General features: G+C 45.8%; 1 protein-coding gene across 1 annotated transcript; it reads left to right on the top strand.

The window, feature by feature from the left end:
- Positions 1-31,719: 31,719 nt before the first annotated feature.
- On the top strand, positions 31,720-58,035 carry LOC134929541 (serine-rich adhesin for platelets-like). The gene is made up of 4 exons (XM_063925135.1): positions 31,720-36,316; positions 45,113-45,520; positions 46,802-53,920; positions 57,056-58,035. Exons 1-4 carry the CDS (start codon positions 31,720-31,722, stop codon positions 58,033-58,035), a joined length of 13,104 nt encoding a protein of 4,367 aa, XP_063781205.1.
- The last annotated feature ends 14,054 nt before the right edge of the window (positions 58,036-72,089 follow it).

Genomic DNA, 72,089 nt, shown 5'->3' with positions numbered 1-72,089 from the left:
CCAGGCTCTCCCCTGCAGTATCCAGGTACAAGACGGGTTAAAAAGAGAGGGGGGGCACATAAATTTAGGCGCAAATAGATACAAACAAGCAGCTATTGGGATAATCACTTATTAGCAGTGTAAATCCCTGTTTATATAGCGCTGTGGTGTGTGCTGGCATACTCTCTCTCTGTCTCCCCAAAGGACTTTGTGGGGTCCTGTCCTCAGTCTGAGCATTCCCTTTGTGTGTGCGGTGTGTCGGTACGGCTGTGTCGACATGTTTGATGAGGAGGGTTACGTGGAGGCGGAGCAGGGTGTCAAAGTCAGAAAAATATCATGCTACACGTTGCCATATATTCACCTCATGCGCGTGCCTGCTGCACGTGCACATTCTCTCCCGTGCGTGCGGATACTCGCAGCCGCGTGATGGCGCCTCGGCCATGCGCTCGAGCGCGTGGTATGTGCATTTACGGTAGAGTTTGTGTGCGTCTAGCGGGCGACTCAATCGTTAAATAATAAAACCAAATAGTATGTTTTATAGATAATGTTCCCCTTAATAATGACTGTAAGTTTGTTTAATGTAAATGGTCGCTGGACAGAGGAATTCCTCTTTGTATGGTACGAAGGGTCAGACAGGGTTTGAACAGCTGTGTCTGGTACCTAACTAAAGAACATTTTATTAGAAACAATCCGGTGCTGCTTAGGTAAAGATTAATCGCTCCTGCGTATAGATATGGCCATTAGTATTTTCTGGACATTTCACATATTTGCGATTCATTACCCATGCGGCGGGAATCTTCAGATTCCCTCCCACCTGAGCAGTTTGATATAGTCGCAGCCCACCTGTTCAAACTAACCTATGACCTTTTGTTATGATGCGAGGAGACATTCCTGTGTCCAATGAACAATGAGATTATAGGTCCCTTTGTAGTATACTGTACTCAGTGTATATAAGATCAGCCAGCCTGGGCAGCTCTCTCACTCTCCACAAACGGTTTTCATATTGACTAACTTGGAGCTGGTACCAGAAGCTGCGCAGCGATCGTTCCCAGTGTGTGTAAGTAATTCTCTGCAAACCAACTTATTCTCTGTTTGTATTGGCCATTCCCTCACTTTCTGTTATAGTATAAGTTTGTGACGCTATTGTATATTTCTGTCTAGATATTCTGTTAGAATTATATGTTAGCTTGTAGTGTATGACTTGTAACTGTTTCCCCTTTTCAATATAACTAAACGCTTGTTAGTAAAGGTGTTGGAACCTTAGCAAGGTATCGTGTGATTATTATATTGCAGAAGGTAATAGGAGCGTCTCAAACGCTCAAGTAGCTTTAGCATTAACAAGGTTAAGCAGCGTTATATCGCTGCAGTATTTCGGTAGAAGGTTTACCGCATAAGAGTATCCTTTCTGTGTGTTACATTCAAGGTTTACTGATTGTCATCCTGTGAGCGTCTGCGCCGCTCGTGATCTCCTCGTGGTCTCGAGCGTCCGCTACGCTGTTAGCGTAGCATTACGGTAGTCAACCGCCTATAGCGTGCCCGACACCACGCATTAAGCTGTGAACGAGCGTGTCGCATGTGCGTCTCGATCACGGCTGAGCGTATGCTACGCTAAGTGCGTACCTTTACGGTACCTCATACGCCAATTGCGTACTGTGTCTCTTACCCATTTATTGTGAATGTTATAAGATAAATAGTTAGCTTTATCAAGGGGCAGATACATGTGGTGTCGCCCCCGACGGGGCCGACACCTGATTGGATGGATATGTGGAAGGTCTTAACCGACAGTGTCAACTCCTTACATAAAAGGTTCGATGACGCAGCAGCCTTGGGACAGCCGGAGTCTCAGCCCGCGCCTGCCCAGGCGACTCAGAAGCCGTCAGGGGCTCATAAACGCCCGCTAGCTCTGATGGTAGACACAGATGTCGACACGGAGTCTGACTCCAGTGTAGATGAGGATGAGACAAATGTACAGTCTACAAAAGCCATCCGATGCATGATTACTGCAATGAAAGATGTATTGCACATTTCTGATATTAACCCGGTTACCACCAAAAGGGGTATTATGTTTGGGGAGAAAAAGCAGCCAGTGACTTTTCCCCCATCTGATGAATTAAATGATTTGTGTGAAGAGGCGTGGAGTTCCCCCGATAAGAAACTAGTGATTTCTAAGAGGTTACTGATGGCGTACCCTTTCCCGCCAACGGACAGGTTACGTTGGGAAACATCCCCTAGGGTGGACAAGGCGCTAACACGCTTATCTAAAAGGGTGGCACTGCCGTCTCAGGATACGGCCGCCCTAAAGGATCCTGCGGATAGAAAGCAGGAGGCTATCCTGAAGTCTGTGTATACACACTCAGGTACTATACTGAGACCTGCTATTGCTTCAGCCTGGATGTGTAGTGCTGCAGCAGCATGGACTGATACCCTGTCAGACAACATTGATTCCCTCGACAGGGATACTATTTTGCTAACCATCGAACATATAAAAGACGTAGTCTTATATATGCGGGATGCACAGAGGGACATTTGCCTGCTGGCATCTAGAATTAATGCAATGTCCATTTCTGCTAGAGATGAGCGCCGGAAATTTTTCGGGTTTTGTGTTTTGGTTTTGGGTTCGGTTCCGCGGCCGTGTTTTGGGTTCGACCGCGTTTTGGCAAAACCTCACCGATTTTTTTTTGTCGGATTTGGGTGTGTTTTGGATTCGGGTGTTTTTTTCAAAAAACACTAAAAAACAGCTTAAATCATAGAATTTGGGGGTCATTTTGATCCCAAAGTATTATTAACCTCAAAAACCATAATTTACACTCATTTTCAGTCTATTCTGAATACCTCACACCTCACAATATTATTTTTAGTCCTAAAATTTGCACCGAGGTCGCTGGATGACTAAGCTAAGCGACCCTAGTGGCCGACACAAACACCTGGCCCATCTAGGAGTGGCACTGCAGTGTCACGCAGGATGTCCCTTCCAAAAAACCCTCCCCAAACAGCACATGACGCAAAGAAAAAAAGAGGCGCAATGAGGTAGCTGTGTGAGTAAGCTAAGCGACCCTAGTGGCCGACACAAACACCTGGCCCATCTAGGAGTGGCACTGCAGTGTCACGCAGGATGTCCCTTCCAAAAAACCCTCCCCAAACAGCACATGACGCAAAGAAAAAAAGAGGCACAATGAGGTAGCTGTGTGAGTAAGATAAGCGCCGGAAATTTTTCGGGTTTTGTGTTTTGGTTTTGGGTTCGGCTCCGCGGCCGTGTTTTGGGTTCGACCGCGTTTTGGCAAAACCTCACCGATTTTTTTTTGTCGGATTCGGGTGTGTTTTGGATTCGGGTGTTTTTTTCAAAAAACACTAAAAAACAGCTTAAATCATAGAATTTGGGGGTCATTTTGATCCCAAAGTATTATTAACCTCAAAAACCATAATTTACACTCATTTTCAGTCTATTCTGAATACCTCACACCTCACAATATTATTTTTAGTCCTAAAATTTGCACCGAGGTCGCTGGATGACTAAGCTAAGCGACCCTAGTGGCCGACACAAACACCTGGCCCATCTAGGAGTGGCACTGCAGTGTCACGCAGGATGTCCCTTCCAAAAAACCCTCCCCAAACAGCACATGACGCAAAGAAAAAAAGAGGCGCAATGAGGTAGCTGTGTGAGTAAGCTAAGCGACCCTAGTGGCCGACACAAACACCTGGCCCATCTAGGAGTGGCACTGCAGTGTCACGCAGGATGTCCCTTCCAAAAAAACCCTCCCCAAACAGCACATGACGCAAAGAAAAAAAGAGGCGCAATGAGGTAGCTGTGTGAGTAAGCTAAGCGACCCTAGTGGCCGACATAAACACCTGGCCCATCTAGGAGTGGCACTGCAGTGTCACGCAGGATGTCCCTTCCAAAAAACCCTCCCCAAACAGCACATGACGCAAAAAATTAAATTAAGAAAAATTAATTAATTAATTAAATTAAGAAAAATTAAAGAAAAAAGAGGTGCAAGATGGAATTGTCCTTGGGCCCTCCCACCCACCCTTATGTTGTATAAACAGGACATGCACACTTTAACCAACCCATCATTTCAGTGACAGGGTCTGCCACACGACTGTGACTGAAATGACGGGTTGGTTTGGACCCATTTTAATGAACATCATCTTCTCCACATTTTCTGGATGTAACCTCGTACGCCGATTGCTGACAAGGTGAGCGGCGGCACTAAACACTCTTTCGGAGTACACACTTGTGGGAGGGCAACTTAGGTAGAATAAAGCCAGTTTGTGCAAGGGCCTCCAAATTGCCTCTTTTTCCTGCCAGTATAAGTACGGACTGTGTGACGTGCCTACTTGGATGCGGTCACTCATATAATCCTCCACCATTCTTTCAATGGTGAGAGAATCATATGCAGTGACAGTAGACGACATGTCCGTAATCGTTGTCAGGTCCTTCAGTCCGGACCAGATGTCAGCATCAGCAGTCGCTCCAGACTGCCCTGCATCACCGCCAGCGGGTGGGCTCGGAATTCTGAGCCTTTTCCTCGCACCCCTAGTTGCGGGAGAATGTGAAGGAGGAGATGTTGACAGGTCGCGTTCCGCTTGACTTGACAATTTTGTCACCAGCAGGTCTTTGAACCCCAGCAGACTTGTGTCTGCCAGAAAGAGAGATCCAAGGTAGGCTTTAAATCTAGGATCGAGCACGGTGGCCAAAATGTAGTGCTCTGATTTCAGCAGATTGACCACCCGTGAATCCTTGTTAAGCGAATTAAGGGCTCCATCCACAAGTCCCACATACCTAGCGGAATCGCTCCGTGTTAGCTCCTCCTTCAATGTCTCCAGCTTCTTCTGCAAAAGCCTGATGAGGGGAATGACCTGACTCAGGCTGGCAGTGTCTGAACTGACTTCACGTGTGGCAAGTTCAAAGGGCATCAGAACCTTGCACAATGTTGAAATCATTCTCCACTGCGCTTGAGACAGGTGCATTCCACCTCCTATATCGTGCTCAATTGTATAGGCTTGAATGGCCTTTTGCTGCTCCTCCAACCTCTGAAGCATATAGAGGGTTGAATTCCACCTCGTTACCACTTCTTGCTTCAGATGATGGCAGGGCAGGTTCAGTTGTTTTTGGTGGTGCTCCAGTCTTCTGTACGTGGTGCCTGTACGCCGAAAGTGTCCCTCAATTCTTCTGGCCACCGACAGCATCTCTTGCACGCCCCTGTCGTTTTTTTTAAAATTCTGCACCACCAAATTCAAGGTATGTGCAAAACATGGGACGTGCTGGAATTTGCCCATATTTAATGCACACACAATATTGCTGGCGTTGTCCGATGCCACAAATCCACAGGAGAGTCCAATTGGGGTAAGCCATTCCGCGATGATCTTCCTCAGTTGCCGTAAGAGGTTTTCAGCTGTGTGCGTATTCTGGAAACCGGTGATACAAAGCGTAGCCTGCCTAGGAAAGAGTTGGCGTTTGCGAGATGCTGCTACTGGTGCCGCCGCTGCTGTTCTTGCGGAGGGAGTCCATACATCTACCCAGTGGGCTGTCACAGTCATATAGTCCTGACCCTGCCCTGCTCCACTTGTCCACATGTCCGTGGTTAAGTGGACATTGGGTACAACTGCATTTTTTAGGACACTGGTGAGTCTTTTTCTGACGTCCGTGTACATTATCGGTATCGCCTGCCTAGAGAAGTGGAACCTAGATGGTATTTGGTAACAAGGCACACTACCTCAAGAAATTGTCTAGTTCCCTGTGAACTAACGGCGGATACCGGACGCACGTCTAACACCAACATAGTTGTCAAGGCCTCAGTTATCCTCTTTGCAGCAGGATGACTGCTGTGATATTTCATCTTCCTCGCAAAGGACTGTTGGACAGTCAATTGCTTACTGGAAGTAGTACAAGTGGGCTTACGACTTCCCCTCTGGGATGACCATCGACTCCCAGCAGCAACAACAGCAGCGCCAGCAGCAGTAGGCGTTACACGCAAGGATGCATCGGAGGAATCCCAGGCAGGAGAGGAATCGTCAGAATTGCCAGTGACATGGCCTGCAGGACTATTGGCATTCCTGGGGAAGGAGGAAATTGACACTGAGGGAGTTGGTGGGGTGGTTTGCGTGAGCTTGGTTACAAGAGGAAGGGATTTACTGGTCAGTGGACTGCTTCCGCTGTCGCCCAAAGTTTTTGAACTTGTCACTGACTTATTATGAATGCGCTGCAGGTGACGTATAAAGGAGGATGTTCCGAGGTGGTTAACGTCCTTACCCCTACTTATTACAGCTTGACAAAGGCAACACACGGCTTGACAAATGTTGTCCGCATTTCTGGTGAAATACTTCCACACCGGAGAGCTGATTTTTTTAGTATTTTGACCAGGCATGTCAATGGCCCTATTCCTCCCACGGACAACAGGTGTCTCCCCGGGTGCCTGACTTAAACAAACCACCTCACCATCAGAATCCTCCTAGTCAATTTCCTCCCCAGCGCCAGCAACACCCATATCCTCCTCATCCTGGTGTACTTCAACACTGACATCTTCAATCTGACTATCAGGAACTGGACTGCGGGTGCTCCTTCCAGCACTTGCAGGGGGCGTGCAAATGGTGGAAGGCGCATGCTCTTCACGTCCAGTGTTGGGAAGGTCAGGCATCGCAACCGACACAATTGGAGTCGGACTCTCCTTGTGGATTTGGGATTTTGAAGAACGCACAGTTCTTTGCGGTGCTTCTGCCAGCTTGAGTCTTTTCATTTTTCCTATGAGAGGCTGAGTGCTTCCATCCTCATGTGAAGCTGAACCACTAGCCATGAACATAGGCCAGGGCCTCAGCCGTTCCTTGCCACTCCGTGTGGTAAATGGCATATTGGCAAGTTTACGCTTCTCCTCCGACAATTTTATTTTAGATTTTGGAGTCCTTTTTTTACTGATATTTGGTGTTTTGGATTTTACATGCTCTGTACTATGACATTGGGCATCGGCCTTGGCAGACGACGTTGCTGGCATTTCATCGTCTCGGCCATGACTAGTGGCAGCAGCTTCAGCACGAGGTGGAAGTGGATCTTGATCTTTCCCTAATTTTGGAACCTCAACATTTTTGTTCTCCATATTTTAATAGGCACAACTAAAAGGCACCTCAGGTAAACAATGGAGATGGATGGATACTAGTATACAATTATGGATGGACTGCCGAGTGCCGACACAGAGGTAGCTACAGCCGTGGACTACCGTACTGTGTCTGCTGCTAATATAGACTGGATGATAATGAGATGAAATCAATATAATATCACTAGTACTGCAGCCGGACAGGTATGTATATTTATTATGTAATGACTGATGACGGACCTGCTGGACACTGTCAGCTCAGCAGCACCGCAGACTGCTACAGTAAGCTACTATACTATAGTAGTATGTACAAAGAAGAAAGAAAAAAAAAAAACACGGGGAGGTGGTATACAATTATGGATGGACTGCCGAGTGCCGACACAGAGGTAGCTACAGCCGTGGACTAACGTACTGTGTCTGCTGCTAATATAGACTGGATGATAATGAGATGAAATCAATATAATATCACTAGTACTGCAGCCGGACAGGTATGTATATTTATTATGTAATGACTGATGACGGACCTGCTGGACACTGTCAGCTCAGCAGCACCGCAGACTGCTACAGTAAGCTACTATACTATAGTAGTATGTACAAAGAAGAAAAAAAAAAAAAAACCACGGGGAGGTGGTATACAATTATGGATGGACTGCCGAGTGCCGACACAGAGGTAGCTACAGCCGTGGACTACCGTACTGTGTCTGCTGCTAATATAGACTGGATGATAATGAGATGAAATCAATATAATATCACTAGTACTGCAGCCGGACAGGTATGTATATTTATTATGTAATGACTGATGACGGACCTGCTGGACACTGTCAGCTCAGCAGCACCGCAGACTGCTACAGTAAGCTACTATACTATAGTAGTATGTACAAAGAAGAAAGAAAAAAAAAACCACGGGGAGGTGGTATACAATTATGGATGGACTGCCGAGTGCCGACACAGAGGTAGCTACAGCCGTGGACTACCGTACTGTGTCTGCTGCTAATATAGACTGGATGATAATGAGATGAAATCAATATAATATCACTAGTACTGCAGCCGGACAGGTATGTATATTTATTATGTAATGACTGATGACGGACCTGCTGGACACTGTCAGCTCAGCAGCACCGCAGACTGCTACAGTAAGCTACTATACTATAGTAGTATGTACAAAGAAGAAAGAAAAAAAAAAAACCACGGGGAGGTGGTATACAATTATGGATGGACTGCCGAGTGCCGACACAGAGGTAGCTACAGCCGTGGACTACCGTACTGTGTCTGCTGCTAATATAGACTGGATGATAATGAGATGAAATCAATATAATATCACTAGTACTGCAGCCGGACAGGTATGTATATTTATTATGTAATGACTGATGACGGACCTGCTGGACACTGTCAGCTCAGCAGCACCGCAGACTGCTACAGTAAGCTACTATACTATAGTAGTATGTACAAAGAAGAAAGAAAAAAAAAAAACCACGGGGAGGTGGTATACAATTATGGATGGACTGCCGAGTGCCGACACAGAGGTAGCTACAGCCGTGGACTAACGTACTGTGTCTGCTGCTAATATAGACTGGATGATAATGAGATGAAATCAATATAATATCACTAGTACTGCAGCCGGACAGGTATGTATATTTATTATGTAATGACTGATGACGGACCTGCTGGACACTGTCAGCTCAGCAGCACCGCAGACTGCTACAGTAAGCTACTATACTATAGTAGTATGTACAAAGAAGAAAGAAAAAAAAAAACCACGGGGAGGTGGTATACAATTATGGATGGACTGCCGAGTGCCGACACAGAGGTAGCTACAGCCGTGGACTAACGTACTGTGTCTGCTGCTAATATAGACTGGATGATAATGAGATGAAATCAATATATATGTATATATAATATCACTAGTACTGCAGCCGGACAGGTATATATATTTATTATGTAATGACTGATGACGGACCTGCTGGACACTGTCAGCTCAGCAGCACCGCAGACTGCTACAGTAAGCTACTATAGTAGTATGTATAAAGAAGAATGAAAAAAAAAAAAAACCACGGGTAGGTGGTATACAATATTATATATATATATATATATATATATATATATATTATATACAATTATATATATATATATATATATTAAACTGGTGGTCAGGTCACTGGTCACACTATCAGCAACTTGCAAGTAGTACTCCTAAGCAGACAATCACAAAATATATTATACTGGTCTGGTGGTCAGTGTGGTCACAATGGCAGTGTGGCACTGACTCTGGCAGCAAAAGTGTGCACTGTACGTTATATGTACTCCTGAGTCCTGCTCTCAGACTCTAACTGCTCCCCACTGTCAGTGTCTCCCCCACAAGTCAGATAATTAATACAGTCACACTATCTAATCTATATCACTTCAGCAAGTAGTAGTAGTATAGTAGTACTCCTCCTAATAATGCTCCCCAAAATTACTACTACTGTGTCTCTCTCTACTGTCTCACTCTCTTCTCTAAACGGAGAGGACGCCAGCCACGTCCTCTCCCTATGAATCTCAATGCACGTGTGAAAATGGCGGCGACGCGCGGCTCCTTATATAGAATCCGAGTCTCGCGATAGAATCCGAGCCTCGCGAGAATCCGACAGCGGGATGATGACGTTCGGGCGCGCTCGGGTTAACCGAGCAAGGCGGGAAGATCCGAGTCGCTCGGACCCGTGTAAAAAAACCTGAAGTTCGGGCGGGTTTGGTTTCCGAGGAACCGAACCCGCTCATCTCTAATTTCTGCCAGGAGAGTATTATGGACTCGGCAGTGGACAGGTGATGCTGATTCTAAAAAACAGGTTTTGCCTTATAAGGGGGAGGAATTATTTGGGGACGGTCTCTCGGACCTCGTATCCACAGCAACTGCTGGGAAGTCGACTTTTTTACCTCAGGTTCCCTCACAGCCTAAGAAAGCACCGTATTATCAAATGCAGTCCTTTCGGCCTCAGAAAGGCAAGCGGGTCAGAGGAGCATCCTTTCTGGCCAGAGGCAAGGGTAGAGGAAAGAAGCTGCACCAGGCAGCCAGTTCCCAGGAACAAAAATCCTCCCCTGCTTCCACTAAGTCCACCGCATGACGTTGGGGCTCCACAGGCGGAGCCAGGTGCGGTGGGGGCGCGTCTCCGAAACTGCAGCAACCAGTGGGTTCGCTCACAAGTGGATCTATGGGCTGTACAAATTGTATCTCAGGGATACAAGCTGGAGTTCGAGGCGACTCCCCCTCGCCGTTACCTCAAATCAGCCTTGCCAGCTGCTCCCAGGGAAAGGGAGGTAGTACTGGCGGCAATTCACAAGCTGTACCTCCAGCAGGTGATAATCAAGGTCCCCCTCCTTCAACAGGGCAGGGGTTACTATTCCACAATGTTTGTGGTACCGAAACCGGACGGTTCGGTGAGACCCATCCTGAATTTAAAATCCTTGAACACTTATATAAAGAAGTTCAAGTTCAAAATGGAATCGCTCAGGGCGGTTATTGCAAGCCTGGAAGAGGGGGATTTTATGGTGTCGCTGGACATCAAGGATGCTTACTTGCATGTCCCCATTTTCCCACCTCACCAGGAGTACCTCAGGTTTGTGGTACAGAACTGTCATTACCAATTCCAGACGTTGCCGTTTGGTCTCTCCACGGCTCCGAGAATATTTACCAAGGTAATGGCCGAAATGATGATACTACTTCGAAGAAAGGGAGTTATAATTATCCCGTACTTGGACGGTCTCCTCATAAAGGCGAGGTCCAAAGAGCAGTTGTTGGTCAGCGTAGCACTCTCTCAGGAAGTGTTGCAACAGCACGGCTGGATTCTGAATATCTCAAAGTCGCAGCTGATTCCTACGACGCGTCTGCTTTTCCTGGGAATGATTCTGGACACAGAACAGAAGAAGGTGTTTCTCCCGGAGGAGAAGGCCCAGGAATTGTCATCTCTGGTCAGGGACCTCCTGAAACCAAAACAGGTGTCGGTGCATCACTGCACGCGAGTCCTGGGAAAGATGGTGGCTTCTTACGAAGCAATTCCCTTCGGCAGGTTCCATGCAAGGATCTTTCAGTGGGATCTGTTGGACAAATGGTCCGGATCGCATCTTCAGATGCATCGGTTGATCACCCTGTCCCCAAGGGCCAGGGTGTCTCTGCTGTGGTGGCTGCAGAGTGCTCATCTTCTCGAGGGACGCAGGTTCGGCATACAGGACTGGATCCTGGTGACCACGGATGCAAGCCTCCGAGGATGGGGGGCAGTCACTCAGGGAAGAAACTTCCAAGGACAGTGGTCAAGTCTGGAGACTTCTCTACACATAAATATATTGGAACTAAGGGCCATCTACAACGCCCTGAGTCAAGCAGAGCCCCTGCTTCAAAACCAATCTGTACTGATTCAGTCAGACAACATCACGGCGGTCGCCCATGTAAACCGCCAGGGCGGCACAAGAAGCAGGATGGCAATGGCAGAAGCCACAAGGATTCTTCGATGGGCGGAGAATCACGTGCTAGCACTGTCAGCAGTGTTCATTCCGGGAGTGGACAACTGGGAAGCAGACTTCCTCAGCAGGCACGACCTCCACCCGGGAGAGTGGGGACTTCATCAAGAAGTCTTCACACAGATTGTAAATCGTTGGGAACTGCCACAGGTGGACATGATGGCGTCCCGCCTCAACAAAAAGCTAAAAAAATATTGCGCCAGGTCACGGGACCCTCAGGCGATAGCTGTGGACGCACTAGTGACACCGTGGGTGTACCAGTCGGTTTATGTGTTCCCTCCTCTTCCTCTCATACCCAAGGTACGGAGGATAGTAAGAAAGAGAGGAGTAAGAACTATACTCATCGTTCCGGATTGGCCAAGAAGAACTTGGTACCCAGAACTACAATGATCTCAGAGGACCCATGGCCTCTGCCTCTCAGACAGGACCTGTTACAGCAGGGGCCCTGTCTGTTCCAAGACTTACCGCGGCTGCGTTTGACGGCATGGCGGTTGAACGCCGGATCCTAGCGGAAAAGGGCATTCCGGATGAAGTTATTCCTACGCTGATAAAGGCTAGGAAAGACGTGACAGCAAAACATTATCACCGTATATGGCGAAAATATGTCACTTGGTGTGTGGCCAGGAAGGCCCCTACAGAGGAATTCCAGCTGGGTCGATTCCTGCACTTCCTACAGTCAGGAGTGACTATGGGCCTAAAATTAGGATCCATAAAGGTCCAGATTTCGGCCCTATCTATTTTCTTTCAAAAAGAACTGGCTTCACTGCCTGAAGTTCAGACGTTTGTTAAGGGAGTGCTGCATATTCAGCCCCTTTTGTGCCTCCAGTGGCACCTTGGGATCTTAACGTTGTGTTGGATTTCCTGAAATCACACTGGTTTGAGCCACTTAAGACCGTGGAGCTAAAGTATCTCACGTGGAAGGTGGTCATGCTGTTGGCCTTGGCTTCGGCTAGGCGTGTGTCAGAATTGGCAGCTTTGTCATGTAAAAGCCCGTATCTGATCTTCCATATGGACAGGGCAGAATTGAGGACTTGTCCCCAATTTCTCCCAAAGGTGGTATCAGCGTTTCATTTGAACCAACCTATTGTGGTGCCTGCGGCTACTCGGGACTTGGAGGCTTCCAAGTTGCTGGACGTAGTCAGGGCTTTGAAAATCTATGTAGCCAGGACGGCTGGAGTCAGGAAAACTGACTCGCTGTTTATCCTGCATGCACCCAACAAACTGGGTGCTCCGGCTTCAAAGCAAACTATTGCGCGCTGGATCTGTAACACGATTCAGCAAGCTCATTCTGCGGCAGGGTTACCGCATCCTAAATCAGTAAAAGCCCATTCCACAAGGAAGGTGGGCTCTTCTTGGGCGGCTGCCCGAGGGGTCTCGGCTTTACAGCTTTGCCGAGCTGCTACTTGGTCGGGTTCAAACACATTTGCTAAGTTCTACAAGTTTGATACCCTGGCTGAGGAGGACCTTGCCTTTGCTCATTCGGTGCTGCAGAGTCATCCGCACTCTCCCGCCCGTTTGGGAGCTTTGGTATAATCCCCATGGTCCTTACGGAGTTCCCAGCATCCACTAGGACGTCAGAGAAAATAAGAATTTACTCACCGGTAATTCTATTTCTCGTAGTCCGTAGTGGATGCAGGGCGCCCGTCCCAAGTGCGGACTCTCTGCAATACATGTATATAGTTATTGCTTAACTAAAGGGTTATTGTTATGAGCCATCTGTTACTGAGGCTCAGTTGTTGTTCATACTGTTAACTGGGTATGGTTATCACAAGTTGTACAGTGTGATTGGTGTGGCTGGTATGAGTCTTACCCTGTATTCCAAATCCTTTGCTTGTTGTGTCAGCTCTTCCGGGCACAGTTTCCTTAACTGAGGTCTGGAGGAGGGGCATAGAGGGAGGAGCCAGTGCACACCAGATAGTACCTAATCTTTCTTTTAGAGTGCCCAGTCTCCTGCGGAGCCCGTCTATTCCCCATGGTCCTTACGGAGTTCCCAGCATCCACTACGGACTACGAGAAATAGAATTACCGGTGAGTAAATTCTTATTATTTGGTTTAGTATTACAGTGATAGTAACGAATATGCTGCCAGCATTTACCAAATTTTACCTGTACGGAGAGGTCCAGTGGTGGCCCCCTCCTCTGCCGGTGACGGTCTGCTGACCAATGAGCATGTGCAATGGACATCTGTGCATGCACACAGTACTCCAGCCTTGTTAGCACTCAGGAAAGCCTTGAAGCTTTAACTTAAGCTGGAAAAGCTTTTGCTGGGTTCCCATTCCCGGCAATGTGGACCGCAACACTAGCGCCATCTATAGAGGTGCAGCGGTACTGTCACGTCAAATCAGCGGTTTGCTAAAGTCTGTATGTAGGTCAAGACCCAACGAGTGCTAAAGGGGTTATAGCTTGTTCTTAAATGAAGCCCTTAGGGGGGAACCATGTAGAGTGATAAAATAAGATTTTACTTACCGGTAAATCTATTTCTCGTAGTCCGTAGTGGATGCTGGGGACTCCGTAAGGACCATGGGGAATAGACGGGCTCCGCAGGAGACATGGGCACTTTAAGAGAGAATTTAGATTCTGGTGTGCTCTGGCTCCTCCCTCTATGTCCCTCCTCCAGACCTCAGTTCGAGAAACTGTGGCCGGAAGAGCTGACAGTACAAGGAAAGGATTTTGGAAATCCAGGGCAAGACTCATACCAGCCACACCAATCACACCGTATAACTTGTGATAAACTTACCCAGTTAACAGTATGAACAACAACAGAGCATCAGATCAACCCTGATGCAACTATAACATATCCCTTATTTAAGCAATAACTATATACAAGCATTGCAGAAGAAGTCCGCACTTGGGACGGGCGCCCAGCATCCACTACGGACTACGAGAAATAGATTTACCGGTAAGTAAAATCTTATTTTCTCTAACGTCCTAGTGGATGCTGGGGACTCCGTAAGGACCATGGGGATTATACCAAAGCTCCCAAACGGGAGTGCGGATGACTCTGCAGCACCGATTGAGCAAACACAAGGTCCTCCTCAGCCAGGGTATCAAACTTGTAGAACTTTGCAAAGGTGGTTGAACCTGACCAAGTAGCCGCTCGTCAAAGCTGTAAGGCCGAGACCCCTCGGGCAGCCGCCCAAGAAGAGCACACCTTCCTTGTGGAATGGGCCTTAACTGATTTAGGCAGCGGCAATCCAGCCGCAGAATGAGCCTGCTGAATCGTGTTACAGATCCAGCGAGCAATTGTTTGCTTTGAAGCAGGCGCCCCAAGCTTGTTGGAAGCATACAGGATAAACAAAGATTCTGTTTTCCTGACCCTAGCCGTTCTGGCTACATAAACCTTCAAAGCCCTGACTACATCAAGTAACTCGGAATCCTCCAAGTCAGTAGTAGCCACAGGCACCACAATAGGTTGGTTTATATGAAAGGATGAAACCACTTTCGGCAGAAATTGTGGGCGGGTTCACAATTCTGCTCTATCCGCATGGAAAACCAGATAAGGGCTTTTATGTGACAAAGCCGCCAATTCTGACACACGCCTAGCCGAAGCCAAGGCTAGTAGCATGACCACCTTCCATGTGAGATATTTCAATTCCACAGTTTTGAGTGGTTCAAACCAGTGTGATTTCAGGAAACTCAACACCACGTTAAAATCCCAAGGTGCCACTGGAGGCACAAAAGGGGGCTGAATATGCAGCACTCCCTTTACAAACGTCTGAACTTCAGGCAGAGAAGCCAGTTCTTTTTGAAAGAAAATGGATAGGGCCGAAATCTGGACCTTAATGGAACCCAATTTTAGGCCCAAAGTCACCCCCGACTGTAGGAAGTGAAGGAAACGGCCCAGCTGTAATTCCTCCGTAGGGGCATTCCTGGCCTCACACCAAGCAACATATTTTCGCCATTTACGGTGATAATGTTGAGCCGTCACGTCCTTCCTAGTCTTTATCAGCGTAGGAATGACCTCATCCGGAATGCCTTTTTCTGCTAGGATCCGGCGTTCAACCGCCATGCCGTCAAACGCAGCCGCGGTAAGTCTTGGAACAGACAGGGCCCCTGTTGCAACAAGTCCTGTCTTAGAGGCAGAGGCCACGGGTCCTCTGTGAGCATTTCTTGCAGATCTGGATGCCAAGTCCTTCTTGGCCAATCCGGAACAATGAGTATTGTTCTCACACCTCTTTTTCTTATGATTCTCAGCACCTTGGGTATGAGAGGAAGAGGAGGAAATACATAGTCCGACAGGAACACCCACGGCGTCACCTGTGCGTCCACAGCTATCACCTGAGGGTCTCTTGACCTGGCGCAATACCTCTGTAGCTTTTTGTTGAGGCGGGATGCCATCATGTCCACCTGTGGCAGTTCCCACCGACTTGCAACCTGCGTGAAGACTTCTTAATGAAGTCCCCACTCTCACGGGTGGAGGTCGTGCCTGCTGAGGAAGTCTGCTTCCCAGTTGTCCACTCCCGGAATGAACACTGCTGACAGTGCGCTTACGTGATTCTCCGCCCAGCGAAGAATTCTGGTGGCTTCTACCATCGCCACCCTGCTCCTTGTGCCGCCTTGGCGGTTTACATGAGCCACTGCGGTGATGTTGTCTGACTGAATCAGAACCGGTTGGTCGCGAAGTAGGGACTCCGCTTGACGTAGGGCGTTGTATATGGCCCTTAGTTCCAGGATGTTGATGTGAAGGCAAGTCTCCTGACTTGACCACAGACCTTGGAAATTTCTTCCCTGTGTGACTGCCCCCCATCCTCGGAGGCTTGCATCCGTGGTCACCAGGACCCAGTCCTGAATGCCGAATCTGCGACCCTCGAGAAGGTGAGCACTCTGCAGCCACCACAGGAGAGACACCCTGGCCCTGGGGGATAGGGTGATTAGCCGATGCATCTGAAGATGTGATCCGGACCATTTGTCCAGTAGATCCCATTGAAAGGTCCTCGCATGGAACCTACCGAAGGGAATGGCCTCGTATGATGCCACCATCTTTCCCAGGACTCGCGTGCAGTGATGCACCGACACCTGTTTTGGTTTTAATAGGTTTCTGACCAGTGTAATGAGTTCCTGAGCCTTCTCCATCGGGAGATAAACCCTCTTCTGGTCTGTGTCCAGAATCATGCCCAGGAAAGGCAGACAAGTCATAGGAATCATCTGCGACTTTGGAATATTTCGAATCCAGCCGTGTTGTTGTAACACTTCCAGAGAGCGTGCTACGCTGATCAGCAACTGCTTTCTTGACCTCGCTTTTATGAGGAGATCATCCAAGTATGGGATAATTGTGACCCCTTGCTTCCGCAGGAGTACCATTATTTCCGCCATTACCTTGGTAAATATTCTCGGTGCCGTGGAGAGACCAAACGGCAACGTCTGAAATTGGTAATGACAATCCTGTACCACAAATCTGAGGTACGCCTGATGAGGTGGATAAATGGGGACATGAAGGTATGCATCCTTTATGTCCAGAGACACCATAAAACCCCCCCCTTCCAGGCTTGCGATGACCGCTCTGAGCGATTCCATCTTGAACTTGAACCTTTTCAGGTATATGTTCAGGGATTTTAAATTCAATATGGGTCTGACCGTACCGTCCGGTTTCGGTACCACAAACATGGTCGAATAATAACACTTTCCTTGTTGAAGGAGGGGAACCTTGACCACCACCTGTTGAAGATACAATTTGTGAATTGCAGTTAACACTATTTCCCTCTCTAAAGGGGAAGCTGGCAGGGCTGATTTGAGGTATCGGTGAGGGGGCATCTCTTCGAATTCCAGCTTGTATCCCTGAGACACAATCTCTATTGCCCAGGGATCCAACTGGGAGTGAACCCACTTGTGGCTGAAATTTCGGAGACGCGCCCCCACCGGGCCTAGCTCCGCCTGTGGAGCCCCAGCGTCATGTGGTGGATTTAGTGGAAGCCAGGGAGGACTTCTGTTCCTGGGAACTAGCTGCGTTGTGCAGCTTCCTTTCTCTGCCCCTGCCTCTGGCAAGAAAGGACGCACCTCAGACTTTCTTGCCTTTTTGTGATCGAAAGGACTGCATTTGGTAATACGGTGCTTTCTTAGGTTGTGAGGAAACATATGGCAAAAATTTTTGACTTTCCAGCAGTAGCTGTGGAGACCAGGTCCGAGAGACCCTCCCCAAACAATTCCTCACCCTTGTAAGGTAAAACCTCCATGTGCCTTTTTGAGTCGGCATCACCTGTCCATTGCCGAGTCCACAGGACCCTTCTGGCAGAAATCGACATTGCATTTATTCTAGAGCCCAGTAGGCTAATGTCTCTTTGAGCATCTCTCATATATAGGACAGCGTCTTTTATATGCCCCAGGGTCATTAATATAGTATCCTTGTCTAAGGTATCAAGTTCCTCAGATAAGGTATTCGTCCATGCTGCTACAGCACTACACACCCAGGCCGACGCAATTGCCGGCCTTAGTAAGGTACCTGAATGTGTATAAATGGACTTCAGGGTACCCTCTTGCTTTCTATCCGCAGCATCTTTTAGGGTGGCCGTATCCTGTGACGGCAGGGCTACCCTCTTGGATAAGCATGTTAAAGCTTTGTCCACCCTAGGGGAGGATTTCCAGCGTAACCTGTCTGTTGGCGGGAAAGGATACGCCATAAGCATCCGTTTGGAAATCTGCCGTTTTTTATCTGGAGATTCCCAAGCCTTTTCACATAACTCATTTAGCTCGTGTGAAGGGGGGAAGGTCACCACCTGCCTCTTTTCCCCATACATATGAACCCTCTTGTCAGGGACTGGGGTTTCCTCTGTGATGTGCAACACATCCTTAATTGCTATAATCATATAACGGATGGATTTAGCCAATTCAGGCTGTAACTTTGCATCATCGTAATCGACACTGGAGTCAGAATCCATGTCGGTATCTGTGTCAACAATTTGGGATAGTGGGCGCTTCTGAGACCCTGACGGCCTCTGTTACATAGGATCAGGCACGGGCTGAGACCCTGACTGTCCTAAGGCTTCAGCTTTATCCAACCTTTTATGCAAGGAATTAACATTATCATTTAAAACCTTCCACATATCCATCCAATCAGGTGTCGGCGCCGTCGGCGGAGACACCACATTCATTTGCTCCTGCTCTGTTTCCACATAGCCTTCCTCGTCAAACATGTCGACACAAGCGTACCGACACACCACACACACAGGGAATGCTCTTTTTGAAGACAGTTCCCCCACAAGGCCCTTTGGAGAGACAGAGAGAGAGTATGCCAGCACACACCCCAGCGCTATATAACCCAGGAATAACACAGTAACTTAATGTTAACCCAGTAGCCGCTGTTATAATGATTTTTGCACCTAATTATGTACCCCCCCTCTCTTTTTACCCTCTTCTACCGTGTATTTGCAGGGAAGAGCCTGGGGAGCTTCCTCTCAGCGGAGCTGTGGAGAAACAATGGCGCTGGTGAGTGCTGAGGAAGAAGCCCCGCCCCCTCAGCGGCGGGCTTCTGTCCCGCTTTAATGTACAATATTTTGGCGGGGGCTCATACATATATACAGTGCCCAACTGTATATATGCAAAACTTTTGCCAAGAGGTCCTAATTGCTGCCCAGGGCGCCCCCCCCTGCGCCCTGCACCCTTACAGTGACCGGAGTATGTGGGTGTAGTGTGGGAGCAATGGCGCACAGCTGCAGTGCTGTGCGCTACCTCAGTGAAGACTGGAGTCTTCTGCCGCCGATTTCGAAGTCTTCTTGCTTCTTATGCTCACCCGGCTTCTGTCTTCCGGCTCTGCGAGGGGGACGGCGGCGCGGCTCTGGGATCGGACGACGAGGGTGAGATCCTGTGTACGATCCCTCTGGAGCTAATGGTGTCCAGTAGCCTAAGAAGCAGGACCTATCTTCAGAGAGTAGGGCTGCTTCTCTCCCCTCAGTCCCACGATGCAGGGAGTCTGTTGCCAGCAGAGCTCCCTGAAAATAAAAAACCTAACAAAATACTTTCTTACAGCAAGTTCAGGAGAGCTCACTGAACAGCACCCAGCTCGTCCGGGCACAGATTCAAACTGAGGTCTGGAGGAGGGACATAGAGGGAGGAGCTAGAGCACACCAGAATCTAAATTCTTTCTTAAAGTGCCCATGTCTCCTGCGGAGACCGTCTATTCCCCATGGTCCTTACGGAGTCCCCAGTATCCACTAGGACGTTAGAGAAACTGGAGAGAGATAAAGTATCAACCAGTCAGCTACTCTCTTCCTTGTTACAGGCTGTGTTTGAAAAAGGACAGGAGCTGATTGGCTGGTACTTTATCTCTCTCCACGGCTTCGTACATCTCCCCCTTAGTGTGGTAATGTCCGCCATAGAGTTGTGATCTGCGAACCTTAATCCTAATATCTGTACTCAGCGCTATTATTCTGTGTCACATGTATTCCATAACGGCTCTTCTGCATATTTTACAAATATTTCTTCTCTCCATTTACAGCTGTTTGCAGTGTTATAAATAAACTATAATAAGATTCCTGATAATTGTGTCATGACAGTGAGTGATACTAGCTGGTGTGTAAACAGATTGTCTGTTGTAATACAATTCTACTGCATGCTACATGTGCAAATAGTACCCTCCGATGTATTACATGGATACAGCATCAGTGCTCCATGTCTGGCAGATAATATTTTGTTACTACCTGTAGCGCGGCAGAGCTGATTTCTGATGCCGCCGAGGTGATGGATGATTTTGGCGCAGGGAGGAAAAAACAGGAGCGTCGCAACATGTTGCATGAAAATGCTTTATCTCACTACCATGTGCGCACCCCTTCTCCAAATCTTACTCCCAGCCATATTCCCAAGAGGACGGCCAAGCAAAGCGACAGCTCAACGGCCAATATTCAGGAAAGAAAATGCAACGCTCCTTTCTCTATCTGCTTTGTTATACCAAACTATTAGATGTCCCTAATCAGGGGACAGCACACCATTCCAAAGACCTCTGGCCCCATGCTTTAGTAACCTTGGGGCTAATTCCTGAGTTTGGAGCAAAGCGATTAAGAGCAAGAAACTTTACAGATGTAGCCTCTTTCATTGCACCCGCGAACAGTGATAAATGCAACTAGCTTGCTGTGGTTAGCGTGCCCGGCGGCGGGCACGTGTGAATAGTCGCACCCACGATCCATGGAAATACATTGGGGGTAATTCAGACCTGATTGTAGCAGCACATTTGTTAGCAGTTGGGCAAAACCGTGTGCATAGCCAGATTAAGGGGGGGCCGCAGGGGATACTGTACCCTGGCCCCCCCTCTGTCAGGGGGCCCCCCAGCTGGAGCACACCAACATCATTAGCTCTGTCTCGTTTGTGACAGCAGAACCAAGTAGTCCTCCTGAGTCCTGTCCCAGTGTGTAAGTAGTATAGAGGCTGCTGCTATTCTTGCATGTGACAAGATAAATTATAGATTTTATTTTTCTAAGTTTGTTTAAGTTGTCTTTGTTCCACTAAAAGAAAACCTTACAAAATAGGTGTCTCTCAATTAGGTGGAACTATAAACCGTACCCAGGCATTATTAAACTATTAGTTTAAATCTAATATACACCATTGGTTTAAACGATGAGAGCGGCTACATTTGTATATATGGAACAAACCATGTTGCACTGCAGGGGATGCAAATAAATGTACTATGTTTGCATGCAGGGTAAATACTGGCTGCTTTTGCATGCAGCCAACAAATACTGGGCAACAAAGAAAGATAAAGTGGAAACGTTGCCCAAAGCAACCAGTTAGATTCTAGCTATGATTTTTTTTAGCACAGTCTTTGAAATAACAGTTATACGCTGATTGTTTGATTTGGGCAACTTCACTTGATCTCTCTCCATGGCTTGATACATCTCACTGAAAATGTGAATATAAAGAGAAGATAGAATTATAACCAGCCTCTATTATAATGAGCTGAGGTGAGCTTGTCTGGCTGTTTTAGAGCTGGGTTTGGCTTGACGTCGCTGCCATTGTATCTGTAGTCTCAGGTCAGCAGCTTCTGCAGTGAAGTGTGAAGAGACCGCTCCTTACTCCACCCGAGACAGCAGAGGTGACCAGATCAGCACTTTAATCCAGCACATTCAGAGACACAAAACAAGGCTTTCTAGTAAGGCTGACAGACGGACATTGTGCAACGAAGGCGTGTTTCAGGAATCCTTCCCCTCCGTGTGTGACATCGCCAAGTGTGACACATCATCATCTGCTCCACAGCACAAGGGAGGCTTTCATCCCATTACATTGTGGGCAGACATGCTGATGTGCAGCTATTACCTGCCAGGCATGGCTATTCCCAATCCAATAGAAAGACGCGTTTTACACTTTGATGGAGAAACGCGTTTCCAGGTACACGTTGAGTAATGCAATGAAACACGTCAAATAGTCCCCTGTAAAAGTCAGTCCCTGTGCCCACTGATCTGTGAAAAGAAAAATAAGTACATAAAAACAACAGACAACATATACCTCTACACGAATCCTCACCCAGCTCCATCATTAGACAGCTAGGCTTATGTCCACCAGCATCACAGGTGAAGTATTTAGGTGCCCTCTTTCCATAGGCTTACCAGACATATTCTGAAAGCTTCAGGCTGTCAACTCTCAAAACATAAGTGGTAGTTTTGGCAGGTGAGCTATTTTGTTCCTATGCACTCTGTCATCATCATCATCAACAACAGAAACCCTCCCTCCCCATATAGCATTGGTGCAAAATATGTTGGATGAAGAAATAAAAAAAAAAGTCAAAATATATTGCACCCTATATTTTGTTTTAAATATAGTGACCCCGGTATGCAGTCAAATGGTCAATATTCACAATGTTGACAACTTTGTTCAGAAAATCAACATGTTCATGATATCAACATGCAACATTATGCGTGTTTGGTTAACATTATGCAAGTTGGGTTAGGGTTAGGCTGCGGCTAGAGTTATGCTGCCACCTACAGTATAATCTTCATAATGAATATTTTTGCCCTTTTCTATGTAAATACTAATAAATATTATTGCCACCTATTACATAATACATAAACATTGGGCATCCTCATTATTTTAAATAAATATTGTGCCTCCTTTGCATTTTAAATACATAATATTATACCATCCTTAACATTAATGTACTAATCTGCTCCTCCTCGTAATTATCATTCTCCTCATCGTCCTCATTCTCATCCTCTTTCTTCTTCTTTATGGTACCGCAAGGATTTCAAAGCACCTATCAAAGTACATAATAAACAAAACAAGAAAACAATGACAGTACAAGACAATGTAGGACAAATACACGGTATGTTAACATTGCTACATCAGGGGGCAGGACACTGAAATAATCATCAGGGTGGCAGAAACTGAGGGTTAGGTGCTGTTATATGGAGTAGAAAATAGTCTAAAGGTGCCCACACATGGATACAGATAAGAACCACTTGGCCCATCTAGTCTGCCCTAGACACATGTACATGCACTCACTTGGGTTCATTTTTGTTGGCAGCCAAATTACATAGCAGTATATTTTTGAATTGTTGGGGAAACCGGAGCAGCTGGTTGTAGAATCAAACCCATGATCTCAGTGCTGTGAGGCAGTAATGCTAACCATATCTATCTATCTATCTATCTATCTATCTATCTATCTATCTATCTATCTATCTATCTATCTATCTATCTATCTAGTCTATGGTCTACATGCAATAATAAAAAAATGTAAAATGATAGTTTGATACAGCATCATCATCGTTCATTATATTGGTTTTGTAATTGCCAGATTATGATGGGGGAGTGTGGGGGGATAGACTAAGCCTGGGAAAGAGATAAAGAGAAAAACGAGCAACGTGAGCCCTATTTTGACAACAGAGATTTCACAGTTGGGGCATATTCTTACTGAAAGGGGTTCTGTGACCAGAGCAAAGGAGAGGGGATGTGTACCACTGATGGTTCCCAATGGGGGAGAGGTCAACTGACGCAGTCACAGAGGGTGAGCAGTCTAGGGCCAGAATGCTATCAAGAAACTTAACAAAAAGCCAGAGAACCCCAAATATGACCAAGATATGGGGCTGAATGTTTTTTCAGCATCGTGTGCCAAAATAAGTGAGGCACAGCTTGTTTATGGATGGAATGGATAAGTTTGAAGGCTCACCAAATGATACGGGCCAGCACGGAGCGCGAACCAAAAGATGCTCCCTATAGAAATGTGTCATAGAAATTCCTAAGTTGAGGATAAAGTTTCTTCAAAAACTTTTTTAGTATTGATCCTGGAAGCCATTGGGGACAGGGGGCAGAGAAAGACTGAAGAGATTGTAGGGCAGCTACTGCTCCAACACTTTCATAACTTCTATAATGTTTTATAATAAGAAAATGTCCTGTAGTTTATATATTAATCATGTATCTATACATTTATCTATCATATATCTCATATCTATTTATTGGGCTACAGCTGGGTTGGCGCAATACAGGCGGAGAAATACAGGCAGGTACTTATTCATCATGCAATACCATCAGGGAGGCATCTGAGTGGCTCCAAATTTATTCTTCAGCAGGACAATAACCCCAAACATACAGCCAATGCCATTAATAACTATCTTCAGCGTAAAGAAGAACAAGGAGTCCTGGAAGTGATGATATAGCACCCACAGGGCCCTGATCTCAACATCATTGAGGTTGTCTGGGATTACATGAAGAGACAGAAGGATCTGAGCAAGCTTACATCCATAGAAGATCTGTGGTTAGTTCTCCAAGATGTTTGGAACAACCTCCCTGCCGAGTTCCTTCAAAAACTGTGTGCAAGTGTACCTAGAAGAATTCGTGCTGTTCTGATGGCAAAGAGTGGTCACACAATATATTGATTTGATTTCTCTTCTGTTCATTCACTTTGCATTTTGTTAATTGATAAAAAGAAACTATTAACACTTCTATTTTTGAAAGCATTCTTACTTTGAAGCATTTTTTCCACACCTGCCTAAAACTTTTGCACAGTACTTTATTATTTATTAACAGTTTCTTATAAAGCACAGCAAATTCCGTTGCGCTTTACAATTGGAATTTTGGAATTGGAATATATACATTCATTTATATGAATGTATATATTTCTCTCTCTCCATATCTGTCTTTCCTCATGTATTTATGGTATGTACTAAAAAAAAACCTATATATTTATTCTATGGGACATGTATTATGTTGGTCATGGGCCAGTTAAACTCTATCGCCTTTTGTCACTGCAAAATCTACTGTATAAAAGAATGTCACATTTCAGCTGAGATTGTATTCCAGTATTGTGAAAGATCGGAGGAAGACAGATCAGCTTTAACACCTCTTCATGTCCTACAGTAACTGGAACACTGTGAGAAGATACTGGTTTTGGGATTATTCTGCAGATTTAACATCATGGATAACAGAGAGGTCTGGATACTCGGTTGGCTGACTCTTCATTCTGTTTTATTTTATGGTATGTTGTTAGTTTTTGCTATAGCTATATATTAAATATAGTTTATGTAAGCATGAACAAGAAAGGTTTTCAAAATATGGGACATCTTAGTGTTGCATCATTCACGCTAACATAATAATATATATATATATATATATATATATATATATACTACTTTTGTATCCTACGCAGGTGTAGGAAAAAAGGCACTCTCCAGTTAACGAATCTTCATATAGTTTATTGCATGCTTGATTATATATATAGCCAACGTTTCGATTCTCACCTAAATCTTTTTCAAAGCATGTTAGACATGTGTACAGTACTAGAGTCAAATATGGTCGGTGGATCCCAAGATACCAATGGTGAGACTATGGTATTCCTATAAAAGAGGGGCTGCGTTCTGATAAAGAAGTGGACACCTAGTTCCTGTGAATTGAATAACGAGTGAATGATACTGACCGGTCAATGCTAATTGTGTGTAAGACTTAAATTTTTTGCAAACAGCTCAGGTGTAAAACAAGTGCATCATAGTCAAATATAAATAATCTTGAGTTATGAGTGGAAAAAAAACCCTTAAAGGGATCCTATGAAAAGACTAATTAATAATATGTTTAATAGAGAACTAATATCAAAATTAAATTTGAATGTAATTGAAAATTATATTTTAAAGTATTAAAATGAAAAGACATTTTCTCAAATGTTCGTAAATGTGTTTAAAAACAAGAAATAATACATGCAAAAAGTTTGTTTTACAAATTAACCTAATGCAATTCCTAAATAAGTAAATACGAATACAACAAGTTCCACTTTTATATAATAAAGTGTTTAAATTACTATGATACATAATTGAAAAAAAAATAAAAATCAATCAGCCAACCCACATTCTGAAAAGCTATGTTAAATCTAAAATCTGCCTTTGGCAAAAAAAAAAAAACCAACAACAAAAAAAATTCCATCAACTCAATACATTAAATTGATCCAAACAATCCTCTCTTAGAAAAATCAAACAAAACCGCAATCCATTTGAAAATATTATTTACTTTTAAATATGAAAAAATCTATTGATACTTTAGATATGAGATGTAAGGGTTGCATATGTCAAATTGATAGATGTGTGTAAACATACATGTATGATAGATAGATCAAAAGCGAGTTACAAATGATTCTTACTTGAGATATACTGTACATTTTTTTTCCTCTTTGCAAACTTTTGATATTTTATTTTATAAAGACTTTGGTCAATCTTATTATCCCTTAAATAACTATTTTGAGTCTAGTGGCCATAGATATTAGTTAATAAGTTTTGATAAATCTTCATCAGATGTTTCTGCTAGAAATTTATCCCATTTTATACAGGTTAGTTGGGGAGTTTCAGAGTCATAATGATTAAGATGAAATTGCTATTTTTGAAATGCATTATTTAAGAGTAATTTTTTAAATTCAGTTTAACGTATTACATTTTTTTTTTACCATAGTAAACCGATGTGAACAAAAGGAGGTGATTTTAATGATATTTTACGGTTAGCTTTGTCTAATGTTATCTTTTTTTTTATGTCAAATATTTCACTACACACAACACAGGGGTGAGTATCTACTGCGCCCACAGACAGCTGCGGTGAAGGCGTACAAGGAGATGTCACTCTCTCTCCAAAAAGAACAATCACAAACAATACAGTGGTGCTCCTTCTACTGCGCTATCCGCCAGTTTAAGATTTTAAGTTAATGGTCATTTTTCGCAACTATAATGAAGTCCCAAACACGAGGAGGGATAGCTTCCAACAGTTCAAATAGTTCAAGCAGAGTGGTATATTATAGTCTATATGGATGGTAATTGATAGATGTAGGTCGTATGTGGGTACGCACCGTACTTACATGTGCAGTGTGCACGAACTGTTCATAAAGGTATCTTTCTCCTCCTTACGTGTCGTGGGTTCCCTTGCTCTTCTTTCCTTTTTTTTTCCTCCAATCGCCGCTCATAAAACAGAGAAGGGCAGAAGGGGGGGTGCAAAAAAACAAACCCAGATGGTGTAATACGTTCAATGTACAATAGTCAGGATGATGTATGTGCAACTAAGAAATCGGTATTATATCAGGAACATACCCAACTTACATCAAAATAAGCGGGTTGCTCATATAAAGGTATCTTTTAAAAAGTACTGATGAGAAAAGAGGGTCATGCGTACCCCAGACTCACGTTCTGCAAATATCGCACAGGCACATCAAGGTTTCTTTAGTGGATTATTCCCTGTTCACCCCTTTCCGTGTTGTTACCAAGGCCACAAGATGTTCGAACCCTCATAAAAGAGAAAAGTGAAGGGGTATATAGACCCCAATAGTGTAATACGTTCGATATATGGCTACCAGAAAGGTGTGCAGGAAATTAGGAGGTGATACAAGATCTGGGACGTATCAAACTTACATAGACATAAGACAAGATAATCTTATAAAGGTATCTTTCAAAAGTATTGGTAGTGTGGGGGTGATGCGTACCCCGAACTCACGTTCTACAGATGTTGTGCAGACACGTCACAGTTTCTTTAATGGATCCCTTCCTTTTTCCTCTTCTATACTGTCGCTGAGGCCACAGGATACACAAACCCTCACAAAGGAGAAGGTTTCATGATAATGTGTCCATTTATTGTAAATAATTTTTTTTTATATTTTTTGTTTTTAAAAAGGTCCTCATAAAATTATCAAGATTATCAAGATATCAGATGTATAATATGTGTCCACACACCTTGACAAAGACTGTTTAGTTGAAACGCGTTGGTGGTAAAGGAGGAACACCCCAATATCCAGGAGAACAGCCGTTTGGAGCGTGGGAGTCCGGAGTTACCACACCCCAGGTCTGTGTTTGTTTTTTTTCTCTATAACTACCTTACAATATTGGGTTGTTATCCTCTGTTATGTACATGGTGACTCATATTATACATCTGATATCTTGATAATCTTGATAATTTTATGAGGACCTTTTAAAAAACAAAAAATATAGAATTTTTTTTTTATTTACAATAAATGGACACATTATCATGAAACCTTCTCCTTTGTGAGGGTTTGTGTATCCTGTGGCCTCAGCGACAGTATAGAAGAGGAAAAAGGAAGGGATCCATTAAAGAAACTGTGACATGTCTGCACAACATCTGTAGAACGTGAGTTCAGGGTACGCATCACCCCCACACTACCAATACTTTTGAAAGATACCTTTATAAGATTATCTTGTCTTATGTCTATGCAAGTTTGGTACGTCCCAGATCTTGTATCACCTCCTCATTTCCTGCACACCTTTCTGGTAGCCATATATCGAACGTATTACACTATTGGGGTCTATGTACACCTTCACTTTTCTCTTTTATGAGGGTTCGAACATCTTGTGGCCTTGGTAACAACACGGAAAGGGGTGAACAGGGAATAATCCACTAAAAAAACCTTGATGTGCCTGTGCGATATTTGCAGAACGTGAGTCTGGGGTACGCATGACCCTCTTTTCTCATCAGTACTTTTGAAAAGATACCTTTATATGAGCAACCCGCTTATTTTGATGTAAGTTGGGTATGTTCCTGATATAATACCGATTTCTTAGTTGCACATACATCATCCTGACTATTGTACATTGAACGTATTACACCATCTGGGTTTTTTTTTTTTGCACCCCCCCTTCTGCCCTTCTCTGTTTTATGAGCGGCGATTGGAGAGAAAAAAAAGGAAAGAAGAGCAAGGGAACCCACGACACGTAAGGAGGAGAAAGATACCTTTATGAACAGTTCGTGCACACTGCACATGTAAGTGTGGTGCGTACCCACATACGACCTACATCTATCAATTACCATCCATATAGACTATAATATACCACTCTGCTTGAACTATTTGAACTGTTGGAAGCTATCCCTCCTCGTGTTTGGGACTTCATTATAGTTGCGAAAAGTGACCATTAACTTAAAATCTTAAACTGGCGGATAGCGCAGTAGAAGGCGCACCACTGTATTGTGTTTGAAATATTTCACTACAATTTATGTACAGTATCTGTTGGTGTGAACTAAATCTCCAACAAAATTCTTGTACTTTTTTTTTATTGAGCTGACCAGGGCCCTCATTCCGAGTTGTTCGCTCGCTAGCTGATTTTAGCAGCATTGCACACGCTAGGCCTCCGCCCTCTGGGAGTGTGTCTTAGCTTAGCAGAATAGCGAACGAAAGATTAGCAGAACTGCTACTACATAATTCTTAGCAGTTTCTGAGTAGCTCCGGACCTACTCACAGATAGCGATCAGTTCAGTCAGTTTTGTTCCTGGTTTGATGTCACAAACACTCCCTGCGTTCGTCCAGCCACTCCCCCGTTTCTCCAGCCACTCCCACGTTTTTCCTTGGCACACCTGCGATTTTCCGCAAACGCCGTGAAAACGCTGAGTTGCCGCCCAGAAACACCCACTTTCTGTCAATCACACTACGAACACTTCAGCGTGGAAAAAAATGTTGTTCGCTCGTGAGTAAATCTACTAAGTTCTTAGTAAAATTACTAAGCGCATGGGCTCTGCGTACCATGCGCATGCGGATTTTCCACCTATTCGCTGCGTTGTGAAAATCGGCAACGAGCGAACAACTCGGAATGACCCCCCAAGTTAATAGTTGATAAGATTTGGACTCACAGATAAAACTGTGCAAAGGACACTCTAGAGGAAATTTATTAAAGGGAATATTTGCAATACAAACACTAGTTTTACTTTTTATGGGGTTTTTTCCTGGTGGTTTTAAAGCCACAGATTTACTAAAGCTTTATTTTTGAAGATTAACTTCCTGATTTTTTTAAAGAAAAATATAAACCACCAAATTTATCAATGATGTTTGCAAAACTGTTGGAAAACCCGCCATATAAATAAGATGTCTGTGACTACGTGTCCACCCTGACCAATCATGAAGAGGCACAGTAAACTTATTCTGAGGGCACTATTATGTTATTAATATGAGACCAAAAATGAATCCATACTTTTATTAAGAGAGCAATATTTTGTTTTCATTATATGAAGGGGAAAATATATATTGAATGTGTTTTGTGGAGACCAAAAAATATCCAGCGATTTTGACTAAACTACTGGAAATTTTCTTATTATAAAACATTATAGAAATTATGAAAGATTTGGAGTAGTAGCTTCCCTAAAATCTCTTCAATCTTTCTCTTCTCTCCGTCCCTGATGGCTTCCAGGATCAATACAATAAAATGGTTTTGAAGGAACTTTATCCTTATCTTAGGAACCTCTATGACACATCTCTATAGGGAACATCCTTTGATTTGTCCTCCATGCTGGCCAGAACTGTTCAGATTACCGTCCCATGTCCCTACTCAATGTAGATTTTAAATTTAACATGAAGACCTCAGTAAGCAGACTAGATCCTCTCCTCCTCTTGTTGATGTACTGAGAGGAAGCAGGATATATCCTGGTTCAACAGGCTCCAGATAACATTTGGTGAGCTTTCCACCTGATCCACTCCAACCATAAACAAAGCCATGTCTAACTTATTTTGGCACATGATGCTGAAAAAAACATTAAGCTGCACAACTTGGTCAAATTTGGAGTTCTCAGTCGATGGGCTTTATGTTAAGTTTGTTGATAGCATTCTGGCCCTAGACTGCTCACCCTCTGTGACTGTGTCAGTTGACTTCTCTCCTTTGGGAACTGTCTCTGACCTCTCTTTTGCTCTGGTCACAGGACCCCCTACAGTGAGAATATGCGCCAACCATGTGATCTCTGGTGTCAAGATAGGGCTCTCACGGTGCACATTAGTGCTCTATACCTTGATGGTAGCTCCTCACCATTACAGAGAGATAAACTACCAACCAGTAAGCTCCTAACAGTCATTTTTCAAACACATGGCAGTTAGGAGCTGACTGACTGGTACTTTATCTCTCTGCACTTAATCTTTTTGCAAGTCTTAGTACACTCACACCGCCCCCCCCCCCCCCCCCCCCCCCCCCCAATCATACTTTGGCAATTACATCACCAATATAATGAAGGGTGATGATGTTTTATCAAACTATCATCTTACAATTTATTTAGATAGATAGATAGATAGATAGATAGATAGATAGATAGATAGATAGATAGATAGATAGATAGATAGATAGGATATAACACAGATACATTTTTATTTTTTTATTTCTCCTTATATCACAGATATGGGTCCCGTGTATGGTCAAACAGTTCAAAGTTTGGATACCGCCACACCAGGAACTTCCACTGATTTATCACTGGCTGTATCTCCTACCATACTGGAAACCAGTAACACAACATCATCTGAGACTGATGTAACACATTCACTTATCAGGAAAATAGTGACTATGCCGAGTGACTCTAGTACCACTATGCAGAGTGACACAACTGACTCTAGCGCCACTATTCCAGGTGATTCTAGTATCACTATGAAGAGTGACATAAGTGACTCTATTACCACTATGCTGAGTGAGACAAGTGGCTCTAGTACCACTATGCCAAGTGACTCTAGTACCACTATGCTGACTGAGACAACTGACTATAGCACCACTATTCAGAGTGACACAAGTGACTCTAGTACCACTATGCCAAGTGACTCTAGTACCACTATGCTGACTGAGACAACTGACTCTAGTACCACTATGAAGAGTAACACATCTGACTCTAGTACCACTATGCCAAGTAACTCTAGTACCACTATACTGAGTGAGACATCTGACTCTAGTATCACTATGCCAAGTGACTCTAGTACCACTATGCTGAGTGAGACAACTGGATCTAGTACCACTATTCAGAGGGACACTACTGACTCTAGTACTACTATGAAGAGTGACAGAAGTGACTCTAGTACCACTATGAAGAGTGACACATCTGACTCTAGTACCACTATGCCAAGTGACTCTAGTACCACTATGCTGACTGAGACAACTGACTCTAGTACCACTATGAAGAGTAACACATCTGACTCTAGTACCACTATGCCAAGTAACTCTAGTACCACTATACTGAGTGAGACATCTGACTCTAGTATCACTATGCCAAGTGACTCTAGTACCACTATGCTGAGTGAGACAACTGGATCTAGTACCACTATTCAGAGGGACACTACTGACTCTAGTACTACTATGAAGAGTGACAGAAGTGACTCTAGTACCACTATGAAGAATGACACATCTGGCTCTAGTACCACTATGCTGAGAGACTCTAACACCACTATACTAAGTGAGACAACTAACTCTAGTATCACTATGCCAAGTGACTCTATTACCACTATACTGAGTGAGACAACTGTCTCTAGTACCACTATGCCGAGTGTCTCTAGTGCCGCTATGCTGAGTGACACATCTGACTCTAGTACCACTATGCCGAGTGACTCTAGTACCACTCTACGGTGGGAGACAACTGACTCTAGCACCACTATGCAGAGGGACACAAGTGACTCTGGTACCACTATGTCGAGTGACAAAACTGACACTAGTAACACTATGCTGAGTAACACAACTGACACTAGTGCCTCTATGCCGAGTGTCTCTAGTGCCACTATGCTGAGTAAGACACCTGACTCTAGTACCACTATGCCAAGTGACTCTAGTACCACTATGAAGAGTGACACAAGTGGCTCTAGTACCACTATGCCAAGTGACTCTAGTACCACTATGCTGACTGAGACAACTGACTCTAGTACCACTATGAAGAGTAACACATCTGACTCTAGTACCACTATGCCAAGTAACTCTAGTACCACTATACTGAGTGAGACATCTGACTCTAGTATCACTATGCCAAGTGACTCTAGTACCACTATGCTGAGTGAGACAACTGGATCTAGTACCACTATTCAGAGGGACACTACTGACTCTAGTACTACTATGAAGAGTGACAGAAGTGACTCTAGTACCACTATGAAGAGTGACACATCTGACTCTAGTACCACTATGCCAAGTGACTCTAGTACCACTATGCTGACTGAGACAACTGACTCTAGTACCACTATGAAGAGTAACACATCTGACTCTAGTACCACTATGCCAAGTAACTCTAGTACCACTATACTGAGTGAGACATCTGACTCTAGTATCACTATGCCAAGTGACTCTAGTACCACTATGCTGAGTGAGACAACTGGATCTAGTACCACTATTCAGAGGGACACTACTGACTCTAGTACTACTATGAAGAGTGACAGAAGTGACTCTAGTACCACTATGAAGAATGACACATCTGGCTCTAGTACCACTATGCTGAGAGACTCTAACACCACTATACTAAGTGAGACAACTAACTCTAGTATCACTATGCCAAGTGACTCTATTACCACTATACTGAGTGAGACAACTGTCTCTAGTACCACTATGCCGAGTGTCTCTAGTGCCGCTATGCTGAGTGACACATCTGACTCTAGTACCACTATGCCGAGTGACTCTAGTACCACTCTACGGTGGGAGACAACTGACTCTAGCACCACTATGCAGAGGGACACAAGTGACTCTGGTACCACTATGTCGAGTGACAAAACTGACACTAGTAACACTATGCTGAGTAACACAACTGACACTAGTGCCTCTATGCCGAGTGTCTCTAGTGCCACTATGCTGAGTAAGACACCTGACTCTAGTACCACTATGCCAAGTGACTCTAGTACCACTATGAAGAGTGAGACAACTGACTCTAGTACCACTATGCCAAGTGACTCTAGTACCACTATACTGAGTGAGACAACTGACTTTAGTACCACTATGCCAAGTGACTCTAGTACCACTATGAAGAGTGAAACAAGTGACTCTAGTACCACTATGCCGAGTGACACAAGTGACTCTAGTACCACTATGAAGAGTGACACATCTGACTCTAGTACCACTAGGCCAATTGACTCTAGTACCACTATGAAGAGTGACACATCTGACTCTAGTGCCACTATGAAGAGTGACACATCTGACTCTAGTACCACTATGCTGAGTGACTCTAGTACCACTATGACGAGTGAGACAACTAACTCTAGTATCACTATGCCAAGTGACTCTATAATCACTATACTGAGTGAGACAACTGTCTCTAGTACCACTATGCCGAGTGTCTTTAGTACCACTATGAAGAGTGAGACAACTGACTCTAGTACCACTATGCCAAGTGACTCTAGTACCACTATGAAGAGTGAAACAAGTGACTCTAGTATTACTATGAAGAGTGACACATCTGACTCTAGTACCATTATGAAGAGTGACACATCTGACTCTAGTACCACTATGCTGAGTGACACAAGTGACTTTAGTACCACTATGAAGATTGACACATCTGACTCTAGTACCACTATGCCAAGTGACTCTAGTACCACTATGCTGAGTGAGACAACTGACTCTAGTACCACTATGCCAAGTGACTCTAGTACCACTATGAAGATTGACACATCTGACTCTAGTACCACTATGCTGAGAGACTCTAACACCACTATACTAAGTGAGACAACTAACTCTAGTATCACTATGCCAAGTGACTCTATTACCACTATACTGAGTGAGACAACTGTCTCTAGCACCACTATGCCGAGTGTCTCTAGTGCCGCTATGCTGAGTGAGACAACTGACTCTAGTACCACTATGCCAAGTGACTCTAGTACTATTATGCTGAGTGACACATCTGACTCTAGTACCACTATACGGTGGGAGACAACTGACTCTAGCACCACTATGCAGAGGGACACAAGTGACTCTGGTACCACTATGTCGAGTGACAAAACTGACACTAGTAACACTATGCTGAGTAACACAACTGACACTAGTGCCACTATGCCGAGTGTCTCTAGTACCACTATGCTGAGTAAGACAACTGACTTTAGTACGACTATGCCAAGTGACTCTAGTACCACTATGAAGAGTGAGACAACTGACTCTAGTACCACTATGAAGAGTGACACATCTGACTCTAGTACCACTATGCCGATTGACTCTAGTACCACTATACGGTGGGAGACAACTGACTCTAGCACCACCATGCAGAGCGACACAAGTGACTCTGGTACCACTATGTCGAGTGACAAAACTGACACTAGTACCACTATGCTGAGTGATACAACTGACACTATTGCCATTATGCCAAGTGACTCTAGTACCAATATGCTGAGTAAGACAACTAACTCTAGTACCACTATGCCAAGTGACTCTATTACCACCATACTGAGTGAGACAACTGACTCTAGTACCACTATGCCGAGTGTCTCTAGTGCCGCTATGCTGCGTGAGACAACTGACTCTAGCACCACTATGCCGAGTGTCTCTAGTGCCACTATGCTGAGTGAGACAACTGACTCTACCACCACTATGCCAAGTGACTCTAGTACCACAATGAAAAGTGAGACAACTGACTCTAGTACCACTATGCCAAGTGACTCTAGTACCACTATACTGAGTGAGACAACTGACTCTAGTACCACTATGCCAAGTGACTCTAGTACCACTATGAAGAGTGAAACAAGTGACTCTAGTACCACTATGAAGAGTGGCACATCAGACTCTAGTACCACTATGCCGAGTGACACAAGTGACTCTAGTACCACTATGCCAAGTGACTCTAGTACCACTATGAAGAGTGAAACAAGTGACTCTAGTACCACTATGAAGAGTGGCACATCAGACTCTAGTACCACTATGCCGAGTGACACAAGTGACTCTAGTACGACTATGAAGAGTGACACATCTGACTCTAGTACCACTATGCCAAGTGACTCTAGTACCACTATGAAGAGTGAAACAAGTGACTCTAGTACCACTATGAAGAGTGGCACATCAGACTCTAGTACCACTATGCCGAGTGACACAAGTGACTCTAGTACCACTATGAAGAGTGACACATCTGACTCTAGTACCACTATGCCAAGTGACTCTAGTACCACTATACTGAGTGAGACAACTGACTTTAGTACCACTATGCCAAGTGACTCTAGTATCACTATGAAGAGTGAAACAAGTGACTCTAGTACCACTATGCTGAGTGACACAAGTGATTCTAGTACCACTATGAAGAGTGACACATCTGACTCTAGTACCACTATGGAGAGTGACATATCTGACTCTAGTACCACTATGCCGAGTGACTCTAGTACCACTATGAAGAGTGCAACAAGTGACTCTAGTACCACTATGAAGAGTAACACGTCCGACTCTAGTACCACTATGCCGAGTGACTCTAGTACCACTGTGCTGTGGAAGACAACTGACTCTAGTACCACAATGCTGAGTGACACATCTGACTCTAGTACCACTATGCCAAGTGACACTAGTACAACTATGAAGAGTGACACATCTGACTCTAGTACCACTGTGAAGAGTGACACATCTGATTCTAGTACCACTATGAAGAGTGACACATCTGATTCTAGTACCACTATGAAGAGTGACACATCTGACTCTAGTACCACTATGCCGAGTGAGACATATGACTCTAGTACCACTATACTGTGGAAGACAACTGACTCTAGCACCACTATGCCGAGTGACTCTAGTATTGTAGCTCCAGGTTACAGCAATAACTCCAGCAATGTTATTTTATCTGATACAACTAGCAATACACAAACCCAGCCTAATACACATGACACTATGACACATGACACATTAACTATCGCTACCACTATTCTGGCACCTGAGAAAGATACCTCTAGCAATACACTGACACCGATGACAGCCAATACCTCTTCTCTAACTTTGAATATGACTAATGTTTCTGACATCAGTAGTGCTGTTACTCCCATCACATCAACAGTGACACAATTATCTCTGTGGAACCTGATACAACAGATAATACAAATAGCTGCTGGCAAGACATCTTCCCTGTCCACTACAGCACCCGCCAACAATACCCCTAGTGCCTCATTGGCTTCTGTCAGCGATACAACAGCTGAAACCTGGACCAGTGTACTATCTGCTACTACACCAGAAACCGGAACCAGTGTATTATCTGCTACTACACCAGAAACCGGAACCAGTGTATTATCTGCTACTACACCAGAAACCGGAACCAGTGTATTATCTGCTACTACACCAGAAACCGGAACCAGTGTACTATCTGATACTACAACTGAAACTGGAACCAGTGTACTATCTGCTACTATGGCTGAAACCGGAACCAGTGTACTATCTAATACTACAACTGAAACCGGGACAAGTGTACTATCTGCTACTACACCTGAAACCGGAACCAGGGTACTATCTGCTACTACAGCTGAATCCGGAACCAGTGTACTATCTGCTACTACACCAGAAACCGGAACTAGTGTATTATCTGCTACTACACCAGAAACCGGAACCAGTGTACTATCTGATACTACAACAGAAACCAGAACCAGTGTACTATCTGATACTACAACTGAAACTGGAACCAGTGTACTATCTGCTACTATGGCTGAAACCGGAACCAGTGTACTATCTGCTATTACACCTGAAACTGGAACCAGTGTACTATCTGCTACTATGGCTGAAACCGGAACCAGTGTACTCTCTGCTACTACACCTGAAACCGGAACCAGTGTACTATCTGCTACTACACCTGAAACCGGAACCAGTGTACTATCTGCTACTACACCTGAAACCGGAACCAGTGTACTATCTGATACTACAACAGAAACCAGAACCAGTGTACTATCTGATACTACAACTGAAACTGGAACCAGTGTACTATCTGCTACTATGGCTGAAACCGGAACCAGTGTACTATCTGCTATTACACCTGAAACTGGAACCAGTGTACTATCTGCTACTATGGCTGAAACCGGAACCAGTGTACTCTCTGCTACTACACCTGAAACCGGAACCAGTGTACTATCTGCTACTACACCTGAAACCGGAACCAGTGTACTATCTGCTACTACACCTGAAACCGGAACCAGTGTACTATCTGCTACTACAGCTGAAGCTGGATCCAGTGTACTATCTACTACTATGGCTGAAACCGGAGCCAGTGTACTATCTGCTACTACACCTGAAACCATAACCAGTGTACTATCTGCTACTACAGCTGAAACCGGGACCAGTGTAATATCTGCTACTACACCTGAAACTGGAACCAGTGTACTATCTGCTACTGCACCTGAAACTGGAACCAGTGTAATATCTGCTACTACACCTGAAACCGGAACCAGTGTACTATCTGCTACTACGGCTGAAACCGGAACCAGTGTGCTATCTGCTACTACACCTGAAACTGGAACCAGTGTACTATCTGCTACTGCACCTGAAACTGGAACCAGTGTAATATCTGCTACTACACCTGAAACCGGAACCAGTGTATTATCTGCTACTACAGCTGAAACCGGGACCAGTGTAATATCTGCTACTACACCTGAAACCGGAACCAGTGTATTATCTGCTACTGCACCTGAAACCGGAACCAGTGTACTGTCTGCTATTACACCTGAAACCGGAACTAGTGTACTATCTGCTACAACGGCTGAAACCGGGACCGGTGTACTTTCTGATACTACAACTGAAACTGGAACCAGTGTACTATCTGCTACTACTACACCTGAAACCGGAACCAGTGTACTATCTGCTACTACACCTGAAACCGGAACCAATGTACTGTCTGCTACTACGGCTGAAACCGGGACCAGTGTACTATCTGCTACTACACCTGAAACCGGAACTAGTGTACTATCTGCTACAACGGCTGAAACCGGGACCAGTGTAATATCTGCTACTACACCTGAAACCGGAATCAGTGTGCTGTCTGCTACTACACCTGAAACCGGAACCAGTGGACTATCTGCTACTACGGCTGAAACCGGAACCAGTGTACTATCTGCTACCACGGCTGAAACCGGGACCAGTGTACTATCTACTACTATGGCTGAAACTGGAATCAGTGTACTATCTGCTACTATGGCTGAAACCGGGACCAGTGTACTATCTGCTACAACGGCTGAAACCGGAGCCAGTGTACTATCTGCTACAATGGCTGAAACCGGGACCAGTGTACTATCTGCTACAACGGCTGAAACCAGAACCAGTGTACTATCTGCTACTACAGCTGAAACCGGTACCAGTGTACTATCTGCTACAACGGCTGAAACCAGAACCAGTGTACTATCTGCTACTACAGCTGAAACCGGTACCAGTATACTATCTGCTACTACGGCTGAAACCGGAACCAGTGTACTATCTGCTACTACGGTTGAAACCGGAACCAGTGTACTATCTGCTACTACAGCTGAAACCGGGACCAGTGTACTATCTGCTACAACGGCTGAAACCAGAACCAGTGTACCATCTGCTACTACAGCTGAAACCGGAACCAGTGTACTATCTGCTACTACGGCTGAAGCCGGAACCAGTGTACAATCTGCTACTATGGCTGAAACCGGAGTCAGTGTACTATCTGCTACTACGGCTGAAGCCGGATCCAGTGTACAATCTGCTACTATGGCTGAAACCGGGACCAGTGTACTATCTGCTACAACGGCTGAAACCAGAACCAGTGTACTATCTGCTACTGCAGCTGAAACCAGAAACAGTGTACTATATGCTACTATGGCTGAAACTGGAACCAGTTTACTATCTACTACAGCTGAAACCGGAACCAGTGTACTATCTGCTACTACGGCTGAAACCGGAACCAGTGTACTATCCGCTACTACAGCTGAAACCGGAACCAGTGTACTATCTGCTACTATGGCTGAAACCGGAACCAGTTTACTATCTACTACAGCTGAAACCGGAACCAGTGTACTATCTGCTACTACGGCTGAAACCGGAACCAGTGTACTATCCGCTACTACAGCTGAAACCGGAACCAGTGTATTATCTACTACAGCTGAAACCAGAACCAGTGTGCTATCTGCTACTACAGCTGAAAACGGAACCAGTGTGCTATCTGCTTCTACGGCTGAAACTGGAACCAGTGTACTATCTGCTACTACGGCTGAAACCGGAACCAGTGTATTATCTACTACAGCTGAAACCGGAACCAGTGTACTATCTGCTACTACAGCTGAAAATGGAACCAGTGTGCTATCTGCTTCTACGGCTGAAACTGGAACCAGTGTACTATCTGCTACTACGGCTGAAACCGGAACCAGTGTACTATCTAATACTACAACTGAAACCGGGACAAGTGTACTATCTGCTACTACACCTGAAACCGGAACCAGGGTACTATCTGCTACTACAGCTGAATCCGGAACCAGTGTACTATCTGCTACTACACCAGAAACCGGAACTAGTGTATTATCTGCTACTACACCAGAAACCGGAACCAGTGTACTATCTGATACTACAACAGAAACCAGAACCAGTGTACTATCTGATACTACAACTGAAACTGGAACCAGTGTACTATCTGCTACTATGGCTGAAACCGGAACCAGTGTACTATCTGCTATTACACCTGAAACTGGAACCAGTGTACTATCTGCTACTATGGCTGAAACCGGAACCAGTGTACTCTCTGCTACTACACCTGAAACCGGAACCAGTGTACTATCTGCTACTACACCTGAAACCGGAACCAGTGTACTATCTGCTACTACACCTGAAACCGGAACCAGTGTACTATCTGATACTACAACAGAAACCAGAACCAGTGTACTATCTGATACTACAACTGAAACTGGAACCAGTGTACTATCTGCTACTATGGCTGAAACCGGAACCAGTGTACTATCTGCTATTACACCTGAAACTGGAACCAGTGTACTATCTGCTACTATGGCTGAAACCGGAACCAGTGTACTCTCTGCTACTACACCTGAAACCGGAACCAGTGTACTATCTGCTACTACACCTGAAACCGGAACCAGTGTACTATCTGCTACTACACCTGAAACCGGAACCAGTGTACTATCTGCTACTACAGCTGAAGCTGGATCCAGTGTACTATCTACTACTATGGCTGAAACCGGAGCCAGTGTACTATCTGCTACTACACCTGAAACCATAACCAGTGTACTATCTGCTACTACAGCTGAAACCGGGACCAGTGTAATATCTGCTACTACACCTGAAACTGGAACCAGTGTACTATCTGCTACTGCACCTGAAACTGGAACCAGTGTAATATCTGCTACTACACCTGAAACCGGAACCAGTGTACTATCTGCTACTACGGCTGAAACCGGAACCAGTGTGCTATCTGCTACTACACCTGAAACTGGAACCAGTGTACTATCTGCTACTGCACCTGAAACTGGAACCAGTGTAATATCTGCTACTACACCTGAAACCGGAACCAGTGTATTATCTGCTACTACAGCTGAAACCGGGACCAGTGTAATATCTGCTACTACACCTGAAACCGGAACCAGTGTATTATCTGCTACTGCACCTGAAACCGGAACCAGTGTACTGTCTGCTATTACACCTGAAACCGGAACTAGTGTACTATCTGCTACAACGGCTGAAACCGGGACCGGTGTACTTTCTGATACTACAACTGAAACTGGAACCAGTGTACTATCTGCTACTACTACACCTGAAACCGGAACCAGTGTACTATCTGCTACTACACCTGAAACCGGAACCAATGTACTGTCTGCTACTACGGCTGAAACCGGGACCAGTGTACTATCTGCTACTACACCTGAAACCGGAACTAGTGTACTATCTGCTACAACGGCTGAAACCGGGACCAGTGTAATATCTGCTACTACACCTGAAACCGGAATCAGTGTGCTGTCTGCTACTACACCTGAAACCGGAACCAGTGGACTATCTGCTACTACGGCTGAAACCGGAACCAGTGTACTATCTGCTACCACGGCTGAAACCGGGACCAGTGTACTATCTACTACTATGGCTGAAACTGGAATCAGTGTACTATCTGCTACTATGGCTGAAACCGGGACCAGTGTACTATCTGCTACAACGGCTGAAACCGGAGCCAGTGTACTATCTGCTACAATGGCTGAAACCGGGACCAGTGTACTATCTGCTACAACGGCTGAAACCAGAACCAGTGTACTATCTGCTACTACAGCTGAAACCGGTACCAGTGTACTATCTGCTACAACGGCTGAAACCAGAACCAGTGTACTATCTGCTACTACAGCTGAAACCGGTACCAGTATACTATCTGCTACTACGGCTGAAACCGGAACCAGTGTACTATCTGCTACTACGGTTGAAACCGGAACCAGTGTACTATCTGCTACTACAGCTGAAACCGGGACCAGTGTACTATCTGCTACAACGGCTGAAACCAGAACCAGTGTACCATCTGCTACTACAGCTGAAACCGGAACCAGTGTACTATCTGCTACTACGGCTGAAGCCGGAACCAGTGTACAATCTGCTACTATGGCTGAAACCGGAGTCAGTGTACTATCTGCTACTACGGCTGAAGCCGGATCCAGTGTACAATCTGCTACTATGGCTGAAACCGGGACCAGTGTACTATCTGCTACAACGGCTGAAACCAGAACCAGTGTACTATCTGCTACTGCAGCTGAAACCAGAAACAGTGTACTATATGCTACTATGGCTGAAACTGGAACCAGTTTACCATCTACTACAGCTGAAACCGGAACCAGTGTACTATCTGCTACTACGGCTGAAACCGGAACCAGTGTACTATCCGCTACTACAGCTGAAACCGGAACCAGTGTACTATCTGCTACTATGGCTGAAACCGGAACCAGTTTACTATCTACTACAGCTGAAACCGGAACCAGTGTACTATCTGCTACTACGGCTGAAACCGGAACCAGTGTACTATCCGCTACTACAGCTGAAACCGGAACCAGTGTATTATCTACTACAGCTGAAACCAGAACCAGTGTGCTATCTGCCACTACAGCTGAAAACGGAACCAGTGTGCTATCTGCTTCTACGGCTGAAACTGGAACCAGTGTACTATCTGCTACTACGGCTGAAACCGGAACCAGTGTATTATCTACTACAGCTGAAACCGGAACCAGTGTACTATCTGCTACTACAGCTGAAAATGGAACCAGTGTGCTATCTGCTTCTACGGCTGAAACTGGAACCAGTGTACTATCTGCTACTACGGCTGAAACCGGAACCAGTGTACTATCTGCTACTACGGCTGAAACCGGAACCAGTGTGCTATCGGCTACTACAGCTGAAACCGGAACCAGTGTACTATCTGCTACTACGGCTGAAACTGGAATCAGTGTGCTATCTGCTACTACGGTTGAAACCGGAACCAGTGTACTATCTGCTACTACAGCTGAAACCGGAACCAGTGTGCTATCGGCTACTACAGCTGAAACCGGAACCAGTGTACTATCTGCTACTACACCTGAAACCGGAACCAGTGTACTATCTGCTACTACAGCTGAAGCTGGATCCAGTGTACTATCTACTACTATGGCTGAAACCGGAGCCAGTGTACTATCTGCTACTACACCTGAAACCATAACCAGTGTACTATCTGCTACTACAGCTGAAACCGGGACCAGTGTAATATCTGCTACTACACCTGAAACTGGAACCAGTGTACTATCTGCTACTGCACCTGAAACTGGAACCAGTGTAATATCTGCTACTACACCTGAAACCGGAACCAGTGTACTATCTGCTACTACGGCTGAAACCGGAACCAGTGTGCTATCTGCTACTACACCTGAAACTGGAACCAGTGTACTATCTGCTACTGCACCTGAAACTGGAACCAGTGTAATATCTGCTACTACACCTGAAACCGGAACCAGTGTATTATCTGCTACTACAGCTGAAACCGGGACCAGTGTAATATCTGCTACTACACCTGAAACCGGAACCAGTGTATTATCTGCTACTGCACCTGAAACCGGAACCAGTGTACTGTCTGCTATTACACCTGAAACCGGAACTAGTGTACTATCTGCTACAACGGCTGAAACCGGGACCGGTGTACTTTCTGATACTACAACTGAAACTGGAACCAGTGTACTATCTGCTACTACTACACCTGAAACCGGAACCAGTGTACTATCTGCTACTACACCTGAAACCGGAACCAATGTACTGTCTGCTACTACGGCTGAAACCGGGACCAGTGTACTATCTGCTACTACACCTGAAACCGGAACTAGTGTACTATCTGCTACAACGGCTGAAACCGGGACCAGTGTAATATCTGCTACTACACCTGAAACCGGAATCAGTGTGCTGTCTGCTACTACACCTGAAACCGGAACCAGTGGACTATCTGCTACTACGGCTGAAACCGGAACCAGTGTACTATCTGCTACCACGGCTGAAACCGGGACCAGTGTACTATCTACTACTATGGCTGAAACTGGAATCAGTGTACTATCTGCTACTATGGCTGAAACCGGGACCAGTGTACTATCTGCTACAACGGCTGAAACCGGAGCCAGTGTACTATCTGCTACAATGGCTGAAACCGGGACCAGTGTACTATCTGCTACAACGGCTGAAACCAGAACCAGTGTACTATCTGCTACTACAGCTGAAACCGGTACCAGTGTACTATCTGCTACAACGGCTGAAACCAGAACCAGTGTACTATCTGCTACTACAGCTGAAACCGGTACCAGTATACTATCTGCTACTACGGCTGAAACCGGAACCAGTGTACTATCTGCTACTACGGTTGAAACCGGAACCAGTGTACTATCTGCTACTACAGCTGAAACCGGGACCAGTGTACTATCTGCTACAACGGCTGAAACCAGAACCAGTGTACCATCTGCTACTACAGCTGAAACCGGAACCAGTGTACTATCTGCTACTACGGCTGAAGCCGGAACCAGTGTACAATCTGCTACTATGGCTGAAACCGGAGTCAGTGTACTATCTGCTACTACGGCTGAAGCCGGATCCAGTGTACAATCTGCTACTATGGCTGAAACCGGGACCAGTGTACTATCTGCTACAACGGCTGAAACCAGAACCAGTGTACTATCTGCTACTGCAGCTGAAACCAGAAACAGTGTACTATATGCTACTATGGCTGAAACTGGAACCAGTTTACCATCTACTACAGCTGAAACCGGAACCAGTGTACTATCTGCTACTACGGCTGAAACCGGAACCAGTGTACTATCCGCTACTACAGCTGAAACCGGAACCAGTGTACTATCTGCTACTATGGCTGAAACCGGAACCAGTTTACTATCTACTACAGCTGAAACCGGAACCAGTGTACTATCTGCTACTACGGCTGAAACCGGAACCAGTGTACTATCCGCTACTACAGCTGAAACCGGAACCAGTGTATTATCTACTACAGCTGAAACCAGAACCAGTGTGCTATCTGCCACTACAGCTGAAAACGGAACCAGTGTGCTATCTGCTTCTACGGCTGAAACTGGAACCAGTGTACTATCTGCTACTACGGCTGAAACCGGAACCAGTGTATTATCTACTACAGCTGAAACCGGAACCAGTGTACTATCTGCTACTACAGCTGAAAATGGAACCAGTGTGCTATCTGCTTCTACGGCTGAAACTGGAACCAGTGTACTATCTGCTACTACGGCTGAAACCGGAACCAGTGTACTATCTGCTACTACGGCTGAAACCGGAACCAGTGTGCTATCGGCTACTACAGCTGAAACCGGAACCAGTGTACTATCTGCTACTACGGCTGAAACTGGAATCAGTGTGCTATCTGCTACTACGGTTGAAACCGGAACCAGTGTACTATCTGCTACTACAGCTGAAACCGGAACCAGTGTGCTATCGGCTACTACAGCTGAAACCGGAACCAGTGTACTATCTGCTACTACGGCTGAAACTGGAATCAGTGTGCTATCTGCTACTACGGTTGAAACCGGAACCAGTGTGCTATCTGCTACTACGGCTGAAACTGGAACCAGTGTGCTATCTGCTACTACGGCTGAAACCAGAACCATTGTACTGTCTGCTACTACAGCTGAAACCGGAACCAGTGTACTGTCTGCTACTACAGCTGAAACTGGAACCAGTGTACTATCTGCTACTACAGCAGAAACCGGAGCCAGTGTACTATCTGCTACTACGGCTGAAACCGGAACAAGTGTATTATCTGCTACTACAGCAGAAACCGGAACCAGTGTGCTATCTGCTACTACGGCTGAAACCGGAACCAGTGTACTATCTGCTACTACAGCAGAAACCGGAGCCAGTGTACTATCTGCTACTATGGCTGAAACCGGAACGAGTGTACTATCTGCTACTACAACTGAAACTGGAACCAGTGTACTATCTGCTACTACAGCTAAAACCGGAACCAGTGTATTATCTGCTACTACAGCAGAAACCGGAACCAGTGTGCTATCTGCTACTACGGCTGAAACCGGAACCAGTGTACTATCTGCTACTACAGCAGAAACCGGAGCCAGTGTACTATCTGCTACTATGGCTGAAACCGGAACGAGTGTACTATCTGCTACTACAACTGAAACTGGAACCAGTGTACTATCTGCTACTACAGCTGAAACCGGAACCAGTGTACTATCTGCTACTACAGCTGAAACTGGAACCAGTGTACTATCTGCTACTACAGCTGAAAACGGAACCAGTGTACTATCTGCTACTACAGCTGAAATCGAAACCAGTGTAATATCTGCTACTATATCTGAAAACGGAACCAGTATACTATCTGCTACTGCGGCTGAAATAGGAACCAGTGTACTATCTGCTACTACAGCTGAAACCAGAACCAGTGTACTATCTGCTACTACGGCTGAAACCGGTACCAGTGTACTATCTGCTACTACAGCTGAAACCAGAACCAGTGTACTATCTGCTACTACGGCTGAAACCGGTACCAGTGTACTATCTGCTACTACGGCTGAAACCACAGCTATTCTGCCATTTACTGATCCAACTGAAATCATATCCAGTATGCCATCTGCTAACACAGGTCAAACCACAACCAGTGTACCCTCAGCTACCACAGCTGAAACTAGTATAATTGTACTATATGTTCCCCAAACCGAAACCTTACTCAGTGTACCATCTGTTACCATAGGACAAATGAGCACCAGTGTACCACCTACTACCACAGGACAACCCAGTACCAGTGCACCACCTACTACAACAGGACAACCCAGTACCAGTGTACCACCTACTACAACAGGACAAACCAGTAACAGTGTACCACTTACTCCAACAGGACAAACCAGTACCAGTGCACCACCTACTTCAACAGGACAACCCAGTACCAGTGCACCACCTACTACAACAGAACAAACCAGTAACAGTGTACCACCTACTTCAACAGGACAACCCAGTACCAGTGCACCACCTACTACAACAGAACAAACCAGTAACAGTGTACCACCTACTACCACAGGACAGACCAGTACCAGTGTACAACCTACTACCACAGGACAAACCAGTAACAGTGTACCACCTACTACCACAGGACAGACAAGTACCAGTGTACAACCTACTACCACAGGGCAAATCAGTAACAGTGTACCACCTACTACCACCACAGGAGAGACCAGTACCAGTGTACCACCCACTGCCACAGGAGAGACCAGTACCAGTGTTCCACCTACTACCACAGGACAGACCAGTACCAGTGTTCCACCTATTTCCACAGGAGAGACCAGTACCAGTGTTCCACCTACTTCCACAGGAGAGACCAATACCAGTGTACAACCCACTGCCACAGGAGAGACCAGTACCAGTGTTCCAACTACTACCACAGGACAGACCAGTACCAGTGTACCACCTACTACCACAGGACAAACCAGTAACAGTGTACCACCTACCACCACAGGACAAACCAGTAACAGTGTACCACCTACTTCCACAGGAGAGACCAGTAGCAGTGTACCACCCACTGCCACAGGAGAGACCAGTACCAGTGTTCCACCTACTACCACAGGACAGGCCAGTACCAGTGTACCACCTACTACCACAGGACAAACCAGTAACATTGTACCACCTACAACCACAGGACAGACAAGTAGCAGTGTACAACCTACTGCCACAGGACAAACCAGTAACAGTGTACCATCTACTTCCACAGGAGAGACCAGTACCAGTGTACCACCCACTGCCACAGGAGAGACCAGTACCAGTGTTCCACCTACTACCACAGGACAGGCCAGTACCAGTGTACCACCTACTACCACAGGACAAACCAGTAACATTGTACCACCTACTACCACAGGACAGACAAGTAGCAGTGTACAACCTACTGCCACAGGACAAACCAGTAACAGTGTACCATCTATTTCCACAGGAGAGACCAGTACCAGTATACCACCCACTACCACAGGAGAGATCAGTACCAGTGTACCACCTACTACCACAGGACAAGCCAGTAACAGTTCACCACCTATTCCCACAGGAGAGACCATTACCAGTGTACCCCCTACTACCACAGGACAGACCAGTGCCAGTGTACCACCTACTACCACAGGACCAACCAGTAACAGTGTACCACCTACTTCCACAGGAGAGACCAGTACCAGTGTACCACCTACTACCACAGGAGAGACCAGTACCAGTGTACCACCTACTACCACAGGAGAGACTAGTACCAGTGCACCACCTACTTCCACAGGAGAGACCAGTACCACTACACCACCTACTACCACAGGACAAACCAGTACCAGTGCACCACCTACTACCACAGGACAAACCAGTACCAGTGTACCACCTACTACCACAGGACAAACCAGTACCAGTGTACCACCTATTACCACAGGACAAACCAGTAACAGTGCGCCACCTACTCCCACAGGAGAGACCAGTAAAAGTGTACCACCCTCTACCACAGGAGAGACCAGTACCAGTGTACCACCTACTACCACAGGACAAACCAGTACCAGTGCACCACCTACTTCCACAGGACAAACCAGTACCAGTCTACCACCTACTACCACAGGACCAACCAGTACCAGTGTACCACCTACTACCACAGGACCAACCAGTACCAGTCTACCACCTACTACCACAGGACAAACCAGTACCAGTCTACCACCTACTACCACAGGACCAACCAGTACCAGTGTACCACCTACTACCACAGGACAGACCAGTACCAGTCTACCACCTACTTCCACAGGACAAACCAGTACCAGTCTACCACCTACTACCACAGGACCAACCAGTACCAGTGTACCACCTACTACCACAGGACAAACCAGTACCAGTGTACCACCTACTCCCACAGGACAAACCAGTACCAGTATACAACCTACTACCACAGGACAAACCAGTACCAGTGTACCACCTACTCCCACAGGACAAACCAGTACCAGTATACAACCTACTACCACAGGACAAACCAGTACCAGTGTACCACCTACTCCCACAGGACAAACCAGTACCAGTATACAACCTACTACCACAGGACAAACCAGTACTAGTGTACAATCTGCTATTACAGCTGAAACCACAAACAGCATGCAATATTCTACCACAGCTGAAACTAAAACCACTATGCCAACTGCTACCATGGCACAAACCACAACCAGTGTGCCCTCAGCTACCACAGCTGAAAGAAGTATCATTGTACTATCTATCCCCCAAACTGAAACCATACCCAGTGTGCCATCTGCTACCACAGGACAAACCAAAACAAGTTTACTACGCACAGGACAAACCAGTACCAGTGTATCACCTACTACCACAGGACCTACCAGTACAAGTACACCACCTACTACCACAGGACCTACCAGTACAAGTACACCACCTACTACCACAGGAGAGACCAGTACGAGTATACCACCCACTACCACAGGAGAGACCAGTAATAGTGCACCATCTACTACCACAGGACAAACCAGTACCAGTGTACCACCTACTACCACCGGACAAACCAGTACCAGTGTACCACCTACTACCACAGGACAAACCAGTACCAGTGTACCACCTACTACCACAGGACCTACCAGTACAAGTACACCACCTACTACCACAGGAGAGACCAGTACGAGTATACCACCCACTACCACAGGACAAACCAGTACCAGTGTACCACCTACTACCACAGGACAAACCAGTACCAGTCTACCTCCTACTACCACAGGACAAACCAGTACCAGTGTATCACCTACTACCACAGGACAAACCAGTACAAGTACACCACCTACTACCACAGGACAAACCAGTACCAGTGTATCACCAACTACCACAGGACAAACCAGTACCAGTCTACCACCTACTACCACAGGACCAACCAGTACCAGTTTACCACCTACTACCACAGGACCTACCAGTACAAGTACACCACCTACTACCACAGGACACACCAGTACCAGTGTATCACCTACTCCCACAGGACAAACCAGTAACAGTGTACCACCTACTACCACAGGACCTACCAGTACAAGTACACCACCTACTACCACAGGAGAGACCAGTACGAGTATACCACCCACTACCACAGGAGAGACCAGTACCAGTGTATCACCTACTACCACAGGACAAACCAGTACCAGTGTATCACCTACTACCACAGGACAAACCAGTACCAGTGTACCACCTACTACCACAGGACAAACCAGTACCAGTGTATCACCTACTACCACAGGACCTACCAGTACAAGTACACCACCTACTACCACAGGAGAGACCAGTACGAGTATACCACCCACTACCACAGGAGAGACCAGTAATAGTGCACCACCTACTACCACAGGACAAACCAGTACCAGTGTATCACCTACTACCACAGGACAAACCAGTACCAGTGTACCACCTACTACCACAGGACAAACCAGTACCCGTGAACCAACTACTTCCACAGGACAAACCAGTACCAGTGCACCACCTACTACCACCGGACAAACCAGTACCAGTGTACCATCTACTTCCACAGGAGAGACCAGTACCAGTGTATCACCTACTACCACAGGACCTACCAGTACAAGTACACCACCTACTACTACAGGAGAGACCAGTAATAGTGCACCATCTACTACCACAGGACAAACCAGTAACAGTGTACCATCTACTACCACAGGACAAACCAGTACCAGTCTACCACCTACTACCACAGGACCAACCAGTACCAGTGTACCACCTACTACCACAGGACCAACCAGTACCAGTGTACCACCTACTACCACAGGACCTACCAGTACAAGTACACCACCTACTACTACAGGAGAGACCAGTACGAGTATTCCACCCACTACCGCAGGAGAGACCAGTAATAGTGCACCATCTACTACCACAGGACAAACCAGTACCAGTGTACCACCTACTACCACAGGACCAACCAGTACCCATGAACCAACTACTTCGACAGGACAAACCAGTACCAGTGCACCACCTACTACCACAGAACCTACCAGTACAAGTACACCACCTACTACCACAGGACCAACCAGTACCAGTGTACCACCTACTACCACAGGACCAACCAGTACCAGTGTACCACCTACTACCACAGGACCTACCAGTACCAGTCTACCACCTACTACCACAGGACAAACCAGTACCAGTCTACCACCCACTACCGCAGGAGAGACCAGTAATAGTGCACCACCTACTACCACAGGACAAACCAGTACCCATGAACCAACTACTTCGACAGGACAAACCAGTACCAGTGCACCACCTACTACCACAGGACCTACCAGTACAAGTACACCACCTACTACCACAGGACAAACCAGTACCAGTGTACCACCTACTACCACCAGACAAACCAGTACCAGTGTATCACCTACTCCCACAGGACAAACCAGTACCCGTGAACCAACTACTACCACCAGACAAACCAGTACCAGTGTATCACCTACTCCCACAGGACAAACCAGTACCCGTGAACCAACTACTACCACCAGACAAACCAGTACCAGTGTATCACCTACTCCCACAGGACAAACCAGTACCCGTGAACCAACTACTTCCACAGGACAAACCAGTACCAGTGTACCACCTATTAACACAGGACAAACCAGTAACAGTGCGCCACCTACTCCCACAGGAGAGACCAGTAAAAGTGTACCACCCTCTACCACAGGAGAGACCAGTACCAGTGTACCACCTACTACCACAGGACAAACCAGTACCCATGAACCAACTACTTCGACAGGACAAACCAGTACCAGTGCACCACCTACTACCACAGGACCTACCAGTACAAGTACACCACCTACTACCACAGGACAAACCAGTACCAGTGTACCACCTACTACCACCAGACAAACCAGTACCAGTGTATCACCTACTCCCACAGGACAAACCAGTACCCGTGAACCAACTACTACCACCAGACAAACCAGTACCAGTGTATCACCTACTCCCACAGGACAAACCAGTACCCGTGAACCAACTACTTCCACAGGACAAACCAGTACCAGTGTACCATCTACTACCACCGGACAAACCAGTGCTAGTGTACAATCTGCAAGTGCAACTGAAACCACACACACTAAGCCGTATTCTACCACAGCTGAAAGTAAAACCACTATGCCATCTGCTATCATGGCACAAACCACAACCAGTGTACCCTCAGCTACCACAGCTGAAAGAAGTATCATTGTACTATCTATCCCCCAAATTGAAACCATACCCAGTGTGCCATCTGCTACCATGGGACAAACCAATGCAAGTTTACAACCCACTACCACAGGACAAACCAGTACCAGTGTACCACCTACTACCACAGGAGAGACCAGTACCAGTGTACCACCTACTACCACAGGAGAGACTAGTACCAGTGCACCATCTAATGCCACAGGAGAGACCAGTACCACTGAACCACCTACTCCCGCAGGACAAACCAGTACCAGTGTACCACCTACTACCACAGGACAAACCAGTACCAGTGTACCACCTACTACCACAGGAGAGACCAGTACCAGTGTACCACCTACTACCACAGGAGAGACTAGTACCAGTGCACCATCTAATGCCACAGGAGAGACCAGTACCACTGAACCACCTACTCCCACAGGACAAACCAGTACCAGTGTACCACCTACTACCACAGGACAAACCCGTACCAGTGTACCACCTACTACCACAGGAGAGACCAGTACCAGTGTACCACCTACTACCACAGGACAAACCAGTACCAGTGTACCACCTACTACCACAGGACAAACCAGTACCAGTGAACCACCACCTACTACCACAGGACAAACCAGTACCAGTGTACCAACTACTACCACAGGACAAACCAGTACCAGTGCACCACCTACTACCACAGGACAACCCAGTACCAGTGCACCTACCATCACAGGACAAACCAGTACCAGTGTAAAACCTACTTCCACAGGACCAACCATTACCAGTAAATCTCCTACTACAACAGGAAAAACCAGTACCAGTGTACCATCTGCTATCACCGGACAAGACAGTTCTAGTGTACCACCTACTACTACAGAACAAAGCATCACTAGTGTACCACTTACTACCACAAGACAAACAAGTACCAGAGTACCATTTACTACCACAGGACAAACCAGTACCAGTGTACCATTTACTACCACAGGACAAACCAGTACCAGTGTACCACCTACTACCACAGGACAAACCAGTAACAGTGTACCACCTACTACCACAGGACAAACCAGTAACAGTGTACCACCTACTACCACAGGACAAACCAGTACCAGTGTACCACCTACTACCACAGGACAAACCAGTAACAGTGTACCACCTACTACCACAGGACAAACCAGTAACAGTGTACCACCTACTACCACAGGACAAACCAGTACCAGTGCACCACCTACTACCACAGGAGAGACCAGTACCAGTGCACCACCTACTTCTACAGGACAAACCAGTACTAGTGCACCACCTACTACCACAGGACAAACCAGTACCAGTGCACCACCTACTTCTACAGGACAAAACAGTACAAGTGAACCACCACCTACCACAAGACCAACCAGTACCATTGTATTCCCCAAAACCAATGTACCATCTCTTATCCCAACTGAATCTACAACCACTTTACTCCCTACTTCCACAACTGAAATCACAACCAGTGTGCCATCTGCTACCACAGACAAAAGCAACGTCAGTGTTGTATCTGTTATCACATCCAAAATCAGGACCATTGTATCATCTGCTACAGAATCAGAAACCATAACTACCATGTCATCTACGTCCACGTCTGAAACCAGTACCAGTGAGCCAATTACTACCACTTCCCAAACCAGAAGTAATGTATCATTTGCTCTTATATCTGATACCAGAAATAGTATGCCATCTTCTACCCCATCTGAAACCAGAAATACTATGCAACCTGCTATCTTATCTGAAACCAGAAATACTATGCCCTCTGCTGTCCCATCTGAAACCAAAACTACTGCTCCCACATCTAATACCAGAGCTACCACGCCATCTGCTCCCACATCCGACATGAGAAATACTGCAGAATCTTCTTCCACATACAAATCCACAATTCCATCCACTACCTCATCATACACTACCACACCAGAAGCCAGAACTAATGTATTATCTGATATGAGTACTGTGGTGCCATCTACTACCACATCTGACCACAGAACTACTCTGACATCTACTACGACATCTGACCACAGAACTACTCTGCCATCTACTACCACATCTGACCACAGAACTACTTTGCCATCTACTACCACATCTGATATCAGGATTATGTTGCCATCTACTACCACATCTAACTACATAACTACTCTGTCACCTACTACGACATCTGACCACATAGCTACTTTGACATCTGCTACCACATCTGTCCACAGAACTTCTTTACCATCTAACACATCTAACTACATAACTACTTTGTCATCTACTACCACCCCTGACCACAGAACTACTCTCCCATCTACTACTACATCTGACCAGAGAAATACTCTACCATCTGTTACTACATCTGACCACAGAACTACTGTGCCATCTACTACCACATCTGACCACAGAACTACTCTGCCATCTACTACCACATCTGACCACAGAACTACTCTGCCATCTACTACTACATCTGACCACAGAACTACTCTGCCATCTACTACCACTTCTGACCACATAACTACTCTGCCATCTACTACCACACCTGACCACAAAACTACTCTGCCATCTACTACTACTACTACATCTGACCACAGAACTACTCTGCCATCTACTACCACATCTGACCAGGGAACTACTCTACCATCTGCTACCACACCTGATCACATAACTACTCTGCCATCAGCTGCCACATCTGTCCTCAGAGCTAATCTGCCATCTACACCCACATATGACCACAGAACTACTCTGCCATCTACCACAGCTGTCTACAGAACTACTCTATCTGCTACCACATCTGACCAAAGGACTACTCTGCTATCTGCTACCACATCTGACCACGTAACTACTCTGCCATCTACTGCCACAGCTGACCACAGAACTACTCTGCCATCTACTACCACACCTGACCACAGAACTACTCTGCTATCTACTACCACACCCAGCCACATAACTACACTGCCATCTACTACCACACCTGACTACAGAACTACTCTGCCATCTACTACCACATCTGACCAAGTAACTACTCTGCCATCTACTACTACATCTGACCACAGAACTATTCTGCCATCTACTTCCACATCTGACCACAAAACTACTCTGCCATCTACTACCACATCTGACCATGTAACTACTCTGTCATCTACTACCACACCTGATCACAGAACTATTCTGCCATCTACATCCACATCTGACCACATAACTACTCTGCCATCTACTACCACATCTGACCATGTAACTACTCTGTCATCTACTACCAAACCTGATCACAGAACTATTCTGCCATCTACATCCACATCTGACCACATAACTACTCTGCCATCTACCACAGCTGTCTACAGAACTACTCTATCTGCTACCACATCTGACCACAGAACTACTCTGCTATCTGCTACCACATCTGACCACGTAACTACTCTGCCATCTACTGCCACAGCTGACCACAGAACTACTCTGGCATTTACTACCACACCTGACCACATAACTACTCTGCTATCTACTACCACACCCAGCCACATAACTACACTGCCATCTACTACCACACCTGACTACAGAACTACTCTGCCATCTACTACCACATCTGACCAAGTAACTACTCTGCCATCTACTACTACATCTGACCACAGAACTATTCTGCCATCTACTTCCACATCTGACCACAAAACTACTCTGCCATCTACTACCACATCTGACCATGTAACTACTCTGTCATCTACTACCACACCTGATCACAGAACTATTCTGCCATCTACATCCACATCTGACCACATAACTACTCTGCCATCTACTACCACATCTGACCATGTAACTACTCTGTCATCTACTACCAAACCTGATCACAGAACTATTCTGCCATCTACATCCACATCTGACCACATAACTACTCTGCCATCTACTACCACATCTGACCACAGAACTACTCTTCCATCTGCTACCACATCTGTCCTCAGAGCTAATCTGCCATCTACACCCACATATGACCACAGAACTATTCTGCCATTTACTTCCACATCTGACCACAAAACTTCTCTGCCATCTACTACCACATCTGACCATGTAACTACTCTGTCATCTACTACCACATCTGACCACAGAACTACTCTGACATCTACTACCACACCTGACTACAGAACTACTCTGCCATCTGCTACCACATCTGACCAAGTAACTACTCTGCCATCTACTACCACACCTGACCACAGAACTACTCTGCCATCTACTACCACATCCAGCCACATAACTACACTGCCATCTACTACCACACCTGACCACAGAACTACTCTGCCATCTGCTACCACATCTGACCAAGTAACTACTCTGCCATCTACTACCACATCTGACCATGTAACTACTCTGTCATCTACTACCACATCTGACCACAAAACTACTCTGCCATCTACTACCACATCTGACCACAGAACTACTCTGCCATCTACTACCACACCAGACCACAGAACTACTCTGCCATCTACTACCACATCTGACCACAAAACTACTCTGCCATCTACTACCACAGCTGACCACAGAATGACTCTGCCATCTACTTCCACATCTGACCACAGAACTACTCTGCCATCTACTACTACATCTGGCCACATAACTACTCTCCCATCTGCTACTAATTCTGACCACATAACTACTCTGCCATCTGCTACCACATCTGGTCATGTAACTACTCTGCCATCTATTAACACACCTGACCAAAGAACTTCTCTGCCATCTACTACCACACCTGACCACAGAACTACTCTGCCATCTACTACCACATCTGTGGTTAGAACTATTCTGCCATCTGCTACCACAGCCAACACCAGAACTATTGATCTATTAGCAATTACACCAGGGACCAGAACCTCTGTGGCAACTGCCACCCCAACCAAACCCAGAGACACTGTGCCAACTACTGTTACTACAGAACCCGGTAAGATTATGCTAAATGCCACTTTATCTGACATCGTGCCATCTACCAAAAGATCTGAGACGAAAACCACGGAATCTAGAACTGCTGTGCCATCTGCTTCCCCACTGGCCACCAGAACAATTCCATCAACTACCACACCAGAAGCCAGAATCTTTGGGCCAACTACTGCCACATCTGATGTCAGACGCACCGCTGTATCTTCCTCGAGACCTAATACCAGAACCACCGTATCACCTGACACCACTTCCAACACCAGAAACATTGCGCCAGTTACCAGCTCGTCTGATCTCAGCAACAAAGTGCCACCCGCTACAGGGCCTGAAAGTATAACCATTGTACAATTTGCCACATCTGAACCTAGAGACACTGTAACAACTGCTGCCAAGTCTACCACAGGCACAACGATCACTTTACCTGGCACCAAAGACATTTTACCGGCTGCCACAACGTCGGGAAGCAGGACGATTGTGCCAACTGCTGCCACGTCTGCGTCCACAGCTAATTCTACCCGTATGCTGTCTACCGGTATGACTGCTGGTAAATTACCTGTCAGTACAACCACCAACCAAACCACCAATTCTACCAGTCCAGCTCAGAGTACCGCAGCGTTACGCTCTAACACTAGTACTCACCTGATAACCAGCACCACCAAACTCGTTACTAATCTGGCAACACATTCAGCCAATCAAGTCACTGCAGGACCGATAAACGTTACTGAAAATGTCACCCTTATGACGTCCAAAACCCATTCTACAGCTAAATCCGAAATTAGTTCAACCGCTGGGGCCGCACCCCGCTCCAGTGACAGCACTACCCACAAAGCTTCTTCAGCGGATGTACAAATACCAACCGCTGGTAAGTAGAACGTTATATTCAAATATACCATAATCACTATGAAGACAAATCCTTTTCACAGTATGGGCCTAAGTTATGTTTGTAAGTAAAGCAAAATAGTAAGCAACTGGGCAAAACCATGCTGAGCTGCAGCTGGGGCAGATGTAACATGTGCGGAGAGAGTTAAGGTGGGTACACACTAGTAGATATATCTGCAGATCAATTGATCTGCAGATATATCTATGGTCGGATCGGGCAGTGTGCTGTGCATACACACTGCCCGATCCGTCGGGGACTGACGTCATGAACTTGGCGGGCGCCCGTCCAGTTCAGCTGTCAATCACCGCCGGCCGCCGCAGCATGTGTACGGGCGGTCGGCCGACCGCCCCGTACACACACAGCGACGCGCCAATATATCAATAGATATATTGGCCGTCGACTGTGCTGCGCGGCCAACGCGATACGTCTGTGAACGACGGAGTTCACAGACGTATCGGCCGTACACACTGGCCGACGGTCCCGCGATATATCGGCCGTTCAAGAGAATGGCCGATATATCGGCCAGTGTGTACGGGCCTTAAGATTTGGGTGGGGTGTGTTCAAACTAAAATCTAAATTGCAGTGTCAAAATAAAGCAGCCAGTATTTACCCTGCACAGAAAAATGATAAATGTTTTTGCTCCCCTTGCATGGTAACATGGGGTCATTCCGAGTTGATCGCTAGCTGAAAATGTTCGCTGCGCAGCGATGATGCAAAAAATCAGCACTTCTGCGCATGCGTATGCAGTGCAATGCGCACGCGCAACGTACTTTCACAACGGCCGATGTAGTTTAACACAAGGGCTAGCGAAGCTTTTCAGTCGCACTGCTGGCCGCAGAGTGATTGACATGAAGTGGGAGTTTATGGATGTCAACTGACCGTTTTCAGGGAGTGTTCGGAAAAACGCAGGCGTGCCAGGAAAAAAGCAGGCGTGGCTGGGCGAACGCAGGGCGTGTTTGTGAAGTCAAAACAGGAACTGAACAGTCTGAAGTGATCGCAAGCGCTGAGTAGGTCTGAAGCTACTCTGAAACGGCACAAAATTATTTGGTAGCCGCTGTGCGATCCTTTCGTTCGCACTTCTGCTAAGCTAAAATACACTCCCAGTGGGCGGCGGCATAGCGTTTGCACGGCTGCTAAAAACAGCTAGCGAGCGATCAACTCGGAATGACCACCGTGGTTTGTTCCAGACACAAAGTTACTTGCTTTTTTTGCTTTACTTACATACACGAATCAGGCCCAATCAGCATAAACATAAATCCACAAATCAAAAAATTAAAGAAATATAAGCAGGAGTCCTATAGAAACCTATATTTATTCCTCTTGGATCCAACCCCATCAGAATGAACCACCAACTAGGTATAGAACAGACAAGGATGAAATGCTGCAGTATTGTATTGTCCATGAACCAACCTAGAAACAATGAAAGTTGTGTGCTTATTAACGTTTTCAGTATTGGAAATGATAAGAGGCTGCATAAAATGAGCCAGATTCAGGTTACGTTCTCCATTCCATGTTTAGCAAACAGCAGTAAGCTTCACTGGCGTATCTATAATACGTGCAGTGTGTCCAGTGGGGCCCTCACTGCACACCCTACACCCATTTTTAAATACCCTCCGGAGTCCTGCGTCGGCAGCAGCAGCGCTGCAGAAATCACCAGGAAAATGGTGTGGCGGCCATTTTCTATGCGCTTTGTGCATGCGCAGTAAGGAAATCACTGGAAAAATGGCCGCCGCACCATTTATAGTAGTAATGAATGGGCGGTATCTGAAGGTCCACTAAGTAATTTTACTTTATGAATGCAAAAGAAGATGAGAACTATGCAGAATGTTAATATACATCTATATAGTATAATCCAGGATGACCTGTTCTGTCTCCGTCATGTGACGTGGGAGCGGGCGACAAGCCTTCATCCTAATTACTCCCGCTGCAGTGACGCAGATGGGACAAGTTCATGGCCAGGGGGAAGTGGAGGACCGGCACAGGGTGAGAGTAGCAAGCTGGGGAAGAACCACCATACAATGATGTTTTCCTCTGTAAGTATGAGTAAAGTTTGTATTTCTCATTAATTAGGAACGATTGCGCTCAAAGTGAGTGTCTCAGGCACTACACAGAGCAGCGCGGAAGCGATGAACGCACTGATAAAAAAGGTAACGTGCGCAAATTCATATGTGACTGATCTTATTGCCGATGTATTGTACTCTAAGTGCAATACTGACACCGTGTGGTTAATGTTTGTATTGCAATGACCAAATGCAGGAACGCAGTATCTTCCACAAACTGAGGGGCTGATTCATTCCTGATAGCTGCTGTACGTTTTCGCACAGCGGGCGTTCAGGTCCTAACTGTGCATGTGTATGCATTGCAGTGCTCATGCGTGTCGGGCAACAACAAAGGGCATCGCCGGTCAGCGTCAGGATGGTGCGAAAATTTCAAACGCACGGGCGTTCGCAAGGTGATTGAAAGGAGGAAGCCACTTGTGGGTGGCAAATTACCGTTTACCGGTAGTGTCCGTAAAAATGCAGGCGTTTCCAAGCGTTTTCAGGGAGGGTGTGTGACGTCAGCTCTGGCCCCGATCAGCCCGTTCTCATCGCACTGTAGGAGTAAGTCCTGGGCTGCGCACAGGCTGCACACAGTGGTATTAGCAGCTCGGCGTACACCTGGGTTCGCACATTTGCACGGTGAATTTACACTCCCCCTGGAGGCGGTGACTATCCGAACGCAGGACAGCAAAGTTATCAGCCCAGCGATCAGAACTGAATGACCCCCATAATCCCTGTGTTTAGCACTGTGCTATTTGGAAATATTTGCATTTGTTAATATTAAACATTTAATGGCCAGAAGTCTGTGCCAAATTTGCAGCTCGGCAGGCCAGACCGTTTTTCTGTGTGTACTGTACACAACGCTGCGCCCCTCCTCCCGCCGAGGACCTGCTTCCACCATTTTGCACGGCAGAATGTATTAATGTCTAGTTTGCTGAAGAGGGAGAGTGTTAAATGACCTGTTTCCCGTTGTGCAATCTCCCTCGCTCGCCTTTCCTATATCGCGGGTGGGCACTGTGCGCATGCGCCGCCGGTTTTCCTCCCAGCGGCACCCACGGTCACATTAAAAAAAACAACAATCTTTATCGTTTTGTGAATGCACAGTGCTATGCAACGACAGCTGCAGCTGTTAAAATCGATAGCTGCAGCTGACGGAACGTATACCTGCACATCAGCGCCCGATCTTAAAAATGGGACTGCCGAAAATGAGGAGGGCGCATAGTGTCTCCTGCCATTTGTCACACTCCGCCGTCATAACACATATGAGGAAGAGGTATGTGCGGCACATAAAGTGCACCGAAACCGCTGAGGCACATAGCACCTCTTCATACATCTCACCCAGAGTGAGCTCCGGCGTATATGAGATGGAGCGTGACAGTTAAGCGGCCATTGTGAGACACTGCTGGCTCTGGGAGCACCATACAAGTCACTGAGGAGGACCCAGCAGCTGGAAACATCCCTACACCATAACAAAGGCTGACCATACAGGGTACATAGCAGCCATATTGTCACTGTCCTGCAGTATTCCGTATTATCCTCGGCTAGCTGCATGGAGAATAGACAATATTAGCGAGGGATTTCTCTGCTAGCTAGAGGCCGTATCTTTGTCAGGAGAGCTATTAACAGGGTAGAGCCTGAAGTTTTCTGCGTACCCCAGTAGTGAGATCTGCACTCTTATTCAGTCAGGCAAGGACAGCCAGAAGTTGGTAAACAACAAAGGTCCCCCCTTCTCTAATAGAGACAGTTCAGTTGACTCCTGTCTGCAGTTTACATGTATTCCCAAAGTCAGTAATATATTCATACGGGATGCGTATGGCGATCATGTGACCGACGCCGGAATCTCGACACTACTCAAGAGACCAGCGACGGAACACTGACAGGAGACATCCCGTAGGTAAGTATCAGGGTACCTGTTAGGACCCGGGGGGGAGGGTCAGAGTGGCTGGAGCACAATTTAACATTAGTAATGAGTGATAACATGAATATCACACATTGTTAAATCTGCCCCTATAACCGGGAACAGTGGTGGATTCAGGGGGGGGCACTCGGGCCCGTGCCCCCCCTGTCATTTGTTGCCTTCTGTCCCCCGTCCCCCCCGGCGCCGCACAGGGAGATGACGGGCGCCCGCTGAGATTGTGTTACCAGCGGGCGCCTGTCTCCCTGCACAGTGGCAGCCGGAGGGGCAGGAGCTCAGTACTGAGCTCCGGCTTCCGACGCTGTCACTGTGCGGCGTGCGCTATGGGAGAGACGTCAGTCATGACGTCTCTCTCATAGTGCTGACTGAGGAGCGGACGCCCAGAGAAGAGGAGGACTGCAGCGGTCTGGAAGCGGGAACGGGGCTCGGCATCTACTGGGGGCAAACTACGGGGGGACTTTACTACTGGGGGGGGGGGGCATCAACAAGGGGCATTACTACTGGGGGCATTATAACTGGGTGGCATCTACTGGGGGCATTACTACTGGGGGGTCATCTATTGGGGGCAGCTACTGGGGGACATTTTTACTGGGGGCCATCTACTGTGGGCATTATTACTGGGGGGCATCTACTGGGGGCATTACTACTGGGGGCTCATCTATTGGGGCAAACTCCTAGGGGGCATTACTGCTGGGGGTCATCTATTGGGGGCAGCTACTGGGGGACATTTTTACTGGGGCCATCTTCTGGGGGTATTATTACTGGGGGGCATCTACTGGGGGCATTACTACTGGGGGGTCATCTATTGGGGGCAGCTACTGAGGGACCTTTTTACTGGGGGCCATCTACTGTGGGCATTATTACTGGGGGGCATCTACTGGGGGCATTACTACTGGGGGCTCATCTATTGGGGCAAACTCCTAGGGGGCATTACTACTGGCGGGTCATCTATTGGGGGCAGCTACTGGGGGACATTTTTACTGGGGGCCATCTACTGGAGGCATTATTACTGGGGGGCATCTACTGGGGGCATTACTACTGGGGCGTCATCTATTGGGGGCAGCTACTGAGGGACATTTTTACTGGGGGCCATCTACTGGGGGCATTATTACTGGGGGCATAATGACTGGGGGCATTACTACAGGCAACATTACTACTGGGGACAATATGGGCATTGCATAAGGGGCACCACTACTATGGGGTCTATATAAGGGGCACTACCAGTACAGTGGACATTGCATAATGAGCGCTACAACTGTGGGCATTGTATAAGAAGCGCCACCTCACATGCACCGAAGCTGTATTCAAATGTACTTGCCCCTTCCATGGTGCCCCCCCTATCATTTTCTTCTGGATCCGCCCCTGACCGGGAATAACCTGTATTATTTCTATAGTGCCAGAACGCAGCGCAGGACTGATAACCTAGGGACCCCTGATAGTAACTCCCAGTATTTGCATTAATTAGTAATTTTCTCTACTTCAGGGGCAAAGGGAACATTCTTGCTAGTGACCATTAGTGTAATGCATAGTAATAGCTGAAAGTATACAGGGATATACATTTACTTCTTTGAAAGGAGTTTGACGTGCGCTATTGCAGGATAAGGAATTCTGTGACATAGGGTACCATTTACTCTGTACAGTACAAACACTCAAGAGGAGGAATCTCACCTGAACAGTGGGCCTAATTCAGACCTGATCGCAGCAGCAAATTTGTTAGCAGTTGGGCAAAACCATGCTTCACTGCAGGGGTGGCAGATGTAACATGTGCAGAGAGAGTTAGATTTGGGTGGGGTGTGTGCAAACTGAAATCTAAATTGCAGTATAAAAATAAAGCAGCCAGTATTTACCCTGCACAGAATCAATATCACCCACTCAAATCTAACTCTCTCTGCACGTTACATCTGCCCCACCTGCAGTGCACATGGTTTTGCCCATCTGCTAACAAATTTGCTGCTACGATCAACTCTGAAATACCCACAGTGTGCACCACCTCTACAGATATCAGATGAACTGTGTAACTTTGAGTATCTGAGATATATTTGATATTTGGTAAAAGCACATGGTTTAGTACTTCCTAAGACAATGGGGGTAATTCTGAGTTGACCGCAGCAGCAAATTTGTTAGCAGTTGGGCAAAACCATGTGCACTGCAGGGGGGGGGGGCAGATGTAACATGTGCAGAGAGAGTTAGATTTGGGTGGGTTATATTGTTTCTGTGCAGGGTACACACTGGCTGCTTTATTTTTACACCCAAGTTTAACTCTCTCTGCACATGTTATATCTGCCCCCCCCCCCCCCTCCCCTGCAGTCACATGGGCCCTCATTCGGAGTTGATCACTCGCTAGCTACTTTTTGCAGCCTTGCAAACGCATAGTCGCCGCCCACAGGGGCGGGATGAAAATGTTTTTTGCAGTTTCTGAGTAGCTCTGGACTTACTCAGCCCATGTTATCACTTCAGTCTTTTTGGTCCCGGAATTGACATCAGACACCCGCCCTGCAAACTAACGATGAGCGGGTTCGGTTCTCAGAGAACCGAACCGCGCCAGACTTTCCCGCCTGACTCAGAAAACAGAACGAGGCAAAACGTCATCATCCCGCTGTCGGATTCTCGTGGGGTTTGGATTCCATATAAGGAGCCGCGCGTCGCCGCCATTTTCACTCTGGCATTGGAGAGTGTAGAGAGAGGACGTGTCTCCATTCTCTCAGTGTCCGTGTCTTGTGCTGTATTTGTCCAGTCACAGTGGTTGTGTCCTCTTGCTGCCATATGTCTATTGCTGCTGTGTTGTGCTGCATCAGTCCAGTGGTGTTGTATTGTGCTGCATCAGTCCAGTGGTAGTGTCCTGTGCATCAGTCATTCCAGTGACCAGGCAGTCACAATGGTATACTCTGCAGTCATATGTCCACTGCTGCCGTATAATAATAAATTATAATAACAAGTCCCTTACAGTGTTGCTGTGTTGTCCTGCATCAGACCAGTGGTAGTGTCCTGTGCATCAGCCATCAGTCATTCCAGTGACCAGGCAGTCACAATGGTATACTCTGCTGCCATATGTCCAGTGCTGCTGTATAATAATAACAACAAGTCCCTTACAGTGTTGCTGTGTTGTCCTGCATCAGTCAGTCCAGTGACCAGTCACAGTGGTGGTGTCCTCTGCTGCCATATGTCCAGTGCTGCTGTATAAATTCAGTCCATTGCAGTGGTGCTGTGTTGTCCTGCATCAGTGCAGTGGTGCTGCCATATAACTTCAGTGGTGCTGTCCTGTGCTGTATATTATTTACTCCAAATAAAGGGGTTATTAATATTTAACCCAAATAATTTTTACAGGGTTTGCCCTGTGAGGTGTAGGGGTACGCTCTCTTGTGCCGCATATTGTCTTATATAACTCCAGAAAAATAATAGAGAACAAACATTTGGAGGATAAAATAGGGAAAGATCAAGATCCACTTCCTCCTAGTGCTGAAGCTGCTGCCACTAGCCATGACATAGACGATGAAATGCCATCAACGTCGTCTGCCAAGGCCGATGCCCAGTGTGATAGTAGAGGGCATGTAAAATCCAAAAAGCCAAAGTTCAGTAAAAAGACCCAAAAAAAGAAATTTAAATGGTCTGAGGAGAAATGTAAACTTGCCAATATGCCATTTACGACATGGAGTAGCAAGGAACGGCTGAGGCCCTGCCCTATGTTCATAACTAGTGGTTCAGCTTCACATAACGATGAAAGCCCTCATCCTCCATTTTGCCATTTAATTCCAGTGATTTGGACGTATAATTCCAGTGATTTTGCCATTTAATTCCTGTGATTTGGGTGTATAATTCCAGTGATTTGGACGTATAATTCCAGTGATTTTGCCATTTAATTCCAGTGATTTGGACGTATAATTCCAGTGATTTTGCCATTTAATTCCTGTGATTTGGACGTATAATTCCAGTGATTTTGCCATTTAATTCCAGTGATTTGGACGTATAATTCCAGTGATTTTGCAGTATAATTCCAGTGATTTGGACGTATAATTCCAGTGAATTTGCCATTTAATTCCAATGATTTGGACATATAATTCCAGTGATTTGGACGCAGAATTCCAGTGATTTTGACGTATAATTCCAGTGATCTTTTTCCATTTAATTCCAGTGATTTGGACGTACAATTCCAGTGATTTTGACGTACAATTCCAGTGATTTTGACGTACAATTCCAGTGATTTGGACATAAAATTCCAGTGATTTGGGCGTATAATTCTAGTGATTTTTGACATATAATTCCAGTGATTTTGCAGTATAATTCCAGTGATTTTGCCATTTAATTCCAGTGATTTGGACGTATAATTCCAGTGATTTTGCCATTTAATTCCAGTGATTTGGATGTATAATTCCAGTGATTTGGACGTATAATTCCAGTGGGAATTGTTTGTGTCGCTTGGCTTAGTCATACAGCTACCTCATTGCACCTCTTCGACATCTTTGCATTAGGTGCTGTTTGGGGCCTAGTTTTTGAAAAGTGCCATCCTGTCTGACACTGCCGTATGAGTCCAGGGGTACTGCTGTATTAGTCCTGGGGTACTGCCGTATACAGTAAGTCCACCAATTGCAGAATTTTTTTAAAATGATAGGGGCGTGCAGGAGATGCTGTCAGTGACCGAACAATTGCGTCCCACTTTTGACATTCAGCCACTGCGTGACACTACTAGATGGGCCAGGTGGTTGTGTCGCTTAGCTTAGTCATACAGCAACCTCGGTGCACCTCTTTTTCTTCTTTGCATCATGTGCTGTTTGGGGCCTTTTTTTTTTGGATATCTGCCCTCCTGTCTGCCATTGCAGTGCCACTCCTAGATGGGCCAATTGTTTGTGTCGCTTAGCTTTGTCATACAGCTACCTCATTGCACCTCTTCCACATCTTTGCATGAGGTGCTGTTTGGGGCCTAGTTTTTGAAAAGTGCCATCCTGTCTGACACTGCAATGCCACTCCTAGATGGGATAGGTATTTGTGCCGCACACTTGTATCGTTTGGCTTAGTCATACAGCAGCCTCGGTGCACCTCTTTTTCTTCTTTGCATCATGTGCTGTTTGGGGCCTTTTTTATTTTATATCTGCCCTCCTGTCTGACACTGCAGTGCCACTCCTAGATGGGCCAGGTGTTTGTGCTGCACACTTGTGTCTTATGCTTAGTCATACAGCCACCTCGGTGCAACCTTTTGGCCTAAAAACAATATTGTGAGGTGTTCAGAATAGACTGGAAATGAGTGGAAATTAATATTATTGAGGTTAATAATACTGTAGGATCAAAATTACCCCCAAATTCTGTGATTTTATCCGTTTTATGTTTTTTTCAAAAATCATCCAGATCCAAAACCAAAACCAAAACACGAAAGGCTGTTTTTGCCAAAACCAAGCCAAAACCAAAACACGAAAGTTGAATTAGAACCTAAACCAAAACACGAAAAGTGCCAGCCGCACATCTCTACGCCTGCGTTTTTCCAAACACACCCAGAAAACGGTCAGTTGCCACCCACAAACGCCTTCTTCCTGTCAATCGCCTTGCAATCGGCTGTGTGAATGGATTCTTCTTTCAATCCATCGCCCAGCAACGATCTGCTTTGTACCCGTACGACGCGCCTGCTCACTGAGGTGTATATGATTGCGCAGTAATAATCTGTTCGCTGTGCTGTGAAAAACGTCAGAGAGCGAACAACTCGGAATGAGGGCCATGGTTTTGCCCAACTGCTAACAAATTTGCTGCTGCGATCAACTCTGAATTAGGCCCAATAATTGCAAGCATTTATTGTACAAAAAGTTCTCTGTTTCCTTTCAGTGTCCCTTTATTAACTTTTGGTACAATTGATTTCATATAACTCTGTTGGATTACTTTGCGACTAGTAGCGTTGATAATGTATGGTTCAAATGCATAGATGTAGGTTTAATTGTATGGAGGTGTTTTAGATCATAGCTTCTGGTCCAGGTAATTTTTCACTGTTCTGGTGAAAGAAAGCTTCAAGACACCGGATTTCAAAGCAGTAAAACTAATTTATTGTATTTCGTGTGTAGCTTTTGAAAGTTGTCAACTATTGTAAACTGTAAACGCTTATAAAAAAATCTAGTGTCAACCTCTTTGAAGTTTATTGAAGAGAAGACCTTCATAAATAGATTGAAGCATACAGTAGTTGAAAAGCAATTGGAACAATACTCTGTTGAATTCTGCTCCTTACCTCTCTGCTGAAGATACGACAAGCTTGTACTGAGGAGATAAACAGAACAGCCAAGTAAGGAGATTAGCGAACCCACCACGCTAATTTCATACCCTTCAACTGTACCTTTTTGGCCGGTACAGTACCGTTTTTTTAAGGTATGTACCGGCCAAAAAGGGCTTTGTACCGATTTTTGACTCACTGCATCTCCATTGAAAGTATAGGAAATGGGGCGTGGCCACACCCCTTTTACCCACGCCCCCTTTCCTCATTTGTACCGGTTTTTACGTGTACAATGTTGGAGGGTATGTAATTTACCTGTTTCCTTGGGGTAATCTATCATTCAATTTACCCAGGGTTGGACTGGCCCACAGGGGTACCAGGGAAACCACCGGTAGGCCCCACTGCCTGAGGGCCCAATCCTTCCTATAGGGATCAGGTTCCAGACTGTGCACTTGTATTACACATGGTAGATATGTTGCATTACACTGCAAAAGACAATTGTGGATTTCAAGCCTCTGTGGAGGCTGGCCACACCCCCTTTGTAGGCTGGGCACTCCCATAAGTATGGGCCCCTACCACTGCATTTTCCCGGTGGGCCCTTCGTGCCCCAGTCCGACACTGAATTTACCCCATCTCACATACTTACCTGGGTGTCACATATAGATACAGGTTGAGTAACCCTTATCCAAAATGCTTGGGACCAGAAGTATTTTGGAATAATTGCATACCATAATGAGATATCATAGTGATGGGCCCTAAGTTTAAGCACAGATTGTATTTATGTTTCATATACACCTTATACGTACAGCCTGAAGGTCATTTTAGCCAATATTTTTATTAACTTTGTGCATTAAACAATGTGTGTGTACATTCACACAATTCAATTATGTTTCATATACACCTTGGGGGTAATTCCAAGTTGATCGCAGCAGGAATTTTGTTAGCAGTTGGGCAAAACCATGTGCACTGCAGGGGAGGCAGATATAACATTTGCAGAGAGAGTTAGATTTGGGTGGGTTATATTGTTTCTGTGCAGGGTAAATACTGGCTGCTTTATTTTTACACTGCAATTTAGATTTCAGTTTGAACACCCCCCACCCAAATCTAACTCTCTCTGCACATGTTAAATATGCCCCACCTGCAGTGCACATGGTTTTGCTCAACTGCTAACAAAATTTCTGCTGCGATCAACTTGGAATTACCCCCCCCTTAAATACACACAGCCTGAAGGTCATTTAATACAATATTTTTTAATAACTTTGTGTATTAAACAAAGTTTGTGTACATTGAGCCATCAGAAAACAAAGGTTTCACTATTTCACTCTCACATCAAAAATTCTGTATTTCGGAATAGTCCGTATTTCGGAATATTTGGATATGGGATACTCAACCTGTATATATGCTCCACTTAAAAATCTTTTTTTTAATATCCTATTAATTTGTATTCATTTTTTTTTATCTGCCTGCATAATTAATTGTGTCTGCTCTCTCCTACCATAACACCATATAGTAATGGTGTTTACTTTTGGAGAAAATTTTGAAGAAAAGTCACCCATTGAAACCTATGGGGTCTGTATCACTTAATTGAAGAGAAAAGCAAACTCAGTGACTGTCTAAATTGTGGAGTCTTCACTTTTATAAATAGGGAGAAGAGTAATAAGTATTTTCTCCAGCTGAAACTCTGTAGAAAATAGCTTTTTATGTTTACTAAATAGATCCCAATGGCCCAGATTTATCAAGCCCTGGGGAGTGATAAATTGCATGGTGATAAAGTACCAACCAACCAGCTCCTAACTGTCATGTCACAGGCTGTGTTTGAAAAATGACTTTTACGATCTGATTGGCTGGTACTTCATCACCGTGCAATTTATCACTCTCCAAGGCTTGATAAATCTGGGCAAATGTTTTTTTAATTTTTGCTGCTAATCTGTTTCCCTTTTTGATAGCCTAAACCAGGGGTGGGGAACCTTTGGCCCTCCAGCTTTTGTTGAACTATACATACCACCATGCCTTGCTATAGTTTTGCTATTTGGCCATGCTAAAACTGTTGCAGGGCATGCTGGGATGCGACGTTCAACAACAGGTGAAGGGCCAAAGATTCCCCATCCCTGGCCTAAACGTTGCCTTCGATCTTACTAGATTTAAGATAAATAAATATACCGTTATGGTTTTGACAACAACCCATGTGTATTTTATACTAGTTGAGTATAAACCATTAGTGGCAGGGGCGTAGCCTGAATATTGTGGGCTCCATAGCAACATTTTGAAGGACCCCTGCCTCAATGCTAGTACAGAGACACCTCTCCACAGAAGTTGCTCATTATATGAACCATTGTAGTATCCTAGTTAGTGTTATGTCCCATAGTAGTGCCCTAGTTCACATTATGCCACAGTTCCTCCAGTTCATATTGTACCACACAGTGCCCCCAGTACACATCATGCCACACAGTGCACCAGTCCATATTTTGTCCCACTATTGTGCTCCAGTTTGTTTTTGTAGACAAGTAGGTGAACTGGGCCCCTAAGCCTCTGGGCCCAATAGTAATATTACCCTCTGCACCCACTATAGCAACTCCCATGATTGGTGGTGTTGGGGCAGATGTTTCCTGAATTCATCACTGGTGGACGGAAGACTTGGCCATTTCCCCTGAGACCGGTAGAGATTTAGGTGAAGGCACTGCCTACAGGTTTTGAATCTTGCCCCCATGACTTGGGATGAGCACTGCCTGAATCTGTTCTGGTATCAATAGTTATGCTGAAATGTACAGACGGTCACAGACCAAGTCATCTGGTTTCTTCCATCAGTATGTTTGCATGTTGGGTTGTATTATCGCTGGAGCTATGTTACTTTACCTCACATCCTTCCATATTTCACTGGTTCCTCCTGTTTCATTTCCTTCGTCAGATGTGCTCGGTCTTCGCTGCCCAGTTCAATGAGAGAGATGTGACACTGACCTGGGGACAAAGCCGGACAACCACAACGTGCCAGCAGTATACATAGATCCTATCAAGGGTTCTCTTGTTCTCCACAGATTCGTAAAGTGTTCTCCACCAGGATGTCCGCAGTGTTTTATTTGTCCATACAGAACGCAGGTTTGCGGGTTTGGGCCCATGGGGAATAGTACGCCGGAGATGATTACAGAATGAAGACAGGGCAGAACCTACCATGGTGGAGACCAGAACTGCTGCAGAGCCACGATAAGACAATCGCTACGTCATTGTTGTGGAGCAATTTGCCATGATACAGGAATTTATTGTTTCAGCATTTTTAGGGGCAAATATGGAGAGCGGCCCCACACTCAGGCCTGTCCCAGCATCATTTGCACATCCATGAAACCATGTTTTTGTTCGGTACGAGACTCGGGACATTCAGTATCTGTAAAAAAAAAAGCAAAAATAAAAAATGTGTGTTCATTTTTTTAAATTGAACAAGGTTTTACTAAACTTATGACTATGACGTGCAGCTGATAATAACAAAATATCTCCATGTCCATGTGGCAATATTTTCAGGTCAGTGTTTGAAACCTAAGGGGTCATTCAGACCTGAACGCAGCCGCGCGTCTGTATGCAGCGGCTGCATTCGGAGAGTGTGCGCATGTGCACCGGCTGCAGTAGGCCTACGAGACCCTTCACCTTACGGCCACATCCTGGAAGGATCTGGCGAAAGGTGACTGACAGTGGCGGCGGTCGGAAGGGTGGGGCATCATCTCTGCATTTTTGGGGCGGCTGGTGCTATCACACGCAGCCACTCTGAAAAAACAAATGGCGGCAGTTTTGATGGTGTGACCGACGGTGGCACATAATGATGCACCAATCTGTATTATAGCATGCATGGGCACTAAAAGTGGGCGTCTCAGATTTCGCACAAAGGGAAGCAGATCCCACCCCGCTATTGTGATTTTGGGATTC

This window comes from Pseudophryne corroboree, chromosome 5, assembly GCF_028390025.1.
Source record: "Pseudophryne corroboree isolate aPseCor3 chromosome 5, aPseCor3.hap2, whole genome shotgun sequence".
Classification (NCBI taxonomy): Eukaryota; Metazoa; Chordata; class Amphibia; order Anura; family Myobatrachidae; genus Pseudophryne; species Pseudophryne corroboree.
Note: the sequence above shows the minus strand (reverse complement) of the source record. Positions and strands in the feature narration are given on the sequence as shown.

What these genes read in the sequence shown, in the direction of transcription:
- LOC134929541 (XM_063925135.1), top strand. Translation starts at nt 31,720, where the DNA reads ATGAAGAGTGACAGAAGTGACTCTAGTACCACTATGAAGAGTGACACA. An exon ending in TACAGCTGAAACCGGAACCA is followed by an intron (nt 45,521 to 46,801) that starts GTGTGCTATCGG and finishes CTGTTACCATAG; the next exon opens with GACAAATGAGCACCAGTGTA. An exon ending in TACCACTTCCCAAACCAGAA is followed by an intron (nt 53,921 to 57,055) that starts GTAATGTATCAT and finishes CTGCTACCACAG; the next exon opens with CCAACACCAGAACTATTGAT.